Source organism: Amborella trichopoda, chromosome 8, assembly GCF_054954075.1.
Source record: "Amborella trichopoda isolate Santa Cruz 75 chromosome 8, AtrichopodaSantaCruz75HAP2 v2.0, whole genome shotgun sequence".
Classification (NCBI taxonomy): domain Eukaryota; kingdom Viridiplantae; phylum Streptophyta; class Magnoliopsida; order Amborellales; family Amborellaceae; genus Amborella; species Amborella trichopoda.
This window is the reverse complement of record NC_142343.1, coordinates 5,071,293-5,143,381: the sequence shown is the minus strand read 5'-3', so window position 1 is coordinate 5,143,381 and position 72,089 is coordinate 5,071,293. Positions and strand designations below refer to the sequence as shown.

Below are 72,089 nucleotides of genomic sequence, written 5' to 3'. Positions count from 1 at the left end.
CTAACAAATTTCATATCCTCAAATTGATCATCTCGACATCAAGATGCTTGGACATGAAAATTTCATATCCTCAAATTGATCATCTCGACATCAAGATGCATGGACATGAAAAAAAATAGATTTCAAGTTTTGGAAATAGTGTATTTGACTATCAATTTTCAACATTTTCAACTTTTTATGGATATGTCGATCAACACTATTTTTTAAGCTTTAAACTTTATAAATAAATATGAAAATATATTTTAAAGCTATCACAAAGATTTTCAATATGGAAACTACATTTCTCGACACTATTTGAAGGTAGGCTCTAATTTGATTGTTTAGAGCCTAGGCTCTATACAAACCACACCCAAAATAAAATTGGTACTTAAAGTATAAAATAGAGAATGTTTGGGACTATTTTTTAACTCCTAAAAAATAATAAAAACTTTTTTGTGAATTTGGCTTTCATTTTTTTTCATTAGTTCCTAATATTTAGGGAAAATTACATAAAACCTCCAAAAATAGACTTGCACTTTACCCACCCTAATTTTTCTTAGTATATTTTTCCACCCTAATTTTTCTTAGCATATTTTTCCCAAAAATCAAGTTTATAGTAAATACCCTTAATAAAAAAAGTTCATATTTTTGACAAAAATACCCTTCTCATACATAGCAAATCATTTTCGGATCCCAATAAAAGGAAACGCCGGACCGCTGTTGTATATTGCTGGATCCATCCATTCTGTCGGACTGGAACTGTATACTGTTGGGTTGTTTATTCCAGACAATTTTCAATTTTGTCGGACCGTAGCTCACAAATGTTGGACTACTCATTAATCCATAATCAAATGTCGAACCGCCTATTCCAAACTCTTGACCGCCATTATGAAGTGTTAGACCACCATGGTGAAATGCCGAACCGTTTCAAATCAGTGACTTAAGCGCTAGACCGCCTCTTCCAAACACCGGACTGCCATGGTCAACGTATGAGGTAAGGGAGGGGTATTTTAGTTTTTTTTTTTTTTTTGAGTCCGAGGTATGTGCTAGGAAACAGCTTTTGGGGAAAAAGTTGCTAAAAAAAAGTTTTGATTGGGGTAAATTGGTTAGAAAATCCATGTTTTAGAACTTTATGTAATTTTTCCTAGTTTTTACATGGTGCGGTTAATTTTGATAATGGAAATTGAAAAAAAAGAAAATTCCTCAAAAAAAAAAGTTTATAAAAGTTGCAATCTTGTGTAATATAGAAGTCACGTGCACTTCAAACATCAAGTAAAAATAGTGTTTGGATGTTGAAAAACTTTCCAATTAATCATCTCGATCGTATGAATATCGGAGAAAAAAAATTCAAATCTTAAAAATAGTACTTCTTATATTGACCGTCTATTTTTAAAATTTTTAATTATTTATAAATTGCGTGGTTTCTCCAATTTTAAATTTGGTTGAAGATTAATTTTGAAGGCATTAAAAGGCTCGGGACACCAAAACCGCATCTTTCTATAAAATTTAGAGGTGCACTTTACTTGTACAGTATAGGGCACCTTACACAAACGTCACCCGAGGCCCTCTCCTCTCTATTCATCTGCAATCGCAAGCTCTTCCCTACCCAAGCCCCTTCTCTCTCTAGCCCTTGCTCCCTTTCTCTCTCTTCGCTGGCTCCCTTTCTCTCTCTGTAACCTCTTTCTACCTAATCTCTCTGTTCCTGTTGTTTTTTCACTCTCTCTCTCTGCAACGAGCCTCTCCCTTTTTCTTGTTTCTGACCTCTCTTCAAGCCTTTGAAGAAATTTTAGGTATGTTCTTCATCGTTCTTGATTTTCATGGTTATTATTCTTCATTGTTCTTCATAGATTTCAATTTTCATCTCAGGGCTCTGACAATTTATCATAATATCAGAAACTTTGCTCTGATTCTTCTGATAATATCTGTAAATATTGGTAAATCTTATACCTGATATTTAACTGATATTCATCGGTTAAATTTACTGATGTTTAGCTGACAATTATCAGTAGTGACGTTTATCACTAACTGAATTGTAATTGATATTATCTGCAATTTTTACTTTTATTTTTAGTAAATTTTGCTGATATGTCGAGAAATTTTTATCAGTAATTCTATGATGTGGTATTGTGGTTATGTTTTTCCTCCAAAATCCCAATTTCCTCTTATACAACTAGAAACACAAAATTTGGCGTGAAAATTTTTCCCCATTCTTTTTTGTTCCTAGACCAATGTGGCAAGAATCCTAAGGGCTGAACATTCCTGAAGATTATCTCAAAGCTCATGGCCCAAAACTCCACTGAGGAAAAAACATTTTGGGCAAAGAAAACCAAACGATGTACTTGCAACGAAGCCATCCATCAAAAAGGCTCCTTCTTTGTATTTGAACCTCTTGTGAGACTTGTTAATGTCAAACAATGCATGCTATCGTTCTTGAAAAGTAATATCTAAGTACTACCTCTGCGTTTTTTTAATTCGTCATGACGTTTGTCTATAAGTAGTTGTTTTTTCTGTGTTTTGTTATAAGCACATTGCTTCCTAGTGTATTAATGAGTTTAGCAAGCCAAAAGAAGTTGATCTTACAAAATCAAAGGAAGAGGTATCATGGTCTTGAGCAGTAATACATACTTTATACTGATGGGGTTGAGTTTGTTACTAGGATCATGTCCATGTACCATTTGCTATACACTTTTGTTATGACAATATTTTAGAGTCATTATATTGTGAATAAGCAAAAGTGCTGAAAATTGACACCATTAGAGTGATGAAAATTATACACCATGAATAGGAAAGGGAGATGGAGGGGGAGCAGAGAGAACCTTAACAACTTACAGTCTAACAGTCATAGCCATCCATTAAATAAGCAATGACATGAATGGTTTATAATTTAAAAATCTCAATCCAATGATAAATTTCAACCTGTAATGAATGCATTTTGTAATTAATGGTTGAATCATTGGTTTCCAGATTTTCAGGTTAGCAAACAGGGGAAATTGCTTGTAGCAGAATTCCCTGGTTTTCACAGACAGCTTAGCAAAGGATGGTTCGTATCTTCCAACCACTAGTTTTTTACTTCCATATTTTTCTCAAGCTCCCAATTTCCCAGAGATTCTCCTGGAAAACTACTTTCTCAATTACCAAATAGGGCCTGAAAGTACTTCCATATTTTTCTCAAGCTCCCAATTTCCCAGAGATTCTCCTAGAAAACAACTTTCTCAATTACCAAATAGGGCCTGAAAGAATAGTAAATGCTGATAAGAAAGTGCTCACCATTAATTATGATGTGATTTGGAGCTTATGATCTTTTCAAGCATACACAGGCTCTATGAATTTGCAAGTTCAAGGTTCACATATGAATAATTAATAATTAGTTCTCTTTATCTTAGTATCCTTCTGTTTCTCTCTCTGTATGTAGAACAGTTTCTCTCTCTGAATGTAGAACAGCTGCCTTGCATTTGGATTGATTTATTGCTTGTGAGTGGGTTGAATCATGCATTTAGGCTGGTTTCTTGTGTACTACTAGGGAGTTCATCTTCTATTGTATCCATTTTGTAACGTGATATTCCTGATTTCAGCAAGAATTTTTTATGGTTTTACTGATTTCAGCAAGAATTTTCAGAGTTTTCTTATAGATGAAATTGGTGCTTCCTCCCATTGTCTTGGAACCAATCTCTAAAAACAAAAATAAATAAGCGAGGGTCATTCACAAGAAAGATTCAACCAACTAGAACATGATTTTCACATAATATTTCAGGTTAATAGGATTGATGAGATGAAGCAGCTGATTTTAGTTGCATCATAAGTGCTTTAGGGTTGAACGTGCTGCAATATATGGTTCCATCTTTCTAGAAGGAAAAGTATCAAATGTACTATTCCTTTTTTCTTTTCTTTTTATTCTTAAATTCCTTATCGTTAATATTCGGACTTGAAAGTATGTGGGTTGAATCATGCATGTAGGCTGGTTTCTTGTGTACTAGTGTACTACTAGGGAATTCATCTTCTATTGTAGCCATTTTGTAATGTGATATTCCTGATTTCAGCAAGAATTTTTTGTGGTTTTACTGATTTCAGCAAGAATTTTCATAGTTTTCTTGTAGATGAAATTGGTGCTTCCTCCCATTGTCTTGGAACCAATCTCTAAAGACAAAAATAAATAAGCGAGGGTCATTCACAAGAAAGATTCAATCAACTAGAGCATGATTTCGAGACAATATTTCAGCTTAATAGGATTTGATGAGACGAAGGGACCGATTTTAGTTGTATCATAAGTTCTTTAGGTTTAAATTTGCTACAATATACAGTTCCATCTCTCTAAAAGGAAAGGTATCAAATGCATCCTTTTTACTTATTTTTTCCTCAAATTTCTTATCATTAATATATTGAATTTGCTACAATATATGGTTCGATCTCTATAGGGTTGAATTTGCTACAATATATGATTTTTTTGTGACTTTCAATTTTTCTACTTCTAAATGAAGTTTTTAATACGATTTGATCAGGCTTGGGTATTGAGAGTCTAAGTTTAGTTGACCCTTGAATTATTAATTCCACATTTCTTTTGTCATGTTCTGGTACTCGTTGAACGAGACCATTATTGATTTGTTTTACGGGTAGTTTGAATTGTTTTGCCAGAATTCATATGCAAATAATCTCTCTCTCTCTCTCTCTCTCTCTCTCTCTCTCTCTCTCTCTCTCTCTCTCTCTCTCTCTCTCTACTTCAGTAGATGCTTGATTCTATTGGTTGTGTTATTCATTTATGGGGAATTTATCGAATTTTTTTGGGTAAATAGAAATTATGAGAGATGCATTATTTAGTTTTTTACGCTTTTGATAGTATTCTAACTCATGATCATATGTCTTTCTATGGATATTTTGGAATTAAATCAAACAATATGGGTACAGTTTTAAATTGTTGATCTCACATGTGTTTTTTATAATATTCCCTTCATTTATATCATTCATGCTTACTGTACATGGAGCCGACCCATAATAGTTGGGATAAGGTTTGGATGATGATGATGCTTTTTGTAAATGTAGTAAACATCCTATAGAACAACAATGTTGCAAACATAGTTATTGGGATCGAGCGTGGGACGAAGAGTGGGATCGGGATCGGGAGCAGGGGATTATGAAATGCTAGAAGATCCCTTTGGTTGGGAGCACCATTGTACAATGTATTGTTAGCGATCTAGAACCCCAAATGTTAGTAATCGAGATCCCAACCTTTTTGGGATCTTGATCCCGACCTTTGGGATCTTGATCCCGACCTTTGGGATCTTGAAGAGGGGATCTTGCTCTCTACCTTAAAGAGTATGGATACTCTTAACAAAGCTATATACTCTTTAGTAGGGAACTCTTTACTTATAGCCAACAATTAATGCAACTATATTAAAAGTATAATTGTGTTGCTAGTAGGCTATAAATGAAGAAAATCATCAATTTGGTTGTTATCTTGGTCTTGGGATCGAGATCCCTAACAATAGGAATTGGGATCCATGATAATAGGGATCGAGATCCCAAAACTTAAAAATCAAGATCCCTTGAAGATCCTTTTCCCGGAGTGCCGGAGGAAGATTCCAGAGCGTGATTGCCACCTATGTTGGGAGATCCCAGTAATTATGGTTGCAAACATCTGTGGTATGCAATAACAAACAAAAGGGTGAAATTCAAAGAGGAAGAAGAGAATCTATTAATGATGCATAGCTATTTTCCGTAAGCTACAGTGGTAATGTTCCTTTCAAACATGATATCACACACATGCATACATATATGACAAATAATTTTGTCTTTATTTTGACCACGCAATATTACCATCTTGTATGACGCAGTTCGTGCTGGATTTACTTATTTGTAACTTAATGTGTATCTTTGTTCGATATATATGCATTTTCTGCATCCATCAAGGTGGATCCCTCAAGTGAAGGAGTAGCCAAGTATGCAACATTAGTAAGAAGTCATATGGTTGGACCAATCTAAATGATTTGTCAATTAACAAATCTGAGCACCATTATTAGGATAAATTAAAGCTTTGAAGAAGCGAAGCATATGAACACAAGGTTTATCTATGTATATTCATTAGCTTCATATGCTCATTTATTTAAAATTTGATTTTATTTGAATTATAATTTGTATGTTATTCCATCTTCATATCCAATGTTTGGGAAATTGCCTTGTCCAAGGTACTCGGCCCTTTGCTGAGGCCAGTAACTCGGCCTTGTCCGAGTGGACTAGGCGGACTTATGCACGCCCCTCTAGAATGTTCAAAAAAAAAAGAGGAAAACTTTTCCAAAAAATATACAAAAGTAGGGAAATATTTAGAGGTAATAGAACTCATTAGAAACGAAGATCATTGAAAATTTGATTAATACCTTGGACCATTGTGTTCATCTCTGAGTCCTCTATCCTCTCTCCAAATTTCATGGTCAGAAGACTCGTCATCAGAAAGTGACAGAAGAAATATGAAGAAATGTCAATATTAGGCGCTCCAAATCCATTTTTCTAGAGCAGAAATTGGACTTAGAGGGGTTTAGAATGGTTTTTGGGTCCTCACTCCTTCAAATAGATAAGTTTTTAGGGGGACTGCGGTGTTTGCATGAGGCCCTGCCTCATCCTAACAGTGCCCGGCATGTGTATGAATATGGTACACCATAGAGACTTTCAGCATCCATCCCAGATGATGGATTCTGGAGACCAATCATGGCTCATGGTAGTTTTTTCTTAGGTACGACTAATCTCGATCATCCATTACTGGAGAAACAATGTTGGATGTTCTCATAGCGTATTATTTATCAAGCACCACTGGTGCATTGTAGTTCTTTTAGTAGGTGGTATATACTTTTCCAAGGAAAAGTGTAGTACAATCCTCATGATCATGGGAGATCAATAGTAATGAGGGTCATCACTGTTCCATCAATGGGTTATGAAGAGCGGGACCAGCCTGTCCTTTGCAGCATTTACAACAGACTAAGTGAAGCGACTGCTGCTGGAAAGACTTTGGGACACGCCTGAACGGGTTTTCAGGGGTCCTTTTGGGCTTCCAGAACTCACAACAGGTACCGTCGTTGACAGAGGTGTAACCCTCGTTTTCCTCTTAAGGGCATTTTGGTCGTCTGGCCCAATTGCCGTGCCTGAGCAGGTGGTAACAACAGTTATCAATCCTTCAGCAAGGGCTGTTTCTACCCCTGGCCCTTTGGCACTGAGTTCCCCATTCGATGTGCGTCCGGACATGGTTCATGCAATGCTAGGCACTGCTCTTCCGCTTTGTTTGTGTTATTTGTCCATTCTTATATTGTCGCTGGATTCTGACCCTAGGTACCAATTGATGAATGGCGTGAAATTTTGTTTTTCTTTTTTAAAGAAAAATGTTTATGTATTTTTTTTATATTGCATTCTATTTATGAGACTTTTGTTTTGTTCCTTCACATTTGCATCATCTGAATTGTGCAAGAACCATGGATCAAGAGTTTGTGACGTTTGTTTTGAGTAGATTGTAAGCTTCTTACATCATTGTTATATCTGAATCTATTATCCAAATAACCATTGGAGATCTATGAACTATTCTATGATAATATATACTTTTTCTCCCCTGAATCTTTAGACATTTTGTGTAAAGATGCTGCTTTGACCTTGTATGTGGACTGAAGATGCCTTTCGTGACAAACTTGTATGGGCGGTTACATTTAAAAAAAAAAAAAAAAAAATTGTATGGGCAGTTTTTTGGTTACCATTTGAAAGAAGAAATTGCCTAGAGGGAGAAAAGGATCATCTTCTTCAGAAAGTGTTTCTATCTGGGTGAAGCATCATCATGAAATGGGGGTGGGTAGTTCTAAGGTTTTTCCTTTTGAAAATCTGGTATTTCCCTGTGAAATGCAATCTATTTCATTCTACATTTGTCTTTCCTGTGATTTTGGACGTTGGTGTGGTGACTTGAAATTGATTTCCTTAGTACAACTTTCTGTTACAACTTTTCAGGTCTTCTTGGTCACCATTTGACCTTGTTGGTTTGTATGTCAAGCTTTTATGTGTTTGAGTTGGCTGCCTTGTCTCATTCACTATTGGCCCCTATACATCCTTTTATATTTTAATTTGTATTCTGTTTTGTTTTGAAAGAAAAGTGGTTTTGAAACATACAGGTGCTTCACTTTGCTTTTACTGGCATTTAGGATTTGGTAGCCCGTTCAATGTAATCAATGAAGAGTTTGAAATATTCCATTCCTGTTTCAGATATATAGAACTGCATGCTAGCCTTCATCTAATTACAGTGTGCACTAAAGCACCATTAGACGCATTGAATCAATATGAAGGCACTAATACTTGTTGGGGGGTTTGGTACTCGCCTGAGGCCATTGACGCTTAGTCTTCCAAAGCCACTTGTGGATTTTGCTAACAAGCCCATGATTCTTCACCAGGTAATTGGTTCACAGCACCCAATTTAGGGGCTGTCTTCTTAAACTGATAAGCATTTCATGGATTAATAGTTAGTTGTTGTGCTGAGAGTTATTTAGTGTTATATTAAATGTGACCTGAACTTAATTTCCTTTTCTTATTTCTTTCTTAGATTGAGGCTCTAAAAGCAATTGGGGTGACTGAGGTTGTTCTAGCAATCAATTACCAACCAGAGGTAAACAAGGGTTTCCTACGCTTGTTCGCTAGATTTTATTCATTTGAAACCATGACCTTTTTTGTTCACTGCCAACCTTGGAAGGAAGCCAAATGTTGATTAAAAAAGTTAAATAATAAATGTTTGGACTCGAAGTTATCTGTTACCCATCACAGTTAATTGAGAAACAGTTTTAAAGTGGTTATGTAGTTTATTCCTATGAATTTCTGAATTTAGATAAAGCAAAAGGTTAGCATACGAATTTTGCTGGAAATTGCTATTTTGGCATCAGAAAAAGTCAAACTGATTTGTCTCGAACTTTGAATTTAGGGATCTCAAAAACCGGATTTTAAGCCCTAAAAGCATTGTGTCTTGTAATACATTATCTGGACCATCCATTTTCAATTCTTCATAGATCTGCACCAGTTTTAGAGCTTCAAAATTCATAATCAGTGGGAGATTTAAATTTTCAGGCCCTCAAAGGGGTTTCCGGTGCCTGAACTGCATTCCCTAGTAGGGTTTTGTCAGTGCGGCATGACCTTTTTTCATAAAGCCTAGGCCTTATGCTAACCACACCCTTAGTAAATGTCATTAGACAAATATTAGCATGTTGGAGGTCATAATTTCGATTTTTTAGGGTAAAAGGCTTTTTTGTTGCTTTTGTGATTTCTATAGTATGGATGCTTTTGTCATTTCTTTAACAGATTCTATGCTTTGTATTTTTATTCAGTTGGGCCATCATGTGAAATGTTAACCTTGGGGTTGTTGCAGATAATGTTGAACTTCTTGAAAGATTTCGAGGAAAAACTCTGTATCAAGATTACATGTTCACAGGAGATGGAGCCACTGGGCACTGCAGGTCCATTGGCCCTTGCTAGGGACAAACTGATTGATGATTCTGGGGAGCCCTTCTTCGTCCTCAACAGTGATGTCATAAGTGAGTTCCCGCTTAAGGAGATGATTGAATTCCACAAGGCCCATGGCAAAGAGGCATCTATAATGGTAACCAAGGTATTCTGGAATTTCTATGCCTCCTTTTTTATGATGTCTAGATGCCCAAGCCTCGCCGTTTTGCTTGAAAACTGGCAATCTCTCTCTCTCTCTCTCTCTCTCATGTGAACTTCGGTTTTTATTGATTTTCAAGAAGTTATATTCAGAAAGAACAGAAATACTTGGTCATTACAGTGAAGTTTCAAGTGAGAGGGGACAGTATTCCCGTTCCTCCCATTAGTCCCCATCCCCTGGTACCTTACTTTGCCAGGGATTTTTCCATGGTTTCATTGACATCTATCTCTCTGGAAATTTTACTTTCATGGCTACGTATTGCTGTCAGCTTTCGCACATGTAATAGTTCTAGAGCACATTCAATGCAACTTCTTGAAAATCAAACCACAGGGAGAGAGAGAGAGTCAATGTGAATTCTTGAAAATCAAACCACAAGGGGGGGGAGAGAGAGAGAGAGAGAGTCACACATATCCTTGTCATGGCAACTATTATTTAAACTCCTATATCTTTGTCCTCACCCTGCTTTCCCCTTCTCCCTAGGTAGATGAGCCCTCAAAATATGGGGTTGTGCTTCTAGACGAAGAAACAGGTGAGGTCAAGGAATTTGTTGAGAAACCCCAGATCTTTGTGGGCAACAAGATCAATGCTGGCATCTATCTTCTTAACCCCTCTGTTCTCGACCGCATCCCTCTCAAACCCACATCTATCGAGAAACAAATCTTCCCCAAAATTGCCTGTGAAAACCAGCTCTATGCAATGGTCCTCCCTGGCTTTTGGATGGACATTGGCCAGCCCCGGGATTACCTCACAGGCATGTTAAAAAGAAAGCAAATTGCAAGTATATGTTACAAGGACTGTTATATTAGAAATCGTGGCCAGGTTTATTTTTTATATAATTTGACACCACACACACACGTGTGCACGTGAATACACACACACTATTTTCTGTTTCCTGCAACTGTTTAGTAACAGCCAATTATTTTTGTTATATTTGTACATCACCCATGTTTTGCTATCTATTCCCATGCAACATGGTTGGAAGTCCACATGTTTGTGATGAGAGTAGCAAAAATGTCAAAGTCCCTATAGCTTATTCTTGGTTTCAAAACTCCTAATATTGAACCCTTCCATCTATGATTTAATCATGCACCATCGGTTTCCCGCTTTTCTTTATTATAAAGGCCGTTACTATCCCCCGGTGTCCTATTCCAGCTTAATCCTATTCCAGCTTAACATACTTTTAAATCTTTTTCACAGGTCTAAGGCTCTACCTAAATTATCTTCGCCGCATCAGCTCTCCATTGCTTGCATCCGGGCCCCACATCATAGGCAATGTGGTAATGGAAGAAACTTCCCAAATAGGCGAGGGCTGCCTTATTGGACCCGACGTGGCGGTGGGACCTGGTTGTGTGGTGGAGAGTGGGGTCCGGCTCTCAAGGTGTTCAGTTATGCAGGGGGCTCGCATTAAGGAGCATGCCGTTGTGTCAGGAAGCATCGTGGGGTGGCACTCAACAGTCGGGGAGTGGGCCCATATAGAAAATATGTCGGTGCTTGGCGAGGACGTGCATGTGAGGGACGAGGTATATTGCAATGGTGGACTTGTGCTCCCCCATAAGGAGATCAAGACCAATATTGATAGGCCCGAGATAGTCATGTAGTTCAGGGTTTAGGGTCGAGGGCATTGGTGCTTTATGGGCCTCTTTTCCTTTTGGTTGCTTGGGTTCTCTGCACCATTCCTTGGCTCATAAAAGGACCATGGTATGTTGTGCCGTTAGAATAGAAGAGGAAGCTGAAATATCTTTCCCAAAAAAAACAAAAACAAAAACAAAAGTGAAACAGAAAAAATAAAAATAAAAAACAAAAACAAAAAGATTACCACAGGAAGCATGTTAACATGTTACACAGATATGAGGGGATTGGTTCGACAGCTATTTAAGGTGTTGCAGGTGCATTTTTGTGTTTGATGTTGTTCCTGGTGAAATTTAAAAAGAATAGCCCATGTGGTGGACATGATAGATTTTCTTTCACTTTTGATGAGCAACATTTCTTCATTAATGAAATGGGTGGGATCAAATCATTTTGCTATGGTTATTTGGTGTTTTAGAGAAATCATTTATGAAGTTCCTTTTCACTTTTTCGAAATCATGAAAAGTGGTCTACAATTCTGTTAAAGACATGATATGTTGTTTCTTTTGTTGAATTGGACATTAATCCATAGGGGAATCAAGGGTAAAAAGCTTAATGTTTCAACTCATATGGGTTAGATCAAACTTTTACATATAGAAAGAAAGCAATAAAATGCTTAAGCCAATTTAAATATTCGAGTCCCACATTGCACTCGTAGCTGTCTAAATCTTTAGTTGTTATTATTTTTGTTTGTCTTAATAATGATGCAATGGGTTTAGAGAAAAAAGTTTTTCATTGGATTACTCTTGACTATAATTATTATTTTGAGATATGCATCTAATTTTATAGAATTTTTCGTTTAGGAATATATTGTTTGTATTTAGGAATATATATATAAAAAGTCTTCCCAATGCTTATAGACGAAAATGAATAGTGATTTCGTCTATGTTCATCACCGTTTAAAGTTCATCGCACAGTTATGATTGTATAGGCCAAAATGAATAGTGATTTCATTTTTTTTTTTATAAATTAGAATAATCTGAAATTTGAAACGCGTGTACATCTTAGTGAAGAGTAATTAATAAAAATATGAAAAAATTATTTCACAAAATATAAATTGATCAAAACACCCTTATAAATTTTTAAGGATATTTTGATCAATTTATATTATACGAATTATTTCTTTTATATTTTTATTAGATTTTCTTATTTTTGATGAATACACATTTCAAATTTTAGATAATTTTGATTTGTAGAAAAATAATGAAAATTAAAACATTACTGAACAACTGTGATCGTACGATGAACTTTAGATGGTGGTGAGTATAGATGAAATCACTGTCTATTTTTTCCTATAAACGTTGCGTAGTGTTTTATATATATATATATATATATATATATGCCCTTGAACAATTGGACTTAGGATCCTTCCAAGTCCCGACCAGAGATTGTACTTTCATCGCATAGGGTTTTTGCTCTTTGAAGATTCTCATAGAAAGCATATTAACTTCCAAAGGACAAAATCTGGTGATGCTTTTTAAATTTATTTGTTTACTCCACCTATAATTTAATGATCCTTCTATAAGTAAAGTTGCAACTTTATATACACCATCATCGCTCGAGCTTATTTTCACTATTTGGTTCTAATTTTGTCCGGCTGTTACAACTGTTCTTGTAAAGCACCAAATATGCTTAGTCTTAATTTTGAGAAATTAGTCAAATCATAGCCAAGAGAATCACCATTTAACATTTACTCGTTAATCATTTTTGTTTCACCTTCAAAAAGGCCGTTCATGTACGAAACACGAGAGAACAAAAATTCATGGGAAGCAATTTTTAGTAATACCCCTCCATCAAAATCATAAGCGGAAATAAAGAAAACCGAGGTAATGGAAATTCAGCTGGAAATATCTCTCTTATTATTATAAGAGATTAAATTTATCATTTCATTTGTTTCCCTCCAATTTTCTTTTAGAATATCTCTCTCTCCCTCTCCCCAAAACTAGCAACACTAGATAAAAGCAATCCCAATTTGTTTGAGTGAAATTTTCACATCGCTCTTGGTAACTCAATCTTATCCTTAAAATTCTAAATAAAATACTGAAGAAAAACTTTATATAAGGTTGCCACCTTATACTATAGAAGTAAGGTACATATAAAAAAGGGAAAAGTTTATATCGAGCCGAGATTCTAAGCAATCAATTTTGAGCCTACCTCAAAAAGTTTACTAGAAGAGGTTGTCTTGATACCCAAATATCTTCAAATTGATCATCTCGACATCAAAATTTATGGCCATGAGAAAAAAAAAATAGATTTCAAGTTTTGAAAATAGTGTATTTTGTAATGCATTTTTAAACCGTCAATTTTCAAGAATTTCCTAGATATGTTGATCAACCCTTATTTTTTATGCTTTGAACTTTACAAATAACCATAAAAATATATTCTAAAGCTATCACAAAGATTTCTGGTAGTAAAACTACATTTCTCGATACTATTTGAAGGTAGGCTCTAATTTGATTGTTTAGAGCCTAGGCTACTCTATACAAACCGCACCCTATAAAAAATCCATAGAAAAAAGTGTTCTAAAGTTAGAAAATCTGCAGATGAACGTCAGGATGCGTGTATAGAGAAAACCGGAACATCAAAATGTGTAGACATAGACAAAAACAAAGAACTTCAAATGTTAAAAATTGAGCATTTTGTAATAAATCATTTAGACAGTCTATTTTCAATATTTTTAAGTATTTATAAATCTATTTCTGTACCATTTTAGAAATTATAAATTTCACAATTAGTGTTAAACATGGATTTTTAAGCCATTTGAAAGTAGAGTTCTAAGTTCTAAGCTACGTCTTCCTCAAATCCTCAAATTTTAAAAATAGGCCCTACTTGTACAGTATATTAGCTGCTAAGACTACTCATCATAGATGGCCAGATCAATATGCTAGTTGGAGAAAGAGAACCAAAAAACCTCGGCTTCGGGATTCCTTGTTGGAGAGTCGCTCACTCTTGTTCTACCCTGTAAGGTCTCAGTTACTCACTCTCATTCTCCCAGTAAGAGTTTCCTTTTCTAATTGGTCTATATTGCGTGTGTTTCTCCTTTCTTCTTTTTTTTCTGAGCGAGTAAGCAAGGTGGAATTGGAACTCTCGACATTCATGGCCCCCATTACCGAGCCACGAGCCAAGTGCCCCGTCGCAAAGATAGTTCAGCTTGGTTACTTATTTTGGATAGATAGCTTGAACATTATGCTCCGGCTAACAAACCGTGGTGTCTACCACTAATGTTAGTATATATATATATATATATATATAGAGAGAGAGAGAGAGAGGGGGGGGGGGGAAATCCATGGACCTGAAACCTGAAGCCAATAAATACTATACAAATGGGACCAAAATGAGATTCATGTTGAGGACAAGGCCAAGACCCATAGCATGATAAGAGATGATATATCAATAAGAAACCATGTCATGAAGGCCAAGGCTATTGATATCGAATACCTCTCGCATGGCATATGCTGAGTCTTGCAAAAACCTAAGTCCTTATCATAAAGCACGGTTATCCCAGCTGATGAGCAAGCTGCCGCGAGAGATAGAGTCGCCGTAACCTGCATTTCCATTGAATAAATTCCAATTTTGGGGGTGGGGGAGAGATCTGTCATGTTCAGGTCTCATGAAACAAATTAAGCAGTGGACACTTAAACTGTCCTAACTTGGCTAACATGGTTTGTTCAGGTCTCATTGCACAAATTAAGCAGTGGGTACATAAAAATGTGTCCTAACTTTGCTAACATGGTTTAGGAGATATTACTTACCCAGTCTCCGACCACAAAGAGGCTGACCAAGACAGGGTTTTGCAGATCGCGCTTGATTCTCAAAGCATATGCATCAAGCCCTGCAAGCCCCATGCTCCAGAGCATTTGTAGTCCCATTGAAGCCATCAAATAACTGTAGGAAAAAGAAGCCACTGTTCATGCACATGCATGGAAAATTTCAACGTCTTGCGCACACTTTAGTCATAACTAGATCACTACAAGCTATTTGACCATGCAAGAATAAATGCTAACTCAGGGACAAGAAAAAGAGTTACAGTGGTTCAACCAGCGCCTTGAACATATGTTGCCATGGCCTTATATCAAACTAACAAAATCTAATAAACTTAAAAACAAAATACAAAGAGATTCTGAAGAATAAAAATATTTACAAAAGGTTTTAGAGTGGATTTTATTTGTCCTGAGGGAAAAAAAGCAGCATCTAGGAATACTCGCAACAAAAATTAGTAAAGAATCAGAATATTAGAACAGAAGAGCATGAGGGTGTCAGAAACTTAAAATTAATCTCCTTTTCTTTTTCCTTCTCTAGGAAAGCATTACCATCACATGAACATCTAGATGTGTCTCAATTTGCCAAAAAGGTTCACAACCATCTTTCCATGGAAACTATGGACAATTGTAAGCCCCTGATTCTCATTAAGAACAAAAAGATTCTCATTAAGGGAAAATGAGGGAATAGTCTTCGAAAAAAATAACCGTAACGGAATGTTAAAATCTCTCATGATACACAAATACAAAAATAAAATCGAATATATATTACACAGATATGCTCAATACAAGTTCCTTCATAACAATTACAAATACACTGTTTGTAGATTTTTGAGGTAACATGTCTAAACGCTTGCGCCAATAGTATGGATAGTAGAGTTGGTACCCTCCGAAGCACATAAATTTGGGCTTTAGCATCAAGCAGTGGCGAGCTCACTCAAGGACCAAATAGTAAAAGGGTTATATAGTAGATTGGCACCTTGGAAAGGCCATTCTTGTCTACGTGAGGGCATATAGATCCAACATTCCGTGTCTATTCAATGCCACTCTGGTGGCTAAGTTGGAGAGACTGCAGTAAGATCTGGTGGAGAGGAATCGCACAAACACTCAATGAGATGAGAGAACACCCATGGACTAAGAAGACTTGTTTGGATTGTAAGGCTTAGGAAGGTTGACAAGCATTGTTATAGAACTCATTGTGATATTATTGGATAAATGGAATCTCCAGAGGCATGTGGTTAGTGGCAAGAATGGGTTAAGGTATTAGAGAATGTAAAAACTTGTATAGCATTGTGAATGGAATGGGTTTGAAAGCTCTCTGGTAATAGAATTTTTGAAGTTCAAGGTTCCAAGGTTGAGTAATTTAGCAATTGGATGGAGAGGTTTGGTGGTCAACCACTTTGACAAGAGCTGTTGAAATGATTTAACATCTAGGTTTAGGAGAGATTTCGTGGGATAAGAAGAACCTTAAGCAAGTGTGTTGTGACCAGTAGAGGAAATCTTCATATTTCTTTTGAGACAGGGATCATGCAAGTAGCAACATGTTACATGCTAAGTGAGAAGCTTCTACTCCATTGTAGTGCAGTCAAACTTCAGATGAATCTTTCTATTGAGCTCTATGGGCACTGGGATAGAGCCAAACAGGGAGATTGCTGCAGTGAACCAATCCACTATGGGGAAGCCATGCTTGGGCGGCTGGCAATACAGGTTGAGATACTTAGAAGTAACAATCCCCAGAACAGGGGCACTAGAATTTAACAATTTACATATGATGCGCAAGCAGAGATGAAGCACGCTCTCAATCACAGTTAGCAGCCTTTGAAAAATGTGGCTGCCTGGCCACCTACGTAAAGGAAAAAAAGACAGCGGCAACAATGTGTTGGACTTGAATTCCCTCTCTCTCTCACAGAGCAATATGCTCTCTCTTCCCTCCCCCTCCCCCTGGCCCCGGGCAAAAAAAACAATAAAATAAGAAAAAAAGAAGAGGAAGAAAACAACCTCCAAGGGTACAAGTGTATGATACGTGGCCCCTCTCCCTCTCTACGTATATGAAGAAGGTATAGAACACGACCTCCAAGTGTTCGTTGCAAGGTGCCAGACAGACACATACACACATGGAACCTATGCACTCTCTCTCTCCCTTTCACAGAAACCCCCCAAAAAAACAAAAAAAGAAAAGAAAAGAAAAGGACACCACCCCCACCCATATCTAGGACTGCCTAGGCATCTGGGCACCAGCCTAGGCAGTCAAATCTGCCTTCTTGCTTCTTGAACATTGACTGTGAATAAGCTGAAGTCAATGGGGCATTCCTTCTACATCTCTTTAGCATCACATGGTGCTTCCTAGAGCTCCAGCCTCCCTGTCTTCTTATCTCTTTCTGGACTTTGGAACCCTTTTAACAGAGAGAGAACCAATTATCTGGAAAAGCCACTCAATAGCGATCTTCTGGGAAATGTTAATGTCAAACAATAAGATATGTTCATGGATCTTGAAAGACAGAGCTGTGCTGGTTAGCAAGGTGAAACATTTTCTCAGGCCATGTGCTAAATACGTTTGAAAAGAGTGAGGGAATGGGTTACCATTGAAGACAACAATGTCCCTCGACCAAGTGAATGGAAAACTATTGTTGTGGTGAAGCCCACTGGATTAGAGATGTAAAGGACTACATTTACTAGAGAGGTAATATTAAGAAACTGAACTGCACAGAAGGAAACTATCATGCCTTGAATGAAAGATTAAGATGCCTTCTCCATAAATGTCTTCCGAAAAAACAAAAGACACTACAACCCCAAAAAATGACCAGAAGAAGAGGAAGAAGCAGAGATGGGAAGATAGGAAGGTATAGCATAGGCTCGACTCGTCTAACTAAGAACATGATCACGATGGAATGAAGCAGACGCAAAAAATAGTGCATTCCCTCTACGAATTCATTTTCCTTTTTCTCAGCTAGACCCAAAAAAGGTTCTTCTTTGGCTCCACGTTTTTTCTTTTAGTTCAATGGCTTTGGTATTCAAGAGCTAATTATCATCTATTAATAGAAACAAAAGTCCAAATCTCAGTTATATATTGCTAGACACTCTGTTTAGTGAAATTATGGCAACTCATTCATTGAATTTTAACAAACAAAAGTCCAAATCTCAGTTATATTTTGCTAGACACTCTGTTTAGTGAAATTATGGCAACTCGTTCATTGAATTTAAATATAAACATCACTATGAATAATAAGCCAAGATAATTATCCAGAAGAATAAAGCTAAAAGTCCAAGACAAGAATACCGCAAAAACAAGGACAGAAGCAACTAGTTTATTTTTCATTTTATGTACTTTCTATGACCAAATTTCTTGGTAATACAAAGATGTCAATGAATTTGATAACGAAACATCACCCACCACTGCCAAAAAAAAAAACCCAAAAAAAGAAAAAAGGATAGCTTACATGAAATAATGCATCCATTCGAAGATCCAAGAACAAAGAAAATTTTCTTCCATCAAAGGAAACCTATGCATTAATTATATCTCAAAAGCATTTAAGAAACAAATAAACGAGAAATTGGAAAAAAAAAAAAAAACCTTGAAATTAGAAGAGCATTTAAGAAACAAATAAACGAGAAATTGATAATAAAAAAAACTTGAAATGAGAAGATACTACTTATACCAGAGCTAAATAAACATAACATAAATATAACTCAAATGGGATCAAATAACATACCAAAATGCGGTGTAGTTCGAGAAACCAGATGCTGTAACCATAACCCCCATTGAAGCAGCAGCAAATAAGCATTGTCCTAACCTCAAAAGAAGCCCGCTTAGAGTTCCTGGTGTTCCAGGCAAATCCTTCATCGCCTCAATTCCTAGGGCACCTTCCCAAAAAGGGAACGCCCTAAACAGAATTAAAAAAGGGAAAAAAATAAAAGAAAAAATGAGCTTGCAGGTATTGCAGATGGGGAGTCCACCCAAATATGGAAATCGAATGGAGCTAAGTGGAAACCCTAAGATTCCAATTTATCTTCTGAATCAGAAAAGGAAACAAAACTCTTAACCGGTAAGCCTTTCATCAGCTGAGCTCGCAGGTATTACACAGTGAGACTCCACCCCAATTGGGGATCAAATAGGGCTTTGTGGAAGCCCCAGAATTCCAATTAGTGCTCTTATATCAGAACATCAAATCCTAATATCTGACATGTTTAGCCCCAAGGAGCAGCAGAGTGAGAGTCCAACAAAACTGACAATAAAAGATAGCTGTTAAAAAACCCTAGATTTCTTCTCTGCATTCCGATCACACCAGAAAACATGAATATTCCTTAGATTTGAAATGCTTGGCTCAAAGGAGTTGGGGGGTGAGTCCAACAAAAATGGATGTTTGGATGGTGGGAAAACCCTAGATTTCCTTCCCCAAATTCATAATGCAACAAAAAATGAAACCCTAAATGGCAAGATGTGACTAATTAGCTCAAATGAATTTGCAGAGCGAAAGAAAGCAACAAAAATGGCGACCAAAGCTTTTTCAGAACCTAGAATTTTGGTCGGGTCCACTCCGTCAAAAAGAGAAAGTCTCCGAAAAATTCTCATGTTTTTTGGCCAAAACTGCCCATGGATCTGCAACTCTTCTTAGGCTGATCCAGTAGGGGCTTATTTGTCTTTAACAATGAGCTCGGATCATTATGTCTTTAAGAAAAAAGGTTTGGGTAGTTTGTTGTCCCAGATAAAATCATGAGAGAGAGAGAGAGAGAGAGAGTGATTCGATGGGACTGTTCGAGATGGTGTGTCGGATCAATGAAAGCACGTGCACGGAAAGTCGGAAATAAAAAATAGTAGTTGGTGTATAGAGTGTCCCGCGGGAGCGTATACTGCGTATCTACTCCCTCACACAAAAGACGAACTCGAGAGGTATCTTTGAAATGGTTTATGTAAGGTTGCAACTTTACAATGTAGAATTAAAGATGCCCTCCAAAAATCCATCCGAAAAGGTTGTTTTAATGTTTAACAACCTTCTAATTGATCATACATCTGGATGTATGAACATCAAAACAAAAGAAGATTTTGAGTCTTGCAACACATTCTTTAGACCGACCATTTTCAAGATTTTCATATATTTATAGATCTACTTGATTTTAACTATTTTTTAAGCTTAAACTTTTATAATTAGATATGAAAATAGATTTTGAGATAATCCTAAGAATGTTTTACATTAAACTTACATGTTATAATAAATTTTGTAGGTGTACCTTAATTTAATTGTTTATGGTTGCAACCTTATAAAAACCACACCCTATAATTTTTTTGTCTAAAATTTGGGAAACCACCTAAAACTCACTAGATGATTATTTTTAAAAGAAAATTTTTGAATATTGAGTTGTTTACACTTAGATCTCACCCTCTAAAATTTGAAAAAATTAGCCGTTATTTATTCAATCTTAAGACATTATTTTTTTCTGGTACGTGGAGATTTAATTTTGATTTTTTTTAGTGAGGTTAGTCTACCGGGTAAAGATTTTACGCTCCACAAATTTAGAGTTCCAATGTTTCTCCTACCAAATTTAGAATTCTAATAAGTCATTTGGGACGTTAGAATATTCAAATCCAGATTTTAATGGCCTACGGTCCATTGGGTGCAGTTTTGGAGATTATAACCTGGGTACCTCCTGTTGGGTTTATGTGGCCTTTAAAGGCCTTGTGAGTGTGTATTGAAATACTTTCATTTTAATGAAACATAAATTCAGTGGGAGTGTGGTCCCTCGTGGACTATACTAAGCAAATGATATTTATTTATACCAGACTATACTTATCTATCTAGGCCAGACGTTGAAAACTCAAGGTACCTGGGCATAAAGAATTAACCGATGAGGGTTTTGGGTTACCCCTTGATGAGGTCAGAGCTTCTGCCTAGATGAGAGAGTCGAGGGACTGTGTGACCCTTGTGTGTGATTATAGGACTATTGAGATGAGGGCCAAAACCTCATTCATATTCCATCACACAGCATGCATATTGATAGATCGTTCGGGAAAGCCAGATATCTACCTATGGGTGAAGCGTATGCATGTGTGAGAGATACCCATATGCGCCATAGAGCTGTGGTTGCATCAGGTCGTGGTGACCTTAACTTGTCTATAAGGGATGACTTGTAATCCACAGACTAGGATTGCGACTCCTTGATTCATCGACCTGATTTTGGTGAACCGCTAATGAGCCCCTACTTGGACTGTGGGTCATGAAAAATACTGGGTCGGTTCGATAAAGCTAGTGTGGTCTGTAGTCTACAGTTGAAGGTGGAGTACCCCATCATTACAGATTCCTAAAATCATATGGATCCTGTTCCCATCATATTAATTTAATTATGTTCATTTTATTATTGAAATGATTTTAGTTTTATTAGTTGAATTTTTATGAATATCTCAATATTTTATTTGTGATTTTTGGACTTATAAAAATACAGTTATTGTTTTTACAAAGTTTTAAATATTTAAATATATATATTTTAAATTATTTTATTCAATTTTAAAATAATGTTTTTTTTTTTAATAAAAATTCCATGGGGGGCCATAATGCACATGAGCCCACCATGTGGCATGTGGGTGGGGGGGCCCACATGTACTACAAAAGGGTGGCACTCCCTACCCTCTTTGGATTATCTTTTTTTTATGTTCAAGTTTTTAAGATAAAGTAAATTTGATTTGTGTCATGTGGTCAAATCTTGGAAGGGAAATATTGACCATGGCTTTATCTGTTTTATAGCAAGTTTGTTTTAAAAAGATATGATCAATTTGAATTGATATTAAATATTGATTTTATCTTATTTATATTTGGTAGTATTTATTTTCTTGATAATATTTGACATATCCTTATGGAATATGTGACATGGATCATGCAATTTTATGGAATGTATGATATTTATTTTATTTAAATATATTGATGGGAAAATGGTTTAAGGAAAGGGTGATAATGGTTCAAGCACCTTCCACAATGTTGATGGCCCATTTATGGAATGAATGGCTTATATCTCTCACCCCACAAGTCACCTTGATCAACGGTCTAGATTCAATCTTATGAAAGAAACAAACTATGAGAAAACCCTAAACCTAAATATTCACTATAAATAGGGGTTCTCTCCCCCAATTTCTACACAACCTCTCTCTCTCTCCCATAACCTCTCTTTCCCTCCCATACCTCTCTCTCTCCTCTATCTTTCTCTCTCTAATTTTCTCTATCCAAGTTTTAGGTGGTACTCTCTCTCCTCTCTAGACCTAAGTTAATTTTGAGGATTAAAGTTTTAATAGAGATTTTAAGGGGTGGTTACCTAGTTTGGCCGAAATCAGCTATTTCGGTTCGAGATTGAAGCTAGACCACATATCTCGTGCCATTGGATGTGGTGACTGGGTATGGGGTGTAAAAAGCCTGGTTGATGTAATCTTTGGCATCTTTTCTTTTATTTATTAAGTTCTTTTATTTTATATTCTCAAGCACAATATTAGGTTGTATGAATGGCATCAAGTAGTTGATATTTATTTTATTGATGTATTATTTAATTTTTGGAATTTCTAATGTTTGTAAAAAGACCATCTGTGAGTGATCTTGTTGCCAAAATTATAAGGGGTGATTATTATTATTATTATTTTTTAAAAAAAAAAAATTGTATTTCCCCGACAAAAGATTACATAGGTCTTTCTTTTATTGGTATCAGAGCTAGTTTTACTTGATTACCATTAGGAGTCTTTTCTTATTTTTTCAAATTTGTGCTCTATGAATAAAACTTGCATGAGGTACACATTGAGAGCCGACCTCATCGTCCAACAGACGACTCATCTCAAATAATAAAAAATGAGTATGCCAACTAAAAGAGGAGGAACTTGAGATGCAAGCACATTATTTTATGTGCCATGACGGACTCATATGCTTTTGAGTACGAGTCAATCTATACTGTAAGTGAGATTTTTGATAAACTTGAAAGATAGTATGTTGAACCCTCTCTCATGAAGCAAACTATGACTATGAGAAGGTACAATGATTTAAAAATAGTAGAAGGTACCATGTTTGCTAAACATGTGCACGTGTTTCGTGCGTTAGTCAAAGATTTAGAAGATGCAGGCATGAAGCCCAATAAATCTATGCAAGTGATTCATTTAATGAATTATCTTCCTAATTCATGATAGACTTTCATATCTTCCATCTTTGCTAGAAGAAAGGCACCAAAATTGGAGGAACTCATCACTACCATCAAATCTAAAGAAGAAAGGAGGAGTTCAAGGCAAACCCCAAAGGATGTTGTGCATATGGTAAAATCTCAACCATCTTTTATATTTAAGAAAGGAAAGGGAAGAATTACTTTTGAGAAGAAAAGATATTTCAAAAGAAGAGATTTTAGAAATAAGGGAGCAAAAAGAGATACTCGAACGTGATTTATTTGAAAGAAGGTTGGCCACATAGCCAATAATTATCGGTCCAACAAATCTGGTGGAACTAACAAGGAATTGGCATGTGTGGTTTTCGAGTCCATGCTAGCTGACTCCAAGGAAGCTTCTTGGTGTCTTGACTCGGGGGCTATGGCTCATGTCACAAATACCAATGGATATTATCGTTCTTTCACTAGCCAGGACAACATCATATTTATATTGGATGAAATCAGAAGACTGGTGTACATGAAGTTGGAGATTTTGAGCTAAAACTAAAGAGTGGGAGCACCTTGATCCTAAAACAAGCACTTTATGCTCTTGATATGATGAAGTGCTTGGTTTCGGTTATTAAGATGTCTATGGCTGGATTCATAACCACTTTCATTGGGGAGAAAGTGGTGGTCAAAAAGAGGAAAGATGTGATCATGATTGGACAACTTGTAGACGGGCTATTTACCATTGAAATAAAAGAGAACGTTGCCTATGTCTCGTCCCCTAATGAATTAGATGCTACCCTATGGTATAGGAGGTTAAGACACATTAATATCAAATGAATGGAAAGATTAAAAAGGGACGGGATTCTTCATAATTGTAAGGGAAATTTATCGAAAGTGTGCGAATCTTGTGTGGAAAGAAAACTAATAAGGAAAAATACAACCAGGGAAAAAAGAGCTATTAGCGTATTGGAAATCAATCATAGCGACATATGTGGACCTATGAATATGACCACCAAAAGTGGAAAAAGATATTTTATCTTTTTTATAGATGGCCACTCGCCTTATGGCCATGTGTACCTTATTCATGCAAAATCAGAAGCCCTAGAAAAATTCAAAGAAGCGAGTAGAAAACATGATCTGGGTAACCAATGAAAAGTAAGGGTGAGTAGAAAACAAACCAACTTTTATGATGAGGCCAAAAACAAGGTTGTAGTTCGAGACCCTGAACTTGAAACTTCTAAACCAACCCAACCTGTTTCTGAACTCCCTAAAGAAAGTGAACCTTTACCTGAACCAAGACGAAGTAATCAAGTCAGTAGACCACCTCTTTACCTAGAACATTTTGTCTACATTGGAGAACATTTTGATAAGGTTGGGAAAGATCCAGATTCAGAACCTAAAACTCACCGTGAAGCCTTGACCTGTCCTGAAAGGGAATATTGGGTTGAAGCCATGAAAGATGAGTATGCTTCCATTAACCAAAACCATGTATGGGAATTACTATCCCTACCAGATAAACGTTAGGCCATTGGTCGTAAGTGGATTTTTAAGAAAAAGTTGAACTCTGAAGGGAAAATAAAAAAATACAAAGCTAGGTTGGATGCAAAGGGTTTCACCCAAAAAGAAGGGATAGATTATGATGAAACTTTTTTCCCTGTTGCCAAATTTCTATCCATCTGAATTCTTATAGTTATAACAGCCCATTTTGAATTCGAGGTTCATCAAATGGATGTCAAAACAGCTTTTTTAAATGGGGATTTAGAAGAAGAAATTTACATGACCGAACTTGAGGGATTTGAGGAGAAAGCGAAAAAGAACCTTGTATGCAAACTTAATAAATCCCTTTATAGCTTGAAACAAACATCACGACAGTGATATATAAAATTCCAATAGACCCTTGCTCTTGCAGGGTTCTCTACAAATAATGAGGTTTATTGCATAAATCAAAAGGTCAGTGGGAGTGATGTGGTCTTTATATCGTTATGTGTGGATGATATGATAATTGTTAGTAGCTCAATTGCCCTAGTAGTAGAAAGGAAAAATTTCCTTATACAGCACTTTGATATGAAGGATCTTGGAGAAGCTTCATATGTGTTGGGCATCAAGATATTAAGAAATAGGAGAAATAAGACTATCCAACTTTCCCAGGCAACCTGCTGTAAGAGGATACTGGAAAAGTTTGATATGAGTATGTGTAATCCCATGTCAACCCCAATTGACAAAAAGACGAAACTTAGTAATAAAATGTGTCCTACCGAAGACATGGATATAAGAGCCATTAAGAGAGTGCCATATAGGAGCACAGTTGGGTCCTTTAAGTACGCCATGATAGAAACAAGGCCTGGCTTGTCCTTCGTCATGAGTCTAGTGAGCCGTTGCCAAAGTCATCTAGGAGATGAGCATTAGAAAGCTGTAACAAGAATTCTCAGATAATTAAAGGGGACCATAATTATCTCAGATAATTAAAGGGGACCATAACTATGGGCTCACATATAAATGAGGAACTGAAATAGCAAAAGAGGGATATTCAGATACAAGCTATCTCGCGAATCCAGATGATGCGAATTCTACATCCAAGTATGTATTTATGCTTGGAGGAGTGCGGTTTCTTGGAAGTCAAAGAAACAAGATATTGTGGCCTTGTCCACTATGAAATCGGAGTATGTGGCATGCTGTCTAGCAGTTAAGGAGGTCGTGTAGATTAAGAAGTTTTTTAATCAACTTAATTTTCATCCTGTACGTTACGAAGCAGTACGAATTTTCTGCGACAACACTGCGGTTATTTGTGTCTCTAAGGAGCCTCGGTTTCACAAGAACTCCAAGCATATTAAGCCTTATTTTTGTCACCTGAGAAATGAAGTAAGATTGAAAGAGATCGAGATCAGCTACATATCTACAGATTTGATGATTGCAGACCCTCTCACTAAGGGAGTTGTCTCTAATATTTTTATAAGTCATGTGAGAGAGATGGGGATGAAAGAAAGTGAGGAAGAGAGAATGTAAGACCTTTAAAGGCCAAGTGGAAGATGTTGGATTTATGTGGTCTTTAAAGGTCTTGTGAGTGTGTATTGAATTACTTTCATTTTAGTGAAATATAAACTCAGTGGGAGTGTGGTCTTTCGAGGACCATACTGAGCAAATGATGTTTGCTTATACCGGACTGTGCTTATCTATTTAGGCCAGACAATTGAAAAACCCAAGGTACTTTGGCATAAAGAATTAACCGATGAGGGTTTTGGGTTACTCATTTGATGAGGTCGGAGTTATGCCTAAATGAGAGAGCCGAGGGCCTATGTGACCCGTGTGTGTGATGGTAGGCCTACTGAGACGGGGGTCAAAACCTCATCCATGTTCCATTACACGGCATGCATATTGATATATCATTCGAGAAAGCCAGATATCCACCTTTGGGTGGAGCGTATGCATGTGCGACAGATACCCCTATGCGCTATAATGATGTGGTCGCATCAGGTCGTGGTGACCTTGACTTCTCTCTAGGGGATGACCTGTAATCCGCAGACTGGGATTGTGATTCTTTGATTCATCGATCTGACTTTAGTGACCGTCTAATGAGCCCCTGCTTGGACTGTGGGTCATGAGAAACACTGGATCGGTTCGATAAAGCTAGTGTGGTGTGTGGTCTGTAGTCTACAATTGAAAGTGGAGTACCCCATCATTACAGATTGGATTTCTAGAACCATGTGGATCATTTTCCCATCATATTAATTTAATTATGTTCATTTTATTATTGAAATGATTTTAGTTTTATTATTTGAATTTTTATGAATATCTTAATATTTTATTTGTGATTTTTGGACTTATAAAAATACAGTTATTGTTTTTAAAAAGTTTTAAATATTCAACTATATGTATTTTAAATTGTTTTATGCAATTTTAATATAAAAATTTCATGGGGGCCCAAAGTGCGCATGGGCCCACCATGTGGCATGGTGGGGGGCCCACATGTGCCACAAAAGGGTGGCACGCCCCACCCTCTTTGGATTATCTTTTCTTTATGTTCAAGTTTTTAAGATAAGGTAAGTTTGATTTGTGGCCTGTAGTCAAATCTTGGAAGGGAAATATTGACCATGGCTTTATCTGTTTTATAGCAAGTTTGTTTTAAAAAGATATGATCAATTTGAATTGATATTAAATATTGATCTTATCTTATTTATATTTGGTAGTATTTATTTACTTGATAATATTTGACATATCCTTATGGAATATGTGACATGGATCATGCAATTTTATGGAATGTATGATATTTATTTTATTTAAATATATTGATGGAAAAATGGTTTAAAGAAAGGGGGATAATGGTTCAAGCACCTTTCATAATGTTGATGGCCCATCTATGGAATGGATGGCTCATATCTCTCACCTACAAGTCACCTTGATCAACGGTTTAGATTCAATCTAATGAAAGAGGCAAACTACCGTAAGAATCCCTAAACCTAAATATTCACTATAAATAGGGGTTCTCTCTCCCAATCTCTACACAACCTCTCTCTCTCTCTCCCATAACCTCTCTCTCTCCTAGAGGGATACACCCCACTCTCTCTCCTCTTTCTTTCTCTCTCTAATTTCTCTCTCCAAGTTATAGGTGGTACTCTCTCTCCTCTGTAGACCTAAGTTAATTTTGGAGATTAAAGTTTTAGTAGAGATTTTAAGGGGTGGATACCTAGTTTGGCCGAAATCAGTTATCTCAGTTCGAGATTGAAGCTAGACCACAAATCCCATGCCATTGGATGTGGTGACTCGATGTGAGGTGTAAAAAGCTCGGTTGAGGTGATCTCTGGCATCTTTTCTTTTATTTGTTAAGTTTTTTTATTTTATCTTCGCAAGCACAGTATTAGGTTGTATGAATGGCATCAAGTAGTTGAGATTTATTTTATTGATGTGTTATTTAATTTTTAGAATTTCTATTGTTTGTAAAAAGACCATATGTGAGTGATCTTGTTGTAAAAATTATAGGGGGTGATTATTATTATTATTATTATTTTAAAAAAATTGTATTTCCCCTGGTAAAGATTACATAAGTATTTCTTTTACCTACGTCTCCTAAACCACGAATATCCAACATTTGCTCATTCCAAAAATCAAAAGATTCAAGGAAAACCAGCTTTTGCATTGGGGCACGTGCCTCTTTTTTTTTTTTTCTTTGTCACTCTTCATAATGATGATGTTATTCTATAGATATAATAATAATAAATTATAAAAAAAAAAAAGCCAAGACCATATTTTCTATGCAACTTACCCTCAATTTAAGTTTTTCTCTCACTTTTTTCCAAAAAACACGCTTTCTATGCATATACCCCCGAGGGAAAAAGTTTATTTTTTTAATACGGAAATGCCATTCCCGTACACATAAATCAAGTTGGCCAGATTTGACGTTGACTTTCGGAGCTCATTACCAGAGCGAACCACCGCAGTGCCGAAGCGCACATAGACAATGCTGGAGGGCTGTGACTGTAAATTATACTGTCGAAGTGCACTTACACAGTGTCGGAGTGTATGATCCACTGTCGGAGCGCACATAGACATTGCCAGAGCACTGTGACTCCAGAGTGTTGCACTGTCGGATGCACTTTACATAATGTCGGTCGGAGCGCAAATACACAGTGTCGGAGGGTTGTGACTCCAGATTCCATTGCCGAAGCGCACTTAGTGCTAGAGCGCATGATCCATTGCCGGAGCACACGTAGACAGTGTCATGTGACTCTAAAGTTTTGTAATGTCGAAGCGCACTTACGTAGTGTCGAAGCACACATACACAGTGTCGGAGCGTTGTGACTCCAGATTCCACTATTGGAGCGCACATAAACAGTATCGAAGCGTACATAGACAGTGTCGGAGCGCTGTGACTCCTGAGTGTTGCACTACCAAAATGCACTTACACATAAGAGAGGCGTGGGTAAAGTAAAAGTAAGGGCGGGTAGTTTAGACATTTTTTTTATTTTTTATTTTGTTGGGAGGTATTTGCATAAAAAGTGTATTTTTGGAAAAAAAAAGTGAGAGAAGAAGTTAGGTTGGAGGTAAGTTGCATAGAGAGTGTAGTCTTGGGGGTTTTTTGTAATTTTTTCTATAATAATTTTAAATTAAATATTTACTATTATTATTATTATTATTATTATTATTATTATTATTATTATTGTTGTTGTTCTATATATTTATCATAAAATATCATCAACATTATTGATATGAGATTGTACATTATGAAGTCATTTACCTTTTATACAAGGTGGTCACAATTCCTTACAACCATTTGATGCGAAATTTGATAGCTTGGATATGTCACAAAGTTTGCAAAAATTTATTTTGAAGTTTAAGCTTTGTCAATGGAATGATTGCATCCATTTTACATCCAATAGTCAAGATTAATGTGACCACCTTGTGTCAAATGGTCTCATTATGTACTATCTCTATTAATATTAGTATTATAATTTCATAATATAATAATATTATATTATAATCATAACATATATTACCATTATATTTTTACTACAATATTATGTTATTAATATAATAAAACATTATATATTTTATTATAATATTTTATTAATATTATATTAATATTAATAAAATTAAATTAAATTATTATACAATTATTATAATTATAAATATTATTATATAATCATACTATTTATGTGTATTATTATTATGATTACCGTTGTTATTGTTGTTATTCCAAATATTTATCATGAAATATTATCAATATTACTAATACTAGCTAGTATTATAATATTATAATATAAATACATTATAATTATAACATATAATATCTTTTTATTTTTATTATACTATTATCATAATATATCAATATCGTATTGTGTGAACATTAAAATATTGTATATTTTATTATAATATTTATTAATATTATAGTATTATATTAATATTAATAAAATAAAATTAAATCATTATAAAATTATTATAATATCATATTATAATATAATTATAATAATTATATGTATTATTATTATTGTCGTTGTTGCATCATAGTCGTCATCATCATCATCATTATTATTATTTTAAAATATTTATTACTGAAATAGTGACCATTTAAATATATTTTATTATAATAGTATGTCATTATCCCATTCAGGGAAAAGTTTATATAGAGCCTAGGCTCTAAACAATCAAATTAGAACCTACCTCAAAAATTTCACTAGAAGAGCTTATTTTGATGCTCAAATATCCTCAAATTGATCATCTCGACATCAAGATGCATGGACTTGAGAAAAAAAATGAATTTCAAGTCTTGAAAATGATACATCTTGTAACGCATTTTTGTACTATAATTTTTTAAGTTATTCAAGTTTTCATAGATCTGCTCAATCTACACTGTTTTTTTAGCCTAAATTTTTATACTGAAAGATGAAAATATATTTTAAGGCTAGTCAAAGATTTCCAATATTAAAACGACATTTCTCGCCACTATTTGAAGGTGGGCTCTAATTTGATTGTTTAGAGCCTCGAGTCTGTAAAAACCGAACCCTTATCTTTAATATCACATTATATTACAATATAATTATTATAATTATGATATTATTAATTATAATGTTTATATGCATTGTTATTTTTTATAATATTATTATGAAATATCATCAACATTATGAATATTCACATTGTTATATTTCAATAAATATTATTAAAACATAGTAATACTCATAATTATCATCATCATCATAGCATATTTCCAACCCTTTCCAAAACCCTTCTAACCAATGGTTTAAAAAACGGATAGGTGACTCGGATCGGGCTTCTAAAAAACCGATCGGGATCGGCGATTCGGATCGGGAATCGGGTGAATCGGTCATAATAAAGCTTAAAAAAAATCCGAAAAAATTATTAAAATTCATTATAAATATTGGTTTTTAGGAATTCAATAAGAAATGAGGGTACTCCATTAAGAATTTTCATGTTTTTTAATGAATATGCGAATATTGATATGTTCTTTCCCTGCATGAACCGTCATTCAGCATTTAATTTACATCACACAAAAGGATAAACATAGAATTATCATGGAATAAGTATATCAACATACATGGACTACAATAAAGCATAAAATTAGTAACATATGATATAAAAATAAAATGATAGACGACGTTATTGTTCTTCTTGGTCACGCTGGTGCCATTGATTGAATTCGTTTAACAATTCATTGATTCGATCTAAAAACGAATCATCGATATTAGCAGGCGTCTGACTATTCCCAAATCCTTGAGTGTTAGTGTTTTGTTGTGTTCCCAATCTAAAATCCCCGAAGATTGTCCATCCTTCATGTTCACTTGCACTGTCGTGCTCATCCCTACACTGTTGCTATTGGGACTCGATATGTGAATAATATGACTGGGATAGGGTGGCCTCATAATCATAGTCTCTCTCATTTTCTCTTTGAATAATATTGATTAAAAAAAAAAAAAAACAAATTTTCAAAAAAATCGATCATGGATTAAAAAAAAAAAATCACAAATTTTCAAAAAATTCTATCATGGATTACAAAAAAAAATTCGATCATGGATTAAAAAAAAAAATCACAAATTTTCAAAAAATTCAATCATGGATTACAAAAAATTCGATCATGGATTACATAAAATTCGATCATGGATTACAAAAAAAAACAAACAAAAAAAATCAAAAAATTCAATCGTGGATTACAAAAAAAGAAAAAAACAATTCGATCATGGATTACAAAAAATTCAATCATGGATTATAAAAAACTCTATCATGGGTTACAAAAAAAACAAAAAACAAAAAATTCGATTATGGATTACAAAAAAAAAAACAAACATTTCGATCATGGATTACAAAAAAAAAACAAACATTTCGATCATAGATTACAAAACATTCGATCATGGATTACAAAAAATTCTATCATGGGTTACAAAAACAAAAAAACAAAAACAAAAAATTCGATCATGGATTACAAAAAAAAAAAACAAACATTTCGATCATGGATTACAAAAAATTCGATCATGGATTACAAAAAATTCTATCATGGGTTACAAAAAAAAAAAAATTCGATCATGGATTACAAAAAAAAAAAAAAACAATTCGATCATGGATTACAAAAAAATCGATCAAGTATTACAAAAAAATCTATCATGGATTACAAACAAAAAAAAAAAAAATTCCGTACGGGACTCGCTGATTCACTGTATGGACTCGCCGATTCCGTATAGTGAATCGGCGAGTCACTGTACAGAATCGTCCGGTTCTCTCTAGAACCGGGCGATTCCCGTTTTTTTCGCCGATTCGATCCGTCCATGGCGATTCTCGAGTCAAACCGGGCGAGTCCGGTTCGACTCAGCGTTTTTTTAAACACTGCTTCTAACTATTTGGAGTCAGCTAAAATAAAATAATACTATAATATAATATTAACACTAATAAAATGACATTTTATTATAGAAAAAGTTTATATAGAGCCGAAGCTCTAAACAATCAAATTAGAGCCGACTTCAAACATTTCACTAGTTGAGGTTGTTTTGTTGCCGAAATATCTTCAAATTGATCATCTTGACATTCAAGATACATGGACATGAGAAAAAAATAGATTTAAAGTTTTGGAAATAGTGATCTCGTAACACAGTTTTGTACTGTCAATTTTCAAGATTTTCAAGTTTTCATAGATCTACTCCATCTACACTATATTTGAAGCTTTAAATGTTATAATTTAAAATAAAAATATATTTTAAGGCTATCACAAAGATTTACCATATTTCTCGGCATTATTTGAAGGTGCGCTTTACTTTTGATTGTTTAGAGCCTTAGCTCTATACAAACCCACCCTTTTATTATTATATAATTATTATAATTATGAATACGGTTATCATTATTACTATTATTATTATTTATGAACTAGCACCAATGTCATTAAATTAGTATTATTATATTTTAATATAATAATAGTAGACTGCCAAAACTTAGTTTTATACTTAAATGAGCTAAACTAGGGATTTGTTATATGCCAAGTCAACCGACATTGATCCTTAAACTATGTTTACAAATACTGAAATTTATATACTCAGGATTTGATGCATAACTAAGTTTTCCAAATACTAGGCCCCAAACAACTCATAAGATATAAGATTACTTTTACATTGGGTTTTATGCAAGAGAGTAAATAGTCAGTATGCTCCCATGGGAGTACAAAATGTTTGCACCATTTAGACAGGGAAAACCCAAGGGTACATCAAATTCAAATACGGCCCATTTCTTAAAATTCATGTTAAATCTTAGGATGGAAGGCGGTGGCGGCCCCATCTGCCCAGGTCTATATGACGTGCCGGATTACAGCGTAGGTCAACGATGGCCCTGGATAAGAATTATTGGCTCTTTATCAAAACAGCTCGCATTTCCACATTAGAGAAAATCATATTAAAATTTGTGTAAATATAAATAATTTTAAAAAGAAAATGACATTGCGAGACCCTTCCACACCTATGTGTGTAGGACCTTAAAGGATCACCATTAAATTTGAAACAGATCTCTATAAAAGTCAAGTCCCACACCCTAGTGATAACTTTTTATAGATAGATATGTACTAAATTTAATGGCAGCGTTTAAAAAATCGCCGAGTCGAACCGGACTCGCTCGGTTCGACTCGGATTTCACGAAAATGGACCGGATCGTTTCAAAAATAGGGAATCGTCCGGTTCTAGAGAGAACCGGACGATTCCGCACAGTGACTCGCCGATTCACTGTGCAGAATCGGCGAGTCCGTGAAGAACACGGGTTGCACAGTGTTCTTCACGGATTCTTTCAAATTTGTCATTTTTTTATCATTTTTTTTGTTTTTTTTGGCATGTGATCTGATTTGCAGGCTGTAAACAGCTTTATTCAGCTTTTTCAAGAATTAAATGGTGGAAAAATTGGTTGTTTTTGGATCACGAAAATTTCGGGGTTTAGGGTTTCCGCCTTTTCTGAAATTTCATGCCAAATAGGGCATGAATCTTTCAAAATTTGTAGGCATTTTGATCTTAAAGCTGTGAATCAAAACCTTTTGTTACTAATTTGTGATAATCGTTGAGAAAAACAGAGTTTTTTGGAGATTGAAGGCTTCGGTTCACAAAAACAGGTAAGAACTTTGGGTTTTTTTTTTTTTCCGCCATTTGATTTATTTCACGGCATATTTTGAACAAAATGAGTTCAATAATTAGGGTTTTTAATCTTTATTGTGTCAAGTATGATTTAAAATTTTCAATTTTATGTAATCTAGTCAATTACAACAAGAAATTTGATATGAACAGTGAGATGTCTGCGGAACAAATTCCGCTGTTTTTTTTTTTTTTTTCCGCCTTTGGATTTTGTTTTCATGATATATTAGAAATAATGTGTTAAAAATTTAGGTTTTTGATTCCTTATATTGTTGTTTATCAGAAAATATACTCAATTGGATGTAATTTATTCACTTAGAGGTGAATTTTTGAGTTAAAATCGCTTATGTAAAACGACTCTGTGAAGAACAATTTTTTTTTTTTTTTTGTAGCCCATGATAGAATTTTTTGTAATCCATGATCGAAATGTTTGTTTTTTTTTCTTGTAATCCATGATGGAATTTTATTTTTTATTTTTTATTTTTGTAACCCATGATAGAATTTTTTGTAATCCATGATCGAATGTTTTGTAATCCATGATCGAAATGTTTGTTTTTTTTTGTAATCCATGATCGAATTTTTTGTTTTTTGTTTTTTATGTAACCCATGATCGAGTTTTTTGTAATCTATGATTGAATTTTTTGTTATCCATGATGTAAATGTTTTTTTCTTTTTTTGTAATCCACGATCGAATTTTTTGTTTTTTTTGTTTTTTGTAATCCATGATCAAATTTTATGTAATCCATGATCGAATTTTTTGTAATCCATGATCGAATTTTTTGTAATCCATGATTGAATTTTTTGTAATCCATGATCGAATTTTTTGTAATCCATGATCGATTTTTTTGTAATCCATGATCGATTTTTTTGAAAATTTATGATTTTTTTTTTTTTAATCCATGATCGAACTTTTTGAAAATTTGTTAATTTTTTTTTAATCCATGATCGAATTTTTTGAAAATTTGCTGTACTTTTTTTTTATTATTTCTTTTATCCATGATCGAATTTTTTGAAAAATGATGATTTTTCGAAAAGATGTGAAAATCGTGATAAAGTTTTGATTATCATGATGTATTAAACATTTAAACCCAATTTTTAATTTTTATTGTTTGAGTTTGCTGTAATTTTTTTTTTTTTTTTTCCATGATCGAATTTTTTGAAAAATGATGATTTTCCGAAAAGATGTGAAAATCGTGACAAGGTTTTAATTATCATGAGGTATTAAACCATATTTTAAATTTTTATTGTTAAAGTTTTTGTTGAAACAATTGTATGTTGATGGATTATTTATGCAAAAAAATGCATGTTATTATATTTTCAATACAAAACTGTATTTTTTTTTATCTGTTGTTCATGGATTTTTTAGTTGGAATGACTGCTGTTAGCCGGCTCTTTGAAGAATTGTTTTTATTATTAATTTTTTAATGCAAAAAATGTATGTTCTTGATAATTGAGTTGTAGCCATGTTTGGAGCTTGCATTTTGTATTATTCTAAATGTTTGTAATTGATATGTACGAAAATATTATTGTCAAAAAAGGTATTTTGCAATAACAAATAGCAACGAATATGACTACATGAACTGCCGCAACATATTATCACTACATATGGTGATTATTTTTCTTTTTGAACTGTCAGGTTAATTTAAACTTTTTACATCTTAAAACAGTTGAATCATGTCAAGATCTACAGAAGACCCTGCATGGCAACATGGGGTCAGACTTGATCCCAACAAGAAAGACAAAATTATTTGTAATTACTGTCAAAGAGTGATAAGTAGTGGGGTACATAGGTTCAAGCAACACTTGGCAGGGGTTAAGGGAGAAGTTTCTGCATGCACTAGTGTCCCTAGTGCATGCAAAAACATGAAAATTCTTAATGGAGTACCTTCATTTTTTATTGAATTCCTAAAAAACAATATTTATAATGAATTTTAATAATTTTTTCGGATTTTTTTGAAGCTTTATTCTGACCGATTCACCCGATTTGGATCCGGATCGCCGATTCTCCGATCCGGATCGCCGATTCGTCGATCCAGATCGGTTTTTGAAAAGCCCTATCCGGGTCACCGATCCGGTTTTTAAACCATTGTTTAATGGTGATCTTTTGAGGTCTTATACACACGGGTGTGTGAGGGTCTCATAGGATCATTACTCTTTTTAAAATATTAAAATTATCGCCGATAATTAATGAATGATTCAAATACCAAATTCAAAATAATTCATTTTTTAAATTAAACTTTCGTTTTTTATTCAAATTCATCATTGTAGTAGTCGATATTACTGATGCGTAGAGTTTTAAGTCTATAATACTTTTCACATATTGGTGTTAGCTGAAACACCAAAATCCGATTTGTTCACAAATTGAGCTACCCATTTTCTTCATGTACCAATCTCTTTAGGATAGGGCTCTTGCTGGCCCGGCGTGATAGACCATATTCGATCAAAGTTTGGGCCCAGTTCTTGGTCTCATTGAATTCGGCCCATGCCAAGGATCATAGGATGATTGTTAATCACGCCGAGACCGAATCGAGGGGTCTTCCTAATGACCTAACGTTTCCTCATTTTCATAATTTTAAAAACTATTTAAAAAAAACACTCTTTCGGCCCATTCCACATGGAATATGCCCAACCCAGGCCAACACCGATCGGATCAGGTCAAGGCTGGGACAGGGGTCGAGGCCAACCCTAAGCTTGTATCCAATAGAGTTCATCATGCTCCAAAGAGAAAACCTACTGTTTTGCAATGATGAACGGCAAAATGTGTTGTGTTTGAGAGTCTCTAATTTGTTAGGATCGCCCGGCCTCATTTAGTGGTTCAAATGGGCTTGGGCTGTGGCAGCCTTTCTTATATCCTAATCATAGTAAATTTGAAATATTATTTTTTTTCAAGAAATTTTTTATTTTTTGAAATTTATAAAAATAAAATCTTGTTTTTCAAAAAGACCTTTAGAAAATCAACTTTTTTGTATGACCTATAGAATTTGAGAGAGAGAGAGATGAATTATTAGAGAAAATAATTGGACCCCACACTTGTCTTGTGGGGATCCTTTTATTATATATATAATAGTAATACAACAGTGGAATATATACTTTTCTATCTTGTTACCTTCTTATCTCAAAAAAAAATGACAATATTTCTACTGTGGCTTTTCCAAAATCTGGAATTTTTTAATTGGAAAATCTGTTGTAAATTGCTAGAAGGAATTCTATTGATAACAAATATTGCAGTATAAAAGGCTTCAACCTAAAAACGTTTAGGAACTCTTGCATGAAACATTATTGTAAGGCCCAATTCTACAATATTTCTATGTTTCCTTTCAATTATTTCATTTTGTTCATGGGTTCCCCGACATAATAATTGTTGCATGATTCCATTGTCTTTAGGTTGATCAATAAATTCTTTCTTAGCAAATTTACCACCCCGTTATAATGAAAATTTTGAATTATTTTATCAAACATCATTTCAACGATACAATGAAATTTAATAAATATAATGAAAATTCAAAATTTTGTTTCAAATGATAAATCCAAGTAAAACGAGTATAATCATCAACAAACACCACATAAAATCAATAACTCTGGTTAGATGAATTAGAGCAGGGCCCTATAAGTCTGAATGAATCTTAAAGAGATGTTTAGTAGAGATTTTATCAATACCACTAAAAAAAAACTTACAGCCTTTTTTCCATATGAATACTAGCATAGACAATGAGATTTATTTTATGCATCAATATTAAGTAACTATTTACAACTTTATTTTGAGGATGTCCATGACGTTGTTTTTTTGGTGTTCTTTTACTCCGATTATATAATAAAATTTGTTTCACTTTTTCAAGTTCATACAATCCTCCCTTTCTACTCCTACTGGCTAGAGTTCTCCTTGTGCTCATTTCCTTAATCAAAAAACCATTTGAGGAGAACTCAAAAGTACAAGGGAAAGTTGTCGTAAATTGACTAACATATAACAAGTTCTTTTTCATTTTAGGCATCAAAAAAACATTATAAACATTGAATTTTCCATACCCTATAGCAATATTTATATCACCAACATGTGAAATAGTTAATTGTTCACCATTATATTTATGCCTCTGTAGGGATGAAGATTTTGTAACTTACCTGAAACTCTTGTCATATGAGTGGGGGGACAGATGTTCAGGAACCATTTTGAATCTTGTGAATCAACTATAGTCATTGTAGCAAAAGCCTGAGGAATATCTTTTGCTTGGTAAGTGTGTCTGAATCGATGCTAACATTTCAATGCAGTATGTCCAACAAATTTAACATTTTTCCCAAACTGTCTAATTGTTGTACCGGAGAATCTTGTTGGAAGCCTTGATTCACCTGTCGCATAAGAGGTGTACCACCTCTTTCTTGATTTTTTTGAGGCACCTCGCGTTCCATATTACTGATCTGGCTAGTTTGAACAAATCCACGTCCTCGAGAGTTGATAAAATGTTGAATACCAAAGTTGTTCCTCCCTCTACCTCTATAATTTTGGTTACCTCTGTTGGTTACAAAAAAAAAAAGTTGTTACCCAACAAATGCCCTATTTGATTTGGATTTGAGTGTTATTCAGAGAAATGGAGCCGATTTTTAATATCATAACTTTGAAGAAGATGTATAATTTCATAACATAAAGGAATTAGAGGTTTAAACATAGTGGTAGCAAAACTCTCATATTTTGTACCAAGTTTATTAAGATACCAAAAGACCTTATTTTCATATGGTACATATTTTCCAATAGGTGTCAAATCATCACAAGTACTCTTGAATTTATACATGTATTTTAATATAGTTGAATTCTTTTTCTTGTAGAGTTGGAGTTGTTGGGTAAGTTGGAACTCTTTAGGCATTTCCAAATTTGTAAAAGTCTTAAGGCCTCTTCAGGCATTTCCAAACTTTTACAGAAGTCTCGAGGCCAACAACAAGGCTAAGACATTCTTCTGATAATTTCCTTATGATCCAGGCTTTAAGAAGCCAGTCGGTCTTTAATCATGATTTGTAGTCTGGGTTTTCGATTTCACTATTACCATCAGAAGAGGAAATCATTTGACTTGGTGTAGGGATAGGGATATTTGTTTGGTGAGATTGGAGTGTCTATTAGAATAAAGAGGTATTTTGAGGATAGATGGATTGGTTGAGAAAGGTGAGCGACAATTTTAGAGCTATTTGGTGTGTAGGGAGTGTAAGTTGTGGGTGCATGAGAGGTTTCGTTGATATGGATGATATGCAAGGTATATATTATATGAATGGCATTATGGTATTGGGGAGTATAGATAGGTGACATGAAGACAAAGAAAGGTGAAGCTCTTTTATATGTGGTGAAAATATAGGGTAAGGTTTGTCAACCTTATACTATTGAAGTAAGGTGCATCTCAAAACTATGCTGAAAATGCAGTTCTTGTGCCGTAAAGCCTTGCGATGATATAAAAATCTATTGTCCCCAATTATAAAAGTTGAACTATTTTTAAGATTAGAAATTCTCTTTTTTTTTTTCTTTTTTGTGAATATCAAGGTTGAGATGTTCAATTTGAGGGATTTCCAGCATAGGAGCATCCTTCTTTAGTGGGTTCTTTAGATGCACCTTACAGTATAAGGTTGACACCATATATAAATTTTTTTTGAAAATAAAAGGTGAAAACAGTGACGTAAAGACAAAATAAGGTGAATCAATGACTTCGAGGTAAAATAGGAAAAAAGTCGGAGCTTAATTGATTAGCACTTGATGATTTACAACAATTCGTCCTAAGCCCAATTCCTATCAAGGGTAGGGCCTTTCCTCACTAATTCACTTAAAAAAAATAAAAAACAATATGACTTCGAGGAAAAGTCCAAAGAATTCTAGAGAGAGAAGCCAATTAGTCATCCTCTTTCATACACAAGGTGTACAGGTCTAATGGATAACCGGCTGCTTATTTGTTGAACAAAAGAAATCCATGAGGAGGAACAAGAATTAATGGGGCTTGTGATGTGAGGGGTAAAGATGTTGGAAGAAAATTTTGAAGGATGTTAGAGAGTGGGTTTTGGATGGATGAGGCAAAAAAACGTGAGAGGGAAAAGTGGTGGAAGGGAAAGTGAAAGATGATGGCTTAATAATACACAAAAAGATTAGGATGGGAAAGTGATTGAAGTACCGTGAGTTAAGATGAAGTTACCATTTGCTTTGGATTGAGAAACTACTCAAGATGAAACACTGAGAGGATTGGTGATGCTATGATACGATGTAGAATTAGAGAGAGGAAAAAAAACTCTTTGAGAAAATAATTTTGCCCCACGTCATATGATGGTGCTTTCATTGTATATGTAATGGTAATACAATGGTGTAATATACGTTTTTCGATCTTGTTACATGTAATATATATTTTCCTATCTTGTTACATTTTTTTCTAAAAAAAGATAGGGCAATATTACTAGTGTGGCATTTCCAAAAACTAGATTTTTTTTAATATTGTTTCTGTTATGACCAATATTAATATGTAGTTCGTAATTAATTTTAAAAAATTTTTTAAAAGGCTTCTTCCCTTTATTAATTTTTAGTGTCTTCGGTTTTTTTTTAATTTCTTAAAACTTCCTTCCTCTTCATAGATCTTAAATATTTGAGCTTTGGTTTGGAGATAATCTCACTGATAGTGGGATTAAATCGAGATTCTTGGTGTAACAAAAAAGTTCATCAATGGATTCATTAACATAAATGTATTCCTAAAAAAACGGTAATCCAAAAAAATTGTTACCAACACATTCCAATGAAATATTTAAGCAGGTGGAATTAGGGGTAGAGTTAAAATGTTTCGGGTTTGCTCACACATATTGATTGGTTAAATCACATTCCCTCTGTATAAATAAATTTGATTAGTTTTAATAGTTCAAAATTTTTGTTATTTGATTTGTACAACATAGTATTATGGACGTTTCACGTATTTAGATTTGTGATTTTTTCTTTAACTGCAATCTTATGGTGAGAATCTCCTTTTTTAAATAACACTCGTGTAAGTTTTTGTTATTTTTTAATGTTATTGTCGTACTTAATATGGTTGTTGACTTGTTTTTTATTCATTGTATGATCCCAACAAAATTGTTGTGTTTTATGCGGTGTTTAAAAAATCGGCGAGTCGCAACGGACTCGTCGGCATAGAAATCCGTCACCTCATGCCGATTTATGTGAACAGTGAACCGCCGGCATGACATCATAAATCGCCCATACCCATACCGCCAGTTCTGATGTGGTTCACCGCCCACATGATATCATAAACCGCCCATACCCACCCATACCCATACCCATACCGCCAGCTCTGATGCGATTTATGTGTAAAACAGGGAACCGCCCACGTGATGTCATAAACCGCATAAACCGCCGGTCGCCCGCATGACATCATAAACTACTAATTCGGTCGCCCGCATGACATCATAAACTGCTGATTTGGTCACCCGCATGACATCATAAACCATCGATTCTGAACAGTGAACCTGATTCGGTCGCTTGCATGACATCATAAACCACCAATTCTGAACAGTGAACCGGTCGCCCGCATGACATCATAAACCGTCGATTCTGAACAGTGAACCGGTCGCCCCGCATGACATCATAAACCGTTGATTCGGTCGCCCGCATGACATCATAAACGACCGATTTTTAACAGTGAACCGCCCGCATGACACCAGCAGGTCGCTCGCATGACATCATAAACCGCTGACATGACATCATAAACCGCCGATTCTGAACAGTGAACCGCCCGCATGACACCGACGCCGGTCGCCCGCATGACATCATAAACTGTCGATTTGGTCACCCGCATGACATCATAAACCCCCTGCATGCAGAACCGCCCACATGACATCATAAACCCCCTGCATGCAGAACCGCCCGCATGATATCATAAACCGCTGATTGCATGACATCATAAACCATTAAACTGCCGATTGAATGACATCATAAACCGCACCTCAGAGAACCGCCAGCATGCATGACATCATAAACATGCAGGACATCATAAACCTCAGAGAACCGCCTGCATGCATGACATTATAAACCGCCGATTCTGAATAATGAACCGCCCGCATGACATCATAAACCGCATAGTGAACCGCCCGCATGACATCATAAACCGCCGGTTCTGAACAGTGAACCACCCATACCGCCCATCGGTGAACCGAACCGCCTGCGTGACATCATACTGCTAGTTCCCATTGGTTCTGAATAGTGAGCCGAACCCCCCGCATGACATCATACCGCCAGTTCCATCGGGTTCTGAACAGTGAACCGAACCACCCACATGACATCATACCGCAGTGAACCACCCATACCGCTCATTGGTGAACCGATCTGAACCACCCACATGACATCATACCGCAGTGAACCACCTAAACTGCCCATCGGTGAACCGAACCGCTTGCATGACATCATACCGCTAGTTCCCATCGTTTCTGAACAATGAACCGAACCGCCCGCATGACATCATACCGCCAGTTCCCATCGGTTTTGAATAGTGAACTGAACCACCCACATGACATCATTCCGCCAGTTCTGATGGCTGACGTTAGCCATTACAAAACTCATGTGCAGAGAAATCTCGAATGCCTCGCGTGCGCCACACATGGTTCTCACCTCAACCACTGCTTCACACATGACGTTGTTGGAAGTGCTTATATAACCATTTTTTGTCCCACCTCTCTTCGATGTGGGACAAATACAATTCAACGCCCGACGTTGGACCTCAAATCAACATATTGTTGTATTATAGGGAAATTAACACAATGTGGTGTTCGGGGGGTTTGGTTATCACGTTGCTATTTAAGCAAAGGTCCCAAGTTTGAGTTCGAACCTATGTGCTGACGTTTTCCCTTTTGAATGTCATAAAAAAAAAAGAAAAAAAGGGAAAAAAAATAAAATAAAAACTAATATTATCAAAAAATAATCTTTTGTCAAATAATGTCATATAAAAAAAAGGAAAAAGCGAAAAAAAGAAAAAGACAAATAATATCATCAAAAAAATAAAAAGAAAAATAATAATATAAAGGAAAAGAATAATGTCGGAGGAAGAACATAATGTCATAAAAAGGAAAAAAAAGAGTTTTATTTTTATCTTTCAAACAAATAAAAGGAAAAAAGAATATCATCAAAAAAATAAAATAAAAGATAATGCAACAAGCATTTCTTGTCAAAAAACAATTTATCCTCTAAAAATAAAATAAAAGAAAGAAAATAATGTCATCAAAAAATTAAAAAATAAAAAAAAAGATAATACAATAATTTGAGATTTTAGTGGCCATTTTTCATCGATTTAATCCGTTCTTTATTGTAGTCCATATATGATTATATATTTTGTCCATGATGATTTTATGATTTTTTTTTTATATAATGCAACTTTAATAGTTAACATAAATTTAAACAGGAAAAGAACATCTCAATATTCGTAAATTGATGAAAAAAATGAAATAATAATATAATACCCCAATTTTTTATTGGATTCCTAAAAAACAACATTTATAATGAATTTTAATAATTTTTTCAGATTTTTTTTAAGGCTTAATCCTACCGATTAGGCCGATTTCTAATCTGGATTACCGATTTACCGATCCGGATGTGTTTTTGAGGTGCTCAATCTGGGTCGCCGATCCTTTTTTTAAACCACTGGTTTTATGTATATTGATTTTTTTTTAAGTGTACATGCAAAACAAATGTTGGGTGAGTGTGGCCATTAAAGGCTTTATTAGTGCTTGTAATGAAACATTTGATACAATGGAACATGAACTCAATAGAAGTGTTATCTCTCGTGGACCATACTAAGCACATAATATTTGCTGATACCGAACTGTGCTTGATAGTCTATACCAGTTAGTTGGAAAAAACCTATGTTATGTGGGCATAGACAACTATTCGATAATGGTTCTAATAGGGCATCCCTTGATGAAGTCAGAGTATGTCTAGGTGAGTGAGCCGAAAGACTGTATGACCATTGTATGTGATAGTGGCCTTCAGGGGCCAAAGCCTCATCAATATATCATCACACGACATATATAATGATAGTCATTTTGGAAAAGCGAACCACATTTTAGGATGAAGTTTATGCATGTGCTAGAGATACCCTAATGTGTCATAGGAGCTATGTTCGCATTAGGTCTAGTTGAACTTGGCACGTCTCTACGAGAGAACGTGAAATCCACAAACTGAGATTACTACCCATTGGCTCATCAACCAGACTTTGGTAACCCACTAATGAGCCCCAGCATGGATTGTGGGTCATCAAAAATACTGGGTCGGTTGATAAAGCAAGTGTGGACTGTAGACCATAGTTGAAGGTGGAGTGCCCCACAATGTTTACGGTCCACGGTTGAAGGTGGAGTGCCCCAAAATGTTTATTCCTAGACCATATGGATCCTTATCCCATCTAATGAATTTAATTGTGTTTATTTTATGATGATATGATTTTAGAATTATTAATTGAATTTTTCTAGATCTTTGGATATGTTATTTATAAAATTTGGATTTATAAAAACGAAGATATTGATTTTTCAATGTTTTGAATATTCAAATTAATCTTAAAATATTTTATTAATTTTTAAATATTTAAAAATAGCATTGGGTCCATGGTGCATATGGGCCGACCACGGCCTAAATTGGTGGGCCAACAAAGCCATAGGTGGCACGCCCCAAATTTAGGAGCTTCTAATCCCCATAGGTGGCACGCCCCACTATTAAAGAGTTTTTTCTATTTTGCAGGGTTGAGTTGATAAGAGTAATAACTTTGTCTTGAAGGGCAAGTACTTATGAGATTGATTAATGTTATCTTATGTAATTTGTATTGATGAGATAATGGTCAAAAGAAAAGGGGAATAAATGTTTTATGGAGTGCTCAAATCTCTCCCCACAAATCACTTATTGTTCATACTCAATCCATAAGAAGAAACTCGCCATAGAAACCTTATCCTATTTTTTGCACTATAAAAAGATCTCCGATCTATTAAGATCTTTTTTGCACTATAAAAAGATCCCTTGCCTATAATTCTCTACAAACTTATATCTCTCTTCTCTCTAAATATTTCTCTCTCTAGATCATACTAAGGGCCACGCCCCACCTTTTGGACTATGTCTCCTTCTAGGTCCTCTAGGTTAACCTGGCGTGCCCACCTAGATAGTATTCTATCTTGCTTAAATTATGTCTAGGTTGACCTAAGTAGCACGCCCCACCTACATGATGTTCTATCTTGCTTAAATTAGGTATTGTGGGTTTGTACCTGAGTTTGAATTTTGTGATGTGGGTTTGTACTTAAGTTCGAATTTTGTGATCAAGAGGAGTTCATAGTTCCATTAGAGGGTTTGCATTGAAACTTGTTTTCCTATTGAGATTGAAGGTTGATCGTTGATCCCGTACCGTCGGATGGTGGTGAGTCGGTGTGGGATATAACAAGTCCGGTTGAGGTAATCTCTGTCATTCTTTTTTTATTTTTTTGCCTTTTCAATTATATTGTCTTTACATTCCCAAGCATGAGAAGTAGTGGTTATTTTCTTTGTTTAAAAAAAATTAGTTTAATGGCATCAATGTTTTAAGATCTTGGATTTGTTGGTTTTATTTATTTATTCTTCTTGAAGCAATAATTATTATAACAAGACTGCTTGGAAGTAATCTTTACCCGAAAAAAAGGTGAAAAGAATAAAAATATAAATATTTCTCGACAAGATCATGGTGGTCTATCTTTCAACAAAGGCTTCCAAGTATATGAACAAAAGTTTTCCTGCTATCAATATTTACTAATTTGGAAAGGGCATGACCGATGAGCATCCTATACACGGGAGAATCAACCAAATAAAGAGGATTTGGTCTTGGTGAGATTTTGTTGAACTGTATAAATGCATTAATGAAGGGAAAGTTGCTTCATGCGGGCTGGACTATATTTATGCATATCTGGTCCAAAAAGCGTAAAGCATCAATTTTAAAGATGGATGCAAGTAGGTGTTCTACCTAAAAACAATAAAAATTAATGGTCTAAATGTTTTCTTACTAGAATTATTATTTCTAGTCTTTAAAATTTATTTATTTTTTCATATTCATAATCTCTATGTTAAATATTACATGTCTTTAAAAATTAAGTTCGAAAATTCATCTCAAAAATAGATTTATTAAGATGCCCGCATTTCTACAACATGCGAACTTGGCTGCATTTAAACTGGGTACCAAGGCAAAAAGTCACACATAAGGACATAACCACCAACTTTGTTAATTAATTTAAGGACACGTAAACCATACTCCTTCGATAGTTAGTTTATATTTACTTCATAGGTCAAAAGACCTATTGGGAGGAATCTTTTCGATTTGAGATTTTGGGATGCACCTGAGAATTACTAGGATGTCTATTTTCTAAGGAAAAAAAATTTAAATTTGAATTTTTTAAGACTTAGATCTCACCATCTACAAATTAGATGATCTCTATTCAATCTTGAGGCATTATCTTTTGGGATTGCATATAACGAGACCATTTATCTTTGATACAAGGAAGTCACAATTATTTATGATCATTTGACGTGGAATCTAATAGCTTAGGTGTGTCACAAAGTTCGAAAAAATTGATTTTGAAGTTTGAGCTTGATCAATGTGCAATAATCCAATTTCATATATAAACTACTTGTACCAAAGGTAAATAGTCTCATTGTATATTTTTCCTTATTTTTTTAAGTGTATAGAGGGCGTAATTAGAAAATAAAAAATAAAAAATATTGAGTTTAATCTATCTCTTGAACAAGTTACATCCCTAAATTTTGGAGTCCTAAAATTAATCTTAGGTAGGGTTTTATCCGAGAGGGTAAATTGATGGCATATTTATGAGGAAGTATAACACCTATCGGCTTAATTTTAAGGAAATATATACAATGAGACTTTTTACTTTTGGTACAATAAGGCTACGATCATCATTATCCGTTAGGTTGAAATCAGGTGGTTGAAGATATATCATTGATTGGATAAAGTCCAAAATAAAATTTCTCTAATGATGTGACACATTTTCATCTATTGAATTTCACATCTAATGGCTAAAAATGATTGCAACTTACTTATGCCGTAAATAAATGATGTTATAGCATACAATCCCTCATTGTAATTATAATTGTTTTCACAGTTATTTATCGGGGAAAGTTACAAAAAACCCTCAAGACCACACTTTCTATTCAACTTAAACCCAAACTAACTTTTTCTACAAACTTTCTATATAAATACCTCAAGGGAAAATTTTCATTTTTTTAGAACGGAAATGCCTTTTTTGTACACAAAAATCATTTTTGCTGGATTTGACGTTAACTTCTGGACCCCAGTAGCACATTGTCGGAGCGTACCATCACATTGCCGGAGTGCACAAGTGCCGGGCCGCCCTAAGACAATTATCTAAACGAAACTGAGTATTGTTGGACCGCCCTTTATATAGTATCGGAGTCTTAATCCATTAACATCTATTGTTGGACTGTACTTTACACAGTGTCGGAGCCCTACTGTCGAACCGCACTTTACATAGTGACAGAGCCCTACTGTCTAACTGTACTTTATACAGTACCAAAGCCCTACTGTCGGACTACACTTATACAAGGCCCGATCCTCTATTTTGATGGGATAAAAGAGAGAGTCATAGATAAAGGTAAACGTAAAAGATGGTAGTTTAAGTATTTTTTAAATTTTTATTTTTTAGTGGATGGGTATTTGTATAAAAAGTGCATTTTTGGCGTAAAATGAGAAAAAAATAAATTAAATTGAGGGTGTGCCTATAGAATGTGTAATCATGAGTTTTTTTTCATAATTTTCCCCATTTATTACTGTGCCCGGTTGCTCTAAGGCCCACACTCTTGATTAAAAAATTAAAAAAAAACAGAAAAAAGCAAAAAGGGAAAGTAGAGGTGATTTGGTGTCAAGTTTTAGAAACAGTTTTAAATGAAAAAACCAAGGTTGTTGTGGACAAGTTTTATAGGTCAATAATAAGACAAATACAAGAGACAAGAATACGAAAGGAGAAGATTCGAAGTCGGCTCACCTTTCCATCTTCCGGTAGTCTAATAAAACTCGGACCACCAATACAGCCGAGCCGAGATATACGCAGCCGAGCCGAGATATACCAACCGAGTCAGGTACAATGTTTGGTTGAGTTAAAAACCATAACCTGGCAGTTGAATCAGTTGAGAACTTTTTGAAAAATAAATATATATAATTTAAAAATAAAAATTTATTAAAAATAAGAAAAATTACTAAAACCCCCAGATTGGATATTAACTCATTATTTTAAAAAATACTAAAAACATAAATGAGTTTGTTGGTTTCTTTCTAAAGCTTTTTCAAAGCGTGAAGAGGTTTGTTGGTTTCTCTCTAAAGCTTTCTCTCACTAAAAGCATGAATAGATTTGTTGGATTCTCTCTTTAAAAATATAAATGGATTGTTGGTTTCTCTATCTTTCTTTCTCATTTTTTTCCTATAAGTAGATCTCATTTACATTTTTAGAGAGAAAGATGCATATGAATGGGAATGTATGTCTAGAGAGATAAAAAATGAGAAAAGATAGAGAAAAAACAGCATTTTTGGTATAAATAAAACTGAAAAGTACTCTTCAGGGGTCAATGAGAAAAAGAAATTGTTGGGGTAATGAGTGAGAGAAACTTTTCAAATTGGGGTATTATGACAAGAACATCCAACTTTTGTGCGAGAAAGGGCAGGGGGGGTAATTACGTAATTTTGCTTAATTAGTCCAATTGATCAAACCAGTGTTTTAAAAAACGCCGAGTCGAACCGGGCTCGGTTCGACTCGGAAATCGTGAAAAGGGGACCGGATCGCCTAAAAAATCGGAAATCGTCCGGTTCTAAAGAGAACCGGACGATTCTGTACAGTGAATCGCCGATTCACTGTACGGAATCGGCGAGTCCGAACAGTGAATCGGCGAGTCCCGTACGGATTTTTTTTTTTTTTTTTTTGTAATCCATGATAGATTTTTTTGTAATACTTGATCGATTTTTTTGTAATCCATGATCGAATTGTTTTTGTTTTTTTGTAATCCATGATCGAATTTTTTGGTTTTTTGTAACCCATAATAGAATTTTTTGTAATCCATGATCGAAATGTTTGTTTTCTTTTCTTGTAATCCATGATCGATTTTTTTTTTTTTTTTTTTTTTTTTTTTAACCCATGATAGAATTTTTTGTAATCCATGATCGAATGTTTTGTAATACATGATCGAAATGTTTGTTTTTTCTTTGTAATCCATGATGGAAATGTTTGTTTTTTTTTTTGTAATCCATGATTGAATTTTTTGTTTTTTGCTTTTTTTGTAACCCATGATAGAGTTTTTTGTAATCCATGATTGAATTTTTTGTAATCCATGATCGAACTGTTTTTTTCTTTTTTTGTAATCCACGATTGAATTTTTTTTTTTTTTGTTTGTTTGTTTTTTTTTGTAATCCATGATCGAATTTTATGTAATCCATGATCGAATTTTATGTAATCCATGATTGAATTTTTTGAAAATTTGTGATTTTTTTTTTTTAATCCATGATCGAATATTTTTTTGTAATCCATGATAGATTTTTTTGAAAATTTGTGATTTTTTTTTTAATCCATGATCCATTTTTTTGAAAATTTGTTTTTTTTTTTTTTTAATCCATATTATTCAAAGAGAAAATGAGAGAGATGATGATTCTGAGGCCACCCTATCCCAGCCATATTATTCACATATCGAGTCCCAACAGCAACAGTGTAGGGATGAGCACGAAATACTGTAAATTAAATGCTGAATGGCGGTTCATGCAGGGAAAGAACATATCAATATTCGCATATTCATTCAAAAACATGAAAATTCTTAATGGAGTACCCTCATTTTTTATTGAATTCCTAAAAAACAATATTTATAATGAATTTTAATAATTTTTTCGAATTTTTTTTAAGCTTTATTATGACCGATTCACCCGATTCGCGATCCGGATCGCCGATTCGCCTATTTGGATCGGTTTTTTGGAAGCCCGATCCGGGTCACCGATCCGTTTTTTAAACCATTGGATCAAACACATATAGTCCAACTGAGCAAACATGATTTTGATCCATTTTAGAATAAACTTGTTTATTTTTTTAAAACTAAACTAACAAAGGCATCAATTGGTAATCTAACTAGTTGGACCGGTTCGGCCCAGTCTTGATAATTATGAAACTATGGTGTTTCGATTGTGGGACTACATGAACCTATTTTCATGGATGGAACTTTTGATGATGTCCTTCGTTTCTACCTGTGTCTTGGGTAATGTAATTTGCAGTGACATATTTTAATGACATTAAGGAGAAAACATGGAAACTTATCATACTAAATCAAGATGATTAATTTAGCCAAACATGGAAATTTTTTGGTGGGAAAATAATGTGCCAGACATTATGTATGCATAGGTAGTCCACCAGAATCTAACTTTGGGAGGTGGATGTGGGTTTGACAGTAATGTAGAAATTGCACATTTTTCCTACCAGATTGCCTCTTCCCTTCTTCTCTTTTTGCCTAGTTTAAAGTTCGGAATTGAGTATTGCAACACTATGTTACAATTATAAACACTTAAAAACTCAAACTCAAACTCAAACACAAACCCAATACTGAGCAAAATTACATTTAAAGGATTGGGCTCAAGTTTAGGGGGTTAGGGTGAAAAGATACCCCAATATAATGTTCCATTCTTATTATTGATAGGGGATCCCTTCCCTGCTAAACTACCCAAAAAAAAAATTAAAATTTGAAGTGGTAAGGTAGAAAACATAATTACAAGTCCCAATCTTCCTCAAGATGAGAGTACAGAAGCAATAGACATCCAAAGGTTGAGACAGCTTGGTTCATATCGTTATGTATACATGATTTCCATTGCATAATTTTCCCATTTTAAAGTACAATTAATGATATCATAGTTAAGGGTATAAGTGCATTGTATTTAAATACACCAACACATGAAAACAATGCCGACATATCATCTTGTTTCTGTCATCGCTAATCAGTGGTTAGAGATGAAATATTCCATAAGGAGCAATTGGCCATATACACACAAGTATAATTATACCTTTTATATTTAGGAAAAATATATTTTTATTTTCTATTTTTGACTTCTATATCTCATGAGACCCAAAGATTGAAAATATTACTAGTAAACAAAATGCTTCCATCTTTTCTATCTTACCACCCCCGGACCCCTTTGACCATGAATTTTTTATCCAAAAAAACACTAAAATAACGCCTTCTCCAATTTTTTTTATTTTTCTTTAACATAATCTCTCTCAAATCACTGTCTCTTTCTCCATCTCTCTCTAAAACTCAAAGTTGCAGAGAAGTTTCCCTCTCTACATTGTCTCTCTCTAAAAATTATCTCCCCTCTCTACATTGTCTGTCTCTAAAAATGATCTCCCCTCTCTACATCGACTCTCCTTGCAAAGACATATCAAAGTATGAGACTGGCCGTACCAATTTGGCATAACTTTTTTTGAAGAGAGGATAATTTTTAAATAAAGATAAGGACAATCTTTGAAGATGGTGAACTTCTCTGCAACTTTGAGTTTTAGAGAGAGGTGGAGTTGAGATAGAGATGATGATTTGAGAGAGACAAAACATTAACGAAAAGAATTTTTTTAGAGAGAGTGCCATTTTAGTGTTTCTTTGGAAAAAAAATGTCATTTTAGTATTTATTTAGGTAAAAAATTCATGGTCACAAAGTCCAAGGGGTCATACAATATAAAAGATGAAGGTCTTTTCCTTATAAAATAATATTTTCAATTCTTGGGTCTCATGAGATATAGAAGTAAAAAATAAGAGATAATTTTTTTTTTTCCCTTATATTATTTATTCCAAAACCTTGGCCATTGCTAAATTCTTATTCTAATAAATTATTTGTTATAAAAATTTAGTTGTTGCTTGACCATATTTAGCTGACTAAGCCACCAAGATGTTTCAAATGATCCCTAATCCTAGCACAAAAGCTTGTTGAGCTTGGATTGCCTAGGGACCTTCCATAAAAAAAAATCATATTTTGGTATTTTTAAATTTTTTTTGTGAAATTTTGAAATTTAAGAGAATTTATTTGGTCTAAAATCACCTCAGAATTACTAGAATTTAATTTATAAAGTTTAATTGCCTTGAGTTCTTTAACTGCTTGATTTGACCGTCCACCAAAATATGGATTATCACTGTTTACTTTTTGTATAGGATTTTTCTAAAGACCCAGTGGCCAAGATTGCATATATAGAAATGCAGATCTCTTAATAAATCTATTTTTGAGATGGATTTTTGGGCTTAATTTTTAAAAATATGTAATCTCTAACATGGAGATCATGGATATGAAAAAAAAAAAATTCAAAAACTAAAAACCATAATCCTAATAAGAAAACATTTGGACCGTTAGTTTCTATTGTTTTTACTATTGTTTTTAGATGAAACACTCGCTTGAATCCATCTTTAAGATGAATGCTTTACTTTTTTTAGACCACCTCATGTAGTCCAACCCGTATGAAACAAATTTCTTTTTTTCTAATATTTTTAGATATAGGGATTTACCTTTTTTTGCTTTCTTTTAAAGACGGGGATTCTCTAAGGTGTAAACCTTAAACAATCAAAATAAAACACACCTGTAGAAGTTTTGCCCTCTCATCATAGTGTAAAAATTTATTTTTACACCTAATTATAAAATTTAAAGCTTCAAATATTATGTAGATGAGCATATCAATAAACATTGAAAAATAATACATTACAAGATGCATTATTTTTAAAACTTGAAATTCTTGTTTCTGTTTCTATAAATCACGAGATTGAGATGATCAATTATATGATTCTCAATCATCGGACCAACATGTTAAGGTGGATTTTAAAAATGCTCCTTACTTTTACAATACAATATTCATGCCTCCTATAAACCTTTTTCTTTCTTTAAGAAGCAATTATCACGTATAACCAATCTACTATATTTAGCTGTAAATTGTTTCCTAAGTAAATCCAATTTCATCATTCACTTATATATCAAAGCCAAGCCTAGAACTAACCCAAGCCAAGCGTAAAACGAACGCCACTGTATTTAACTGTGCTCCCGCGGGACCAATAATCTATTAAATTATTTGGTGGCGATGAGGTCATACATGACGCAGAGAGATATCACAACCTTCGGATCGGAGGCAGTTTTTTTTTTCTATCTTTTTGGGAATATAAACACGCGTGCGGGCCCTTTGAGGTTTGAGCACATATCCTTGTCCTATAAAAAGTAGCAGGCGTAAACGCGTAGACTGTAACCTCACTCTCTTCTCGTCTCTTGGACCTTGATTTTGGGGGCCCATTTCTGTCTGCCGCTTTTACAGGTATTATTGTGATAGCTTTTGGCTACTGCAAATTTTGCAAGACTTCGATGCTGCATTTTAATGCTAGTTTCTTGTTACTTCGCATTAGACTTTGATTCAAAGTTAAAAGTTTTTGGGTTATCTGTTCTGTTTGTGATTTTATGGCATTTTCGGAGGTTTATATGTGAAGGGTGTGGTTTGTATAAGGCTGAGGCCCTCAATAAAAGTAAGAAGCACCTTCAAATAGTGTCGAAAGATGTTAATTCGGATATGAAAATCTTTGTAATGGCTTGAAAATTTATTTTCATATCTGATTATAAAATTTGAAGCTTCAAAAACAGTGTACATCGAGTATATCTATAAATGCTTGAGAATCCTTAAAATTGACGGCTTAAAAAATGCATTACAAGATGCATTATTTCCAAGAGTTAAAATCCATTTTTTATCTTGAGGTCGAGATGATCTATTTGAAGTTTTTTTGGTCATCGAAACAACCACTTCTAGTGAATTTTTGAGGTGCGCCTTAGTTGGATTGTTTATGGCCTTACCTTTAGATAAACTGTTTCCATATGCTAATGGATTGTGTCCGACTATTTTAATAGATATTTGTAATTTTCTAGTTGGGGTTTCGTGTTACATCTATTGGCAATTTTTTAGCAGTTGCAGAACTTCAATGCTGTATTTTAATGGATGTCTCATGTTCTTGACGCATTAGGGTTTGATTCATAATGCGTTGTATAAATTTCTAAGTTATGTTTCGTTTAGTTTCGATTATATGTTTCCTTTGCAGATGGAGAGATTTATTTATATGTTTTATTAATAGGAGTGTATAGTACGAAAATATTTATTTCAAGTACAAAGAGCTCACAATCATTTTTTAGCATGAAAACCAATGGATAAGAGTTTGTTACAACATTCGAGAAATTTTATTTTGGACTTTTTACCTAAACAACTACACATCCTTAACGAAATAATCCTCAATGATGATTGTGACCTCCTTACATCAAAAGAAAATGGTATCATTGTATATATTTCCAAGGCAGCTCACAAAACACCAAAAAAGACATAAGCTATATATCATCATCATTATTTTAGCCTTTTCCCAATTCATTCGGATTAGCTATATGAATCATCATCCTCCATTTTAGACATAAGCTATATATATTTTTGAAAAAGGTAAAACATGCAAAAAAGACTTAAAAAACACCAGTATATTAGTTAGAAATATGCTTTTAGATGATTTGATAGTTTCTAAGTTGCTTTGGGAACTATTACATTTTTCTCTTTTTTTTAAAATTTGTAAATATGTAAGGTAGAAGTAAATTTTTTTAATAATTAATATTTTATAGATATATCTTCTTCTTTAGTCTTGGAATCATTGTTATCAGCGCTTTTTAATTTTTTCTGATTTTAACTGTTTTTTCACAAATTTTTTTTATCTTTTTAGACCTTTTATTTTTATTTTTTTTGTGGTGTACATAAATCTCGGCCGAGTTATTCGCTTGGGCCAAGGGCTGAGTACCTTTGCCGAGGCAAGCTCTAAAACATTGCTTCTATGTAAAGTGGATAATGTGATGTTTTTTATTTGAGTTTCATTTTGTGTGGGTTATAAGAATTTCCTGCCATTGCAGAACTCCACTGCTGCATTATAGTGGATAGTCTCATGTTGTTTACACATTACGCTATGATTCACAGTGAAATGTTTGAGTTGTCGAAATTGGGATTCCTTAGTTATGTGATTTTTCTCTGCTGTTGCAGAGCTTCAGTGCAATATTTTAAAGGCTGCTGTCATGTTCTCTTCACACTAGGTTTTGATTCACAATGAATTGTGAAAATTTTCTAATATGGGTTTCGTTTAGCATCTATTACTTGATTTATTTATTATTTTTGAGTTTTAAGGTTTGATTCCAGTGGATTATATGTTGCTTTAATTTGGCTTTTGATTCCCTTAGGACCAAATAAATGGCCATGAAGACCTTTGATGCTCCTCTTTTCTTTGAACGGAAAACTGGAGCAAAGATTCCATCAGTTGGATTGGGAACTTGGCAGGCACCGCCCGGTGTTGTTGGTGATGCAGTCACTGCAGCTGTTAAGGTATTTCTTCTTCGTCTTCCTTTTCCCAGTTTTATTATTTTGCTGGTCTTTTTTTTGTTTTGACTGGTTGGATTTTTACAATTTATAACAATAATTGTTGGCCAAAAAGAGTTTCCTTTTTTATGAATTCAAATAAAATTTGTGTTTAATGCATACATTTCAATGAAGTTTCAATCAACTGTTTTGTTCTGTTTTTCTTTCTTGATTTCAATTTTTGTCATGTTCAATGAAATATTTACTTGTTGCTGACCAATTTGGGGGAAAATTTATTCAAAATACAATTGTGTGCCCTTGAAATTGAGGATTAAAAGAAAAAGAACAAAAAAAGGGAGTGGTAATCCTTGAATTAGAGCCACTCTTCAAAATTCTCATAACATGAATTTTGAAAATTCGGCTAGACTGTTTCTCAATGTTCTGGAATCTCAAATTTCAGCCCTTGTATTTGATTTGTGTTTGGTCATTCACTAAAAATCAAACTTGATGAGGTGTTATTTTGCTATCAAATACTTTGTAATCTTCAACATTTTGTGTTAGTGATGATTCCCTCTGGAGAAGGAAATAAACCATGGGAGTGAGAACCATATTAGAATTTTACCTATTTATTTGCCACTACAAAACAAATTGCAACTGGAAGCGAAGGTCTAATCTAGGAACTTAATCCAATAAACAAATTGCAACTGGAAGCGAAGGTCTAATCGAGGAACTTAATCCAATATATATATATATATATATATATATATATATATATGGAAAAAGATCCTGTCAGCCCAAGAGCGTACTGCTACAGTAAACGCCAACGGCCTAGATTCAATCTGGGCTGATTTGACCATCCCGAATATCCGGCAGTATATGGAAAAAGATCCTGTCAGCCCAAGAGCGTACTGCTACAGTAAACGCCAACGGCCTAGATTCAATCTGGGCTGATTTGACGATCCCAAATATCCGGCAGTGTTTGAATTTTAATTTTTTTTCTACTAATCGGATTGATCTGAAATTTGGAGTGTGTGTACATAAAAAATAGGTGAATCTTCGAAAACTATAAAAAAAATATTTTACATGAAAAACATTGACCAAAATACCCCTGTAAAGCTTCAGGGGTATTTTGGTCAATTTATTTTTTACGGATATTTTTTTTAATTTTTTTATTAGGTGCGTCTTGATGAGAAGAATATATACCTAAAATTTCAAGTGATTTGGATTTATAGAAAAAAAATTATATGAAAGAGGTCGTGACCGTCAGATCGGCCTAGATTCAATCTAGGCCATTGGCGTTTACTGTAGCGGTCAGCTAGTGGGTGTACATAATCCACTTCCTATATATATATATATATATATATATATTATTTTTGCCTTCTTCACAGACCCATGATATTTGTTTTTTTGGTGCAGGCTGGATACAGGCATATTGATTGTGCTCGAGCATACGATAATGAGGCAGAGGTAGATGTGGCATCCTAATATCATCACTTTCATCATCATCATTTTGATGATCATCTTCCTCCTCCTTCTTCTTCCTGTTTGGAGGTTATGATGCAAATAACTTGTTCAAATAATTGTTACAAATGAAATGGCCTTTTCACCAATTGTTACAATGAATTTCAAAAGGATCTGAAGTAAGTATAGCTTTTGAAATAGTAATTTTTCACAAATGCATGTAGATGTATTGTAGGGAAACCAATCACTTCTTCTTCATCTATAAGTAGTTAGTGAAGCTATAACTATGGAGAATAAAGCATATATTTCAGAAGTCTGTACAATTTGCACAACATGATATGGGTTTCATACTGGCCATCGACCATCAATGCATATCAATGATGGTGAACATCAGTCACTGCTCCACTGGTGGATGTAAAATTGGGACAGCAGAGCATATCGACCTTAGTTGATATGCACGGAAAGTGGATTGCCTGTTAGTACTTCTACTGCTACTGATACCAACTCTACGACCATTTCCCATTTCTTATGCATATTTAAGTTTTAAAGTCTATTATTAGCCCTGCAGTTTTCAAATAAACAATTAACAAAATTCATTTTGAGTAGAGTCAGTAACTCCTTTATATGTTCCAAATTGTGTTAGTAACCGAGCAGACACCTACAGAGCTTTCATAAACATGACAAGATTGGTTGCTTGCAGATCGGTAGGGCATTAAAGAAGTTGTTTGAGGATGGAGTGGTAAAGCGTGAAGAAATGTGGATCACATCCAAACTCTGGTATGTTTCACCTTTTGATATTTCACTGTGAGGATCAGAAAGTAAGCTATAATAAATTGACTATGGAACACCAGAGTCAGTTGGATTCATGACCATCTGATGAAATGATGCATGGTGCTGGAAAGGTTGGCTAATGAATGGGACCCCAATTGTGGTTCCCACTCTCACTACATCTCTAATCATTTCATTCGATGATGATGATTCATTTGATTATATTGTACTTCCCTTTTTATATTATATCTCATAGTATAGTTTCCTTTTGAAGATAGGCATGTATAGTACTTACTATTGATTGTTTAGCTTTGGGCTCCTATGCTGCTGTTGACACAGACAAACTGTGGACATACAGGTGCAGTGACCACGCACCTGAGGATGTACCATTGGCACTGGATCAAACTTTACAGGACCTGCAACTAGATTATGTAGATCTGTATCTTGTATGGATTCTTTGATTTTCCACTCTTAGTGTGCTTTTTATTATAATTTTCACTTTCCCTTTTATTATTATCATCAACATATTCAGTTTTTTATTTGCTTTTCTTTGCTTTTCTTGTTGCTGTAAAGATGATGTTTACAACGAGTACAGTTTAAGTGATTAATGCTGAAAGTTCACCAGTGTTTCAATATTCAGTTATGATGTAAATTTCGTTTTAGGGTGTGGTGATATAGGCTTGGCTGCATGAACTTGGAGTATACAGTGACGAATTGATGATCACGGAGAAGTGTTTGTGACCCTCAGTATGATATATTGTGCACTACACTACTGGGGTTTAAATTCTTTGTTCGGTTGAGGATAGGGCTTAGTGTCTGGGCTTTACCACACACCCACACCCCTCACCCACACCCACACCCACACCCACACCCACACCCACATCCACACCCACACCCACACCCACACCCACACCCACACCCACATCCATACCCACACTACACACACGCACTCACCCTGACACACACGCAAAAACTCAGAAACACGCACATATATGAAAATTGGAACTATTTCGTAATTGCCAGGGTACATCTAAGGCTTTGGAAACAATGGCAATAAATTGTTTTATTGTTTGGGAATATGTAATCAATGCATTGTTTTGAGTTTTCGGTTTGAATATTGAATTTTGAATATGGTTAGGTCTATGGTTTTTGATGTTAGGGTTTGGTGCTTCAAACTATATTAAAATAAGTAAATTAACTTAATTCTAAATTTCCTTATCCTTGAAGATCCATTGGCCCTTTCGGTGCAAAAAAGGGAAACGTGGCTTCAACCCAAGTGACTTTGCTCCAGTAGATATCCCTAGTACTTGGAAGGCAATGGAAAGCGTGTATGATTCAGGAAAAGCTCGTGCCATTGGTGTTAGCAATTTTTCTTCCAAGAAGTTGGATGATTTGCTGAAGATAGCACGTGTCTCACCAGCTGTAAACCAAGTGGAATGCCACCCTTCCTGGCAACAAGCTAAGCTTCATGCCTTTTGCAATTCCAAAGGAGTTCACCTATCTGTAAGTTTGTTTGTTCTTGTCTTTCTAGTTCTGCATTATGATTTATTTGAAACAAAAGAAAATGGAAAATTTTCCTTGGAGGACTTGGAACAAATGATATTTAAAAACATTTAAAATGGGAAGGTTTATACTGTACACTAGAGGACTGTGTAAAACTAGAGACCAAATTGGGGTTATCAGCATCCAATGAAATGATGGATGTTGATGGAGAAACAGAATGACCCAACAGTGGTTCCTCCTCTCCATCTTCTTCCATCATTTCAGTGGATGGTGATGACACCAATGCACTCTGGTTTTCAAAGCCCGTGTATTGTGATGTACTTTTCCTTTATTTTTTTATGGTGTAAATGGGTTTTCATATGGATACTTATTTTTATTTTTATTTTTGAATCTGTTACTCCTCAGGCTAATTCCTAAAACCAAGGTCCTCTCTGACTAATCCCTAAAACCAAGGTCCTAGAAATGTTCCATACCTTGCATGATACTAACATGTATACGATATCACTCTAATGGTTACTCATTTTCATGACTGGTTTTTTTTTCTTTTTTCTTTTTTTTTCTCTTTGTGCAGGCTTATTCTCCTTTGGGATCTCCAGGTTCAAAATGGTTGAAGAGTGATGTTCTAAAGAATCCAGTTCTTAATACTGTTGCAGAGAAACTTAACAAGACTCCTGCACAAGTTGCACTTCGTTGGGGACTTCAAAGTGGTCATAGCGTGCTTCCTAAGAGCACTACTGAAGAAAGGATAAAGGAAAATTTCAATATATTCGATTGGTCTATCCCAGATGATTTATTCTGCAAATTCTCTGAAATTGAACAGGTGAGTAACCATTTTCATTATAAATATAAAACTTTGGAACTATACTTACATTTTCATTTTAAATATAAAACCATTTCTCATTGTTTTAGTGGGAAATCAGAGAGATTTTTTTTTCAAGTGTTTGTGAGAGACGTTTCTTTTAATGATAACTTGAACTCACCTCTTCTTCATTGCCTGGCACTTGTTTCATGAAATTTCAGGGGCGGTTGATACGTGGAAATTTTCTTGTCCATGAAACTCTCAGTCCCTACAAAAGTGTGGAAGAACTGTGGGATGGAGAAATTTAAAGATGGTTGCGTGGTCCCTGCATGAACTTTCTCAAGTTTGTTGCCTCGTTTCTTGAAATCATGGCACTCATAATTTCATATGCAGCTTTTGGCCTCATTTCTCTTGCCATAGGCACATAGGGGTACTAGTATTTTAGGGGTACTACCATTTTCTTCTTGTCATATTTGTCCAAGGTTTATCAAAAGGATTCCATAGGAGACTCCTTAAAAGTTGAATCTGATATTCATGTTATCAGTTTGTTTTTGTTTATATGCCATGGTTTGTAAAATTTTTGGATTTTTTGTTAAAAGATATCTGCTAATTTAAAGTTCTTTGAGATCATAATGGAGACTAAATTGGGATTGTCGACAAAGATACCATTTACCTTCTGTCCATGGAGGTCACAACTGTTCTCATTCATTAGATGTCAAATTGGATGGCTTTGGGTGAGTTACGGAGTCTGAAATTTTTTTTTGGAATTTCGTGTCTATTCAATGACACAATTACAACCACTCATTTTGAAATTTAAAAGACAAAACTGGTTGTGATCAAAAGGTAAATGGTCACGTTTAAATATGGGTTAAGATTGGCCAAATTTTGGTTGAATTTTACTGAAACACAGCCAAAGTTCAACACTCCACAATAGAAGTTGACAAAATTCGTACATGGAGTTGTAGTTCTAATTTGTTTGAGGTAATCTTTGAGGGCTATGGATTATTCAAACTATGTGGAGATACAGCCTCAACTGTCTCATATTATGCAATGCATGCCTATTTCAGATGTGTAGACCCTCTAGAGATGCTGGTATGTACAGTATTTTTTTTTTTTGGTAGTTGAACTTGTACAGGCCAAAAAATGTCTTCAAAGTATATGAGCAAAAGTTTTAGTGCCATCGATATTACTGATTTGGAGGGGGGATGATGAATGGCGTACCAAAATCATCTAATCTTGGTTATAAGATCAATGAAGATCAAAGCTGTTGTAGAAGCAAATCCCATCCCAACTGGGCAATCAAAGCTGGCAATTCCAAGTTGGAGCCGCAAAAATCATCATTATCATCATATCATCATCTAAATCTTATCTCAATTATTTGGAGCCACAAGAATACCCATCTTGCCATTGCTACACCTTAACCTGCATTTCAATACACTAGATCAAGTGAATTCGTATCATATTAAGAGCACCAAATCAATTTTTTCTAAGGGCGGAAGTATCCAAGTTGAAGCTCAATTTTTTTTTTTTTTTTTTAAAAGAGAGTGAATCGATTTGCAAGGTCTAAATGTAGTTTTCTGGTACGCAATCCATTAAAAGTTAGATTTTTGGTTGGAGGGCTTGGGGCCTTTGCATGAAGGGGATGGACATGCGCTAACACTACCCATACATAGATTTAAGGGAAATTTACCCCATTTTCCATATCAATGAACAATTTAGCACTTTACCCGTATCTTTTGATTTTCATATCAAAATACCCATAAAATACACATGGTTTTGAGTTGCAATAGTTGTAAATACGCAAAATGTTAGATAGTCTACATCTCATAGGTATTTTGATTAATTTTTTAAAATTTAATATTTTTGGATGGATTATGTTAGGGCGCTCGTACTATGGAATAATTTATCATTGTACTCAATAAATTTTAAATACTTTTATACCATTGTTTTGTATATGAAGTATTTTTTTTAATAAATGTATTTTTGAACATTAAGAGGATCACTTATTTATATATTATATAAATGATAATACTATTTGGATTGGGTCCACTATGACCTGAATAGTGATTGGGTCCAGTATTTGGACCCAGACCCGGGTCATTGTTGTTTCCCAGTTGATTACCACAACTATTGTTAACGCTCTTGGCTGAAATTTAAGTCATTATTAGTGAAGCAAGGATTCAAGTTTCTCACTATTGGGATGCTATTGAGGAGCTAGATGCTTTATCTAAGAGCGGTTCTCTGGCCATTTTGTTACTCAGCGTCTTTTATTTCTTTTGTCTTGTAATGATGTTCAATTATTTGTACGAGTGCAATTAAGTTTCAAATAAAAAAAAGTTATATTAGGGTGCTCACACTATGAAGTAATTTGTCATTGTACTCAACAAATTTGAACACTTTTATACTCTTGTTTTGTTCATAAAGTTGTTTTTAATAACGATATTTTTGGTCAATATGAGAGGAGTGAAATCACCAACATGGAGCACAACAGTGGTATTTAATGCTCCATGCGGGTATTGTCATGCCCCATATAAATGAGTCACACCCCTTTTATTGACCAAAAATACCCTTACTAAAAAAAAACCTCAATAAACCAAACAAAAGTACACATGTGTTCAAATTTGTAGAGTACAATGATAAATTACTTAACAGTGTGAGCACCTAACATAACCCAATAAATAATGTTTCAATAAATACAACTATATATTTTAGTTATAATATTAAAAAAATTACAAAAAAAAAACCATGCAACTTACCCCAACCTAATTTATTCTCTCACTTTTTTCCCAAAAACCGTAATTTCTTTTTTGAAAATACCTAAACTACCCGCCCTTTAACTATACCCTCCTATTGACCTAATTTTTTAACAGCATTTTCCCTCTCTCTCTCTCTCACTTTTTTAACCTCAGTTTCCCTCTCTCTCTCGCTCTAACTCCCGGCTTGAACTTCCTCCCTCTCTCTCGCTCTCTCTCCTGGCCTGACCTCCTTCCCTCTCTCTCGCTCTATTTCTCAGCTCGAGCTCTCTCCCTCTCCCTCTCCTTCTCCTTCTCCCTCTTCCCCCACCTTCTCCCTCTCTCTCTGTGAAACAATTAGGCCTATCAATTTCTTCGCCCCAGCCCGAGCTTGAATTTTAGCCCAATCTCTCAGCCCCATATCAGGCCCATTAAAGGTATGAAAAAGTTTTCTAACTATTTCTTATTACATAAATATATTACAGATTTATGGAAGAAAATCGCTAAAATTTGTTGTAGGGTTATTGTTTGTTTAAATTTGTTGTACTTGATCTATCATTGATAATGAAGGGATAGATTGCTCATGGCTTAAGAATTATTGAAGTTTTTTTAATGAATTTGTTATGGAGGTTGGCTTTTTTTTCTCTATTGTCATTTTAGGGCTAGAATGTTTTAGGAAAATTTGGGTGTTTTATAGATTGAAAATCATTCAATTGTTTGATGTAAATTGATTGCTCATGGCCTAAGAATTATTGAAATTTTTCTTTTAAATTTGTTATGGGGTTTGATTTTTTTTCTCTATTGTCTATTACCGTATTAGGGTTAGAATGTTCTTGGTGGTAGGAAATTTTTGGTTTTTTTTTAGATTGAAAATCATTCAGTCACTTGATCTCAATTGATTGCTCGTGGCTTAAGAATTATTATAGTGTTTCTTATTAAATTGCTATGGAGTTTGTCATTTTTTCTCTATTGTGATTTTAGGGCTTCAATGTTATTGGTTGTAGTAATTTTTGGGTTTGTTTTGCTGTACATGTTTTCTCTTGGTTATCTTTGCATTAATTGTCTCTGTTTCTTATTTGATGATCCATCCTCTTATTCAAATTTAGTTTGTTATTAAGAAAAAAAGGCCTAGCTCTTGTTAATTTCAATAGTAGCTCTTAAAAAAAAAAAAAAAACCCAAAAGGCAGACTTTAAGATGATCTATATTGCTAGTTGTATATATTGTGCTTATCTATATTTTTTGATTGAACTATAGCTTAGAGAAATGGTATTTGCTTATACTAGAAATTTAGGATGAGGATTTTCTCTAATTTGAAATGCATTAGAATTTACGTCTACAAAGTCATTTAGTTTTGTTTTATTTCACAAAAGAAAGGCATTATGCTAATTTAACTTGAATATGAACTAGTTTTTACTTTGTAGAAATATTGAATTGCATGTTCATCTTAAAAGTTGGGTCGTCTTTTGAGATTCTTTATTTCAAGACTATTTCCCATAATTTACTAAAAAATCCAGACGTTAACAGGGTAAAATCGTTAAGATTGCAGTATTCAGATAATCATTGTTAGAAATGTTTTTGTAGGTTATACCCCCCAACAATATGCCTACTTACCTTTTGTTAAAATTTAGTTGCAGCTCTTTAAAAAGGTATAGATTGAGCCTACCAAACTTGGGCAAGTTCAATGTGTAGAGTGTAAATTTTTACAAATCTTGTGTAAGACAAAAGAAAATGAGTGATAACATATTGATTTTTGTATTTTTGATGGAGCACTCCAATCAAATGTCTATGAAACTTTAGATTATATCGGTGGTGATGCATGTACATTTATGATTGATAGTAGAACTAGGTTAGATGACCTACGAAAATACGTAGCAGTGCGTTTCTCACTAGACATGTACTTGATATCATTGAGGTATTTTGTCTCAAGAAATAGAAGATTTATTGTGAATCTATTTATTGACGATGATATTGAGAGGATGTTGAATGCACATGAATGCAAGAATAGTGTGTTCGTCTATGTATTTGATGGGAGTGAATAAAGATGTGGAAGTACTTCATGTAATACTAGGGCAATTGAATAAATCAAGACCCCCCCAATATTCATTTGCTTTGGTCTCTGGTTCCGAACAAAGCAATGCACAAAGGTTGCTTAGTTCAGAGGATGCACTTATCGGTATAAGGAAGCAATTTGAATCTCTAGATGACTGTCGAGAAGCCCTTAGCAAGTTTGCTATAAACACACAATTTTACATACCGTCATATTAAAAATGAAGGGTATCGCATAAGGGCGAAATGCAAGAGTGATGGATGCAAATGGGAGATATATGCTTCGAAGTTTGGTAGGACGAATGTTTTTAGCATCAAAACATGGAAAATAGAACACTCGTGTAATATTGGGACAAGCAATGATGTAAAGAGAAGAGCGTCCCAAAAATTTGTTGCGTCATTAATCAAAGATAAATTAAGTGACACTGCGCATTATAAGGCTAAAGAAATCATGAATGATGATTTTCAAGATTATGGGTTAGAAATACCCTATTGCAAGGCTTGGCAAGGGAAAGAAACGACCATCAAAGACATACATGGTTTGCAAGATGAGGCATACAACCAGTTACTCACATATGTAAACCGTGTGATGGAGACGAATCCTGGTAGTTATGCGACAAAACAAGTATGACAAGATGGTAGATTCCGTATGACAAGATGGTAGATTCCGTCGAATGTTCTTAAGCTTTATGGGTCAATACATGACTTCAAAAGTGGATGTCGTCTACTTCTATTTCTTGATGGGACATCATTGAAAGCATGATTCCTTGGGATTCCACTTGCTGCCAACTTACTTGATGGGGAAGAACAAATGTTTCCCTTTGCATTCACTATTGTGGATGCTGAAAGTATCGAAAACTGGTTATTGTTTATGGAATCTCTAAAGATTGCTACTGAGACAGATCATAAAATCACTTTTTTGTTAAATAGACAACTTGGTCTAGTTGATACTGTCTGTCAAGTTTTTGAGAATGCCCATCATGCCTTCTGTGAGCATCATTTAGTGGAGAATTTCAAGAAGGAAGTAAAAGACATACCTAATGATATTAAGAAGGCAGTTGTAAACTACTTTATCGGAGCATGTAGAGCATACAAGCCACAAGAGTATTTTGAGAAGATGATTGAAATTAGATCAATTTCTGAGGACGCATTCAAGTAGTTCATTGAAGCATCGCCAGACCGTTGGGCCACATCACTTTCAGGGGTAAACGATATAACCAAGTAACAACTAATGTGGCAGGGTCATATAACAAGTGGATTCTAGAAACATGAGACATGACAATTCTCTATTGCGTTGACTTGATTAGAAGACAAATTATGAAACTAATGGCCACTCGCAGCTTGGAAGTTGAAACCTGGACTACTACACTTACCCCGCACGCTGAAACGAAATAAGAAAGATCATAAAGCAATCCCTTTCCGTTAGGGTCATTGTATTTAGTAGAGCAGTGTTTGAAGCATGGGTGATCACGTGAATTATAAGGTAAATAATTGCACGAGAATGTGAATGCCAGGGTTGACAAATAACAGGTTTGCCCTGTAAGCACACTTTTAAAAGCCTTCAATGGAAGAATAGTGATCATGTTGATTATTGTGAAGATTATTTCACAGTTGCAAAGTTTCGTGAAACATATTTCGAACCTATTGTGTCAGTTACCTTGATCGATCTATCTGGGCGTATGCGTGGACAGTTTCCTCCAGATAGAATAAGAGTACTTCCACTTTAGACAAGGTGACTCCCTGGCCGACTTAAAAAGAAGCGCATCTAATCGTAGGAAGTCCTAGTGCGATCTATGCACTGTAGTTGGTGCAAAGGAACTGGTCACAACAAGGCAACATGTAAAGCACCCACTTGAAGGCATATATTTGTACTTATCTTCTTCATTCTGTCTTTTTAAATTGTAGCACTCACTTTTGGGAAATTTTGTTAGTCATATATTAATGGTGTTTGTTTATGGTGTTTAATTGTGGGAAATTTTTTATTGGAGCACCCACTCTTGGGAAATTATGTCATTACATAAATTAATGGTGTTTGTTCCACTTGTGTTCATTTCATACTATTGGTACACATATATTTATGTTTGATTCTTTTGTCTCTTTTTAAATTGGATATGCCACTTTTCTCTCTCTTTCTTTATTGGATATGCTACTTGTGGTTATTTTTTTTATACCAATTATGAAAATAGAATTAGCACTACAAGACTCGAAACAACTAAGAGGCATAGGGGAGCCATCTACTTCATCGGGTCAAAGGCAAGAGGTATGATGGTCTATTTGTTTTAGTTAATGATTTACATGAATTAAGTATTTATCATGTTATTTACTATTATCATTTCTTATTAATTTTAATTTTAGAAGAGAATTATACTTTGTATCGATGAATCAACTCACACCCTAGCAAAATGGAAGCTCGATCAACGACATGTAGCTCTTATTCAAAAGACCGGATTGAGCCCATTGATGAATATTGGGGTCTTGCATGTCGATTACAATCTACTGAGGGCATTTGTAGGGAAATAGTGCAAGGCCACAAATACTGCATGTCTAACCAATGGTGAAATGGCTCCATCCCTATACGATGTGTGACAGATATTAAGGATACTTGTGACAAGCAAGCTTGTAATCAGCATCAGGCCTGAAAACTATGTTGCATTTGTCAATGAGTATCTAGGAGATTGTCCTAAAGACGTCACCCGATTCGTATCAATTATACATGGTTGAGGAAGAGATTTGAACAACTATAAAAAAAAGCCCACCAAATTATAACTCACGCAATACACACCTTTATTTAGTTGGCACAACTATATTCGTCGACTCATCTAAAGGATCGACATTTTCAATATACCTGCAATTGTTTTGAGATTTCGATGAGACAGGGAAGTATGCATGGGGTGCTGCAATTTTTGTAACATTCCTTATCTAACGTCGCAGACGGGAAAAAAAATCATTTTAGTGGGTCAGTGACCTTACTACAGGTATTTCTCAATATCTTTATAGTTTATATTTACAAAATTACAATTTCTTTGGTATCTTACTTTTTGCTTTTTCTACAGTGCTGGATCTATGAGCATTTTCGAGTTATAGCCACCAAGCCTACATTGGTCATCAACCCAGGAATGCCTAGAACTTGCATGTAGAAGAACAACCACGCGACAAAGATATATCATTTGATAACATCTCGTTTGATATGGTTAGTGGTTGGCTTGTGTACTTATATTCTAGTAGATAATCAACTTAGGAATGCCTTGGCTTGTTGGCTTGTGTGCTTATTTAATGTGTTATGTTGTTTTTGTAGGTGACCTGGCAACCATATGAGGAGTCATCACATGAAATTGTAGAGTACTTCATGTGCCGATCATACCTCATAAGTTTTAACATTACAAAGTACTATATGCCTGATCACGTGCTGCGATAATTTGGGAAGGTACAAGGGATTCCTATTACACCACCCAAGTGTGATAAGAGAGAGAAGGTCGGTATACACCCAACAAAATGGACTGAAGAGTTGAGCATGCAGATAAAAAATTGAAAGCAACGAGAATGTAATGTGTCAAGGTAAATTTGGTGGTGTATCTATAGAAGATGGCCTGCTACAACATGTTCATACAAAGATTTATAAAAACCCCCATGTGCCCCATGTTGCAGACGCAATCCCATGTACAATCCTCGACAAGTCATGATGACGATAAGAGATTGCTATATAATGTATTATATGTATTTTGTTATTTTATTGTTTTAATATATTTTAAAATTATGAAAAATAAAACCAATAATCTATTTTCTTTTTTTATTGACTACTTGCAGCGGCATACTTGTATAGAGATGCTACAAGCTGCGCTTAATAGTGAAGTATTAGCCTGGGAATCCAGGCGTTATGTATAGGCCGCTCATGATCTATTATTGGGTAACACTTCTGTAGAGACAGGTGCTGAGGAGATAGCGTGGACTAGGGGTGGAGAAGTGGACAGTGAAAGTGAGAAGGATGATGATAGTGAAAGCGAAGAAGACCATGATGATGGAGAAGACGATGTTCAAAGCCACGATGATGGTGAGAGCAACGATGAAAATGAGAGAAGAACAAAGCAAAAAGGTGATCACTTTAAAACACCGACGTTGCAAGAGGAATCGAGTTGAAATTTGTGATCCCAAAGAGATGGGAAAGTCTGGGAGGGAATTTGTGATCCTTTTTTTTAGTTTGATATGTATGTTTGAAACAGATGTAAAGTAAAAAAAATGGTTGATATTGATTTGATGTTGAGTTTGATATGTATTTTTTTATATTAAAAGGGAAATGGTTCAAAGATAGTTGGATATGTATGTTCTTTGTCTTTCTTAATGATAATGGTATTTGGTTTCTCTCCCTAAACTGAAACTCTATTGCAAATTCTTTGTGATTACAAATATGAACATGTTTATAGTATGGAAACTGTCCAATACTCATACCAAGCGTAGCGCCTTTGTCCCATTTTCTAAGTAGCTGCTCATCTCTACCATTTTCAGATAAGTAAGGTAGATGGATACATTACACCAACCCGACATGAGTATAATATATGGTCCCTTTAAGATACACCTTGCATATTATAAGATTTTATTGTTTTTTGATTTTTCAAAATGCGGACCGGCAGTGCATGTTCTGGAAATATTGTCGCTCCGGTAGTTACAATGCTCACTTCAGCAGTACCACATCGCTCTGGCATTTTCAAAGAGTACTCCGGTAGTGGTCACTCCGACAGTTGCAAAGAGCGCTCCGATAGTAAAGGTTCTGTTAGCCACAACACTTTGGCAGTCTCTAAGCTTGATCCGGCAGTGCATGTTCTGGATGTACTGTTGCTCCGGCAGTTTCAAAGTTGGCTCTGGCAGTACCACATTGCTCCGACAGTTTGATAGCACGATCCGACAGTGGTCGCTCCGGCAGTTGCAAATAGCGCTCCGATAGAAAAGGTTATGTTAGTCACAATGCTCCGACAATTTCAAAGCACGATCTAGCAGTACATGTTCTGGAAGTATTGCCACTCCGACAGTTTCAATGCTCACTCCGATGGTACCACATCACTCCGACAGTTTGAAAGCACGGTCTAGCAGTGGTCGCTTCGGCAGTAAATGTTATGTTAGTCACAACGCTCCGGCAGTTTCAAAACGTGATCCGGCAATACATGTTCTGGAAGTACTGCTGCTTCGGCAGTTTCAATGCTTGTGCCGGCAGTACCCCATCGCTCTAACAGTTTGAACACACGGTCCGACAGTGGTAGCTCTAGCAGTTGCAAATAACGCTCCGGTAGAAAAAGGTTCAGTTAGTCACAACACTTCGGTAGTCTCTAAGCTCGATTTGGCAGTACATGTTCTGGATGTACTGCTGCTGCGGCAGTTTCAATGCTCACTCCAGTAGTACCACATCGCTTCGACACTCTGAAAGCACGGTCCGACAGTGGTTGCTCCGGCAGTTGCAGAGAGCGCGCCAACAGAATGTTAGTCACAACGCTCTAGCAATTTCAACTGCGGTCCGGCAGTACATGTCCTGCAAGTACTGCCGCTCCGGCAATTTCAATGCTCGCTTCAGCAGTACCACATCGCTCCGACATTTTCAAAGAGCGGTATGGCAGTGGTCGCTCTGGCAAAGAACGCTGCGACGATAAAAGTTCTGTTAGTCACAACGCTCTGACAATTTCAAAGCTCGATCTAGCAGTACATGTTCTAGATCTACTGCCGCTCTGGTAGTTTCAATGCTCGCTCCTGCAGTACCACATCGCTCTGGTAGTTTGAAAGCACGGTCCGACAGTGGTCGCTCCGGTAGTTACAAATAGGGTGGTTTTATTGCGCTCCGGCAGTTTCAAAGGTCCGTCCGGCAGTATTGACTTTCGGTCCGACAATGTGATGATTCGGTTCGGCAATGTGTTTCTGTGGTCCGACAGTCAACATGAAATTTAATGAAATTGATTAGTTTTGTATGGGAAGGGCATTTTCATAAAAATAAGAACTTTTTTGGTTGGGGGGTTATTTGCATAGAAAATATACTTTTGGGGAAAAAGTGAGAGAATAAGTTGGGTTGGGGGTAAGTTGCATAGTAAGTATAGTATTGGTTTGTTTTTTTTGTAATTTTCCTTATAATATTTAAATGATACATGTATATATTTAACATATTATTTAAATATATTGAAATATATATACATACTTTTTTGGGTCGAGTCCAATCGGGTTTGGGTTAAGTCCCGGACCAGGACCCAACCCAACCCGATTCGATCCGTTGCCACCCTCAGTTAACAACCTCCACTAAACTCCAACTCTACCGATACTCATTTGTAAAAAGGTACGGTTTGTATAAAGCCGAGGTTCTAAACAATTAACGTGAAGCGCACCTTTAAATAGTGTCGAGAAATGTGGTTTCAATGCTAGAAATCTTTGTGATAGCCTTAAAATATATTTTCATCTCTAATTATAAAACTTAAAGCTTCAAAAATAGTGTAGATCGAGCAGATCTATGAAAACTTGAAACTCTTGAAAATTGACGGTCATAAAATACAATACAAGATGCACTATTTTCAAAACTTGAAATCCATTTTTTTCTCATGTCCATGTATCTTGATTTGAGATGATCAATTTGAGTATATTTGGGTATCAAAACAACCTTTTTTTAGTGAATTTTTTGAGGTGCAGCCTAATTTGATTGTTTAGAGCCTCACACTTATATAAGCTTTTTTCATATTTAAATATATCAAGATATATTTATTTATTTATTTATTGATCGAGTCCAATCGGGTTTGGGTCGGGTCGGTCTGGGTCCGGATTCGGGACCCGGATCTGACATGAGCCTGCCCCTAGTTAACAACCTCCACTAACCAACTTCAATTTATGGCATTCAAAGAAGGGGTACGGTTTCTATAAGGTTGCAACCTTGAACAATCAAATTAAGGAGCACCTCTAAATTTTATCTTAACATATAATTTTGGTGTAAAAAATTATTTGGATTATCTGAAAATCTATTTTCATATCTAGTTATAAAATTTTAAACTCCAAAAATGGTTAAAATCAAGTAGATCTATAAACATATGAAAATCTTGAAAATGGACAATCTAGATAATGTGTTGCAAGATAAACAATTTTTGGGACTCAAAATAATTTTTATTTTATATTCATACATCTCGATATCGAGATGATCAATTAGAGGATTGAAAAACATTAAAATAACCTTT

At 34.9% G+C, this 72,089-nt stretch overlaps 3 protein-coding genes and 1 long non-coding RNA gene across 22 annotated transcripts in view; 3 read left to right on the top strand and 1 right to left on the bottom strand.

The window, feature by feature from the left end:
- The window catches only part of LOC18436287 (mannose-1-phosphate guanylyltransferase 1), a 13,729-nt gene extending 2,058 nt beyond the window's left edge, over nt 1-11,671 (top strand). The window contains exons 2-8 of one of the 8 annotated variants that reach the window (XM_088873462.1): nt 767-973; nt 2,944-3,019; nt 8,200-8,384; nt 8,534-8,596; nt 9,347-9,586; nt 10,121-10,391; nt 10,838-11,671. In XM_088873462.1, coding sequence (XP_088729588.1) covers nt 8,274-8,384; nt 8,534-8,596; nt 9,347-9,586; nt 10,121-10,391; nt 10,838-11,238 — 1,086 coding nt within the window. In that variant the 5' untranslated portion in view covers nt 767-973; nt 2,944-3,019; nt 8,200-8,273 and the 3' untranslated portion in view covers nt 11,239-11,671. Of the gene's footprint in view, nt 1-655; nt 974-1,508; nt 1,770-2,943; nt 3,020-4,062; nt 4,300-8,199; nt 8,385-8,533; nt 8,597-9,346; nt 9,587-10,120; nt 10,392-10,837 lie in introns of those variants that run through there. The other 7 variants (XM_088873461.1, XM_011625850.3, XM_020668412.2 and 4 more) reach the window with 7 other exon arrangements.
- A 2,884-nt stretch (nt 11,672-14,555) lies between these two features.
- Nucleotides 14,556-19,636, bottom strand: LOC18436288 (CASP-like protein 5B2). Its single transcript, XM_006846310.4, has 3 exons — nt 18,735-19,636; nt 15,019-15,151; nt 14,556-14,811 (listed from the first exon to the last, which is right to left on the bottom strand). Exons 1-3 carry the CDS (start codon nt 18,863-18,865, stop codon nt 14,608-14,610), a joined length of 468 nt encoding a protein of 155 aa, XP_006846373.1. The 5' UTR covers nt 18,866-19,636; the 3' UTR covers nt 14,556-14,607.
- A 33,842-nt stretch (nt 19,637-53,478) lies between these two features.
- LOC18436290 (NADPH-dependent aldo-keto reductase, chloroplastic) lies at nt 53,479-60,753 on the top strand. Of its 3 annotated transcripts, none has more exons than XM_006846312.4 (8): nt 53,479-53,546; nt 55,478-55,619; nt 57,009-57,059; nt 57,754-57,830; nt 58,180-58,267; nt 59,049-59,324; nt 59,896-60,144; nt 60,345-60,753. In XM_006846312.4, exons 2-8 carry the CDS (start codon nt 55,488-55,490, stop codon nt 60,429-60,431), a joined length of 960 nt encoding a protein of 319 aa, XP_006846375.1. In that variant the 5' UTR covers nt 53,479-53,546; nt 55,478-55,487; the 3' UTR covers nt 60,432-60,753. The 3 variants fall into 3 exon arrangements, with proteins under 3 accessions (XP_006846375.1, XP_020524146.1, XP_088729586.1); XM_020668487.2 differs by having other exon boundaries at nt 53,479-53,751; XM_088873460.1 differs by lacking the exon at nt 53,479-53,546 and adding an exon at nt 55,085-55,333.
- Nucleotides 60,754-63,051: 2,298 nt separating this feature from the next.
- LOC110007416 (uncharacterized) lies at nt 63,052-69,268 on the top strand. Of its 10 annotated transcripts, none has more exons than XR_016060434.1 (6): nt 63,052-63,292; nt 67,089-67,162; nt 67,834-67,877; nt 67,956-68,092; nt 68,198-68,457; nt 68,822-69,268. It is a non-coding gene; the product is annotated as an uncharacterized LOC110007416 (long non-coding RNA). The 10 variants fall into 10 exon arrangements; XR_016060426.1 differs by having other exon boundaries at nt 68,707-69,268; XR_016060424.1 differs by having other exon boundaries at nt 68,198-68,559; nt 68,707-69,268.
- The last annotated feature ends 2,821 nt before the right edge of the window (nt 69,269-72,089 follow it).

Excerpts from the sequence above, each read along its gene's own strand:
- LOC18436288 (XM_006846310.4), bottom strand. The coding sequence starts at position 18,865 with ATGAAGGATTTGCCTGGAACACCAGGAACTCTAAGCGGGCTTCTTTTG. Across the intron at positions 15,152-18,734 it reads TCGAACTACACCGCATTTTG|TTATTTGATGGCTTCAATGG; the intron begins GTATGTTATTTG and ends TTTTTCCTACAG. Across the intron at positions 14,812-15,018 it reads TCTTTGTGGTCGGAGACTGG|GTTACGGCGACTCTATCTCT; the intron begins GTAAGTAATATC and ends ATGGAAATGCAG.
- LOC18436290 (XM_006846312.4), top strand. The coding sequence starts at position 55,488 with ATGGCCATGAAGACCTTTGATGCTCCTCTTTTCTTTGAACGGAAAACT. Across the intron at positions 58,268-59,048 it reads ATTATGTAGATCTGTATCTT|ATCCATTGGCCCTTTCGGTG; the intron begins GTATGGATTCTT and ends TTATCCTTGAAG. Across the intron at positions 60,145-60,344 it reads AATTCTCTGAAATTGAACAG|GGGCGGTTGATACGTGGAAA; the intron begins GTGAGTAACCAT and ends ATGAAATTTCAG.